Genomic DNA, 72,089 nt, shown 5'->3' with positions numbered 1-72,089 from the left:
CATTTAGGATGTGGATGTGGTGACACTAGTTATTTTGTCTTTAGTTTTTTGCATAAAAGGAAAAGAAACTACAGTTGTGCCCATGCAGTGCTCAGGATACTCGCAGGCAGTGGGAAGAGTGGGAAATACGTGGTTCTAAGGTGTCTTACAATGGGCAAAGTGAACTGAATTATTTAGCTTAGTTTCTTTCAGAATCACCGCCTGCTTTACAGTTATCTCTTCATATGTTCCTTTATGGCTATTTTTTAATTGAGGAAAAGAAATCCACAATTAAAAATAAGTCCATGAAATGATGCTTTGTACTTATCTGCTAGTTGAAGCAACACAGTTAGGATGTTGTAGGTGACAGACAATTCTGGAAAAAACAGTACAAAAAAGCATTTTAAAAAATGAAGAGATGAAGGTAAAAATAATTCAGAAGCCAGTAAATAAATGCTTCATCACATTTCCCAGATTACTCTGTACTCGCAGATCCTCAGTTTGTGTGCAGAGGTTTTAACCATGAATATAGAGAAAACGGCACTTTGCCAATAGTAGTTAAGGAAAAACAGTGGTCTATATGTCAGTATGCTGGTTTCCAACCCGTACGAGGTAGAAACCACTTTGGAAACCTGTCTCATTAAGAAAAAAATCTATGTTCCTCACTGACATAATTACAGTGTTTTCAAGCATGGCTGAACTGGATGTAACTTGTAACAAAATATCACACTGATGAAAACACCTTGTTCGAGAAAAACATTGGTGATTAATCCCATTGACACTACTGTGCTCTTAAGGGCTTTGGCAATTGGAATTGAGTTTTAATTGGGGAATGAATACAAATACATTATGGTAAATTGAATTGCTAGCATACAGGCAAAACTGATTAATTTATCTTCGGGGAATTTACATGAGGGAAAAGGCATGTTATAGGAGTATTTAAGTTATTTTCCTTTTTTCACCCCCAGAAAACAAAACTAAGCCTTAACCTGGATACTCATGCAAATAATGTACTTTTAAAACCCGTAGTTTGACCTCATTCTCCATGAAGTCTGTTTTCCTCCTGGGGCTCTCCCTCCTCTGTGTTTATGTTCTCACTCAATAACATGAACAATGCTGTTCCCTACAAGCTGTAGGACGGGATTGTCTGAGCACAACTCCACGTACTCGTGTTTTAAGTGGCCCTGCCACTTTGTGCAGCTCCTGCCCCTCCCTGGGTTATTCCTCCCACCTTCCGTTGCCTCTGTGGTTGGACCTGCGTGGTGGTTTTGATCATGACTTATTTTTCAGGTGGATCATCTCCCCCATCTAGCTTATTGCACACCTTCCATTTGAGAGATATATTTTGTCATTAGCAAGTTCTAACAAAAAAAACCCCAAAGGAATTATGTATTTTCTTTCTCCTGTGAGAGGAGGGGAAAAAAATGGAAGAGGTGAATCAGGAGGGGTCAGGTTTTCAGGTAAACCTGGTCTTTGTGCTTTCTTGAGTAGGTTTTTTCAGTGGCCGAATGAATATATTTACGTGTTTCCAAGTGGCTGTGTTTGGCCTAAGAACAGAAGACTTGAAAACAGAAATGAAATGCCTCCTTAAACTAGTGGGTTACAAGTCAAGTTGGATGGGTGCTTTCTTATCAGGCTGTGAAAAAGGTAAAAATAAAATTTTCCCTTCTTGCAGCATTCCTGTCACCCTGAAAGCAGCTCAGATCTGTGTGCCGCAATCATCCAGTACCGCTAGTTTACTGCCGTTTGAGTACCTTTTATTCAAGCACATTACCTCTTAGTCCATTGTGACCACCCCAGCCAAGGAAGCAGGCAATGCCACAGATCAAAGAAAGCCCTGGAAGAGTCTCCTTCCAGGGCTGATAGTGTTTAAAATACCTGCGTGTTTTCTAAAGATGTAATGTGATGAACTGTGATGAACTATGTGTCTTTCAAAAAGTATTTCTGACCACATAGTTATGTCTTGCCATGCATATGAGTCTTTTACAATGGCTGGGGAAAAAAAAAAAAATCTGTTCTGTTTTACTAGTAGAAATTTGGAATCATCCCAATTTCTATTGATGTAAAAGTGACCAGAATCTGTCCCGTAAAATAGTCTGTATAGCACTTCAATGTCTACAATACAAAGTATCCGAAAGGGGTCTTGGAATTCTCCTTTTGTACAAAATGAGGTTTATCTATCAAGAAATTACATCAGCTTTAAAAAATATTCTGAAGATAGTACCAAGATAATTGGATAACATTTCTTGAAGTTAGACTGACTGCCTGAATATCACATATCCCATGACCTAAGTTAACACCTGACATTAATGTATTGCCTGAATTAACTGTTACAATTAAGGAACACTAATAAACTTCGTGCACAGAGATACGGAGCATATTCCTCACCCATAGGAATTCTGAGAAAGCTGCCAGGCCCTGGCATCCTGACAACATATTCAGACATCAAGCACGACGCATGTGGACAGTGAGTGAAAAATGGGGTGACAGGAGGAGAGAGGCCCAAGTAACCACAGTGCACAGAAGTATCTGTTTGCTAATGACTTGTTTGTTTTAGACCAAAAGTTTATTATTGCAGTCAGTAAAGATACGAGTTGAATTGCACACACATTTTGTGGCAGTGTTGGTCAAAGTTTGTATTAATGGGTTTTGAAGGATAAAAAGTTTTAGGATAAAAAGCCACTTTGTGGCAGACTCTGTATTAAGGCTTGCAAAAGCAACTGAAATGCAGAGCATCCCCTGAAATGCATTTAACATGAAAAAGAAAAGTTTTCTGCAGGTAGAATTTGCTTTCTGGCACTGCTTTGAGGATTACTCAAGATCCTGTCTATGCCATGGATTTTCATCGGTCGGTGGTGTTTGCATTGAGTTGTGTAACTGCTTCTTAATGCCTGTTACGTAAGGATGCATAGATTGCAGCGCCATGAGGTGTCCTGCACAAACTGCAACTGATAGTGGAAGCATAGTTTCAAAGGTTACTCTCGGTCAGATTAATGTTACATAAATTAAAATCCTCCCTACATAAGTCAGATGCTTGATTAGTAAAGAAATGTACAGCATAAGTTCAAAGAGGGCTCAGAAAGTATGTAGCTGTGGTTGTCCTATAATAGAGTATATAAGTTTTGTGATATTCATACCATATACCAGTGTGATGCCGCTTTCCTGTTCTGGGTGGGAGTTTCACCATTGACTTTTGCAATGCTGTGATTTTACACCAAGGGTCTCAGGCTATATCAGCTAAAACACAATAACATGCAGACAGAGAAAACATCAGAAGAAGACTTAGTCAACAGTCACAAGTTCTTTCATTTTATACAAGACCTACTGTGTCAGCCCTTTTTCTTGTATTTAATTTTAATCAGGCTAAGTCAGGATCTGTACTGAGGAAAGAGAGTCTAAAGGTGTCTTGGATGTTGCACTAAACAGAGAGTTTAGCCCAGAGTGGAAGATACTGAAGAGAATTGAGATGGGGAGGGGAATCTTAAATTTAGCAAAAATGAAACAAGTATTTAAATCTAAATCAGAAGTATTACAGGCAGAGTTGCAATTTTAAATGTGTTAGCTATAATAACACTTCCCTGCTTTCCATCTCTAACACTAACACCTTTCTAAATGATGAATTTGAATTCCCATAGCAAACCCCACAACTTAGATTTAAGGCATTTCTTCACTGGAGTGCTCCATGCTCCATCAGCATATATTTTCTGGTGTGGTCCTCTGAAAATGCACACCTTGCATTGCATGGAGCATTTTTCAATTTTGAATATCAGCTGACCACAGGAATATGACATGTGGCACATCAGTGTTCAGAAACCATCTTATATAGATTTACCAGAGGGATCGATAGAACAGAGACACAGAGAGAGTGGATCACGCTATTGACCACAGAGTTGCAAAATGGCATTTGAACTCTTTGATCACACATGGCTCTGCTTCCAGGTTTTGTAAGGACAGAGGTATGGATGACTTCCTCTCTAGATCTGCTGGACTCAGGCTATGTGAAATTTAACTAAGCCTAGATTATAAAATATATAATGTTTCAAAATATATTGGGTCTCACTTTGAGGGCTGATTAGGAACAGATATCATCGCTATACTAGTGCTTGAAATATTAGTTAAAATATAGTAACTAAGGCAATTTTAGCCATAAGTGTTCCTAATGTAAACAAATTATGAAATTTTCCTCCATCTTTCATCATACTAGGATGATGTAGGCTTGAATTGAGGCTAATATTTGCCCCATAGTCCTCTTGGAAGGCTGCAGAAATTACTACTTAACTGCATAGGAGCCTTCTCCAGTTTCCAGTCTTGCCAGTGCTTATCCATTCTCCCAGTTTTGTGCTATTGTGACCTCGTAGCTCTCACAGGTTTTCTTCCCTGGATGGTGTTTTCCCTGAAGAATTTATAGAAAGAAGCGTCCTTCTTGATTATTGTTTTGTTAGATTTAATCACCATAAACTTTTAAAGATTATTCTATTAGCTATTCTCTGTACCTGTTACAGTGTGAAGCCGTATGTTTAGAACAGGAGTGTCAAACTCGGTTTCACCAGGGGCCACATCAGCCTCATGATGCCTTCAAAGGGCTGAATGTAATTTTAGGACTGTATAAATGTAACTACTCCTTAGAAAATGGGTAGCCACAGTCAACTCGGTGCTCTAGATAAGGTTTTATACCTTTCCTAATAATGACACTTTCCTAATAATGCACAAATAAACTTTAGTTTTGCTGGAAACATTGCGGGAAATACTTGTCTTTCTCATGTGACACCACAATCATGGCTCATACTCACACTGGGATCAACTTAAATTTTATTTTACCTGAAATACTGTGACACTTGTAGTAAATCGTGCTGATAGACAGGTGTTCAAATTTACCCATTTTTTTATGTTGGATGAAACAGGTTTTTTGTAGTTTTGTGTCTCTGAAAGACAGGTGTTTTAAAGGCACAAGCTGACACAACCTTCTCTTGTACCTCAGGTTAATTTTATCAGGTCTTAATGAAAGGCATAAATCATTTCTCTTCCCCAAAAGACCTGGCCAAAAATGCCTCTACTTCATAGCCCAGGGATACTTTGCTGCAGGGAATGTGTAGCCTGGGCTCACTGCAGGTAAAGGTAAAACAAGAACCCTCCAGAAACCACTCTTGCTTTACCCCTCCTATGGAGAGAATGAAGGGGGAAAGTGCAGTAAGGATAAACAAGGCATCTATGATCCTGCATTATCCTAAATCTGAAAGAGCTGTGGAGTGACTCAGCCCACAAACAGCTTTATGAAACCACCCTGTCATGCTATGCCCCGTGAAATTTTCCTGCAGCGAGGGCTGGTCATGTGCGAAATGCCAAGCTAGTAATGTGCACTGTTCTTTTACGAAGGGGAAAGGACAGAGCTGCAAAACCATCATGTCTTAGCAAGAGATGATATTTTTTTCAAGACCTCTGCTATTCCAGGTGAATATCCTGGAATAATTAAGTAATTTAGTAGTTTAGAGTATACACGTAAGAAGATTTCTGCTCTCAGGAAGGTATAAGGTGCTTGGGAAGATATCAGGTTATGCTTCAAGCAGTTAAAAGAAAATTAGGGTTTTATGCTGTGAGTTGAATATGTGTTATTTTGTAACTGAAAGGTATGCTTTTGCTGGGGCAATTGGTATTGTTTTGCTCAAATGATCCCTGATAGCCTGTGAAATCTAGAACTGTAATACAGTTGTTGGTGTGGTCTTAGGACATAAGTATCTTTTTGCAGGAGACACCTTTTATCCAGGAGACACCTAAGTGGGAAAAGAATGCTTTTGTTTGGAAAACACACTGGGAAAATTGCTCAATGTGATTTGAATGTCAGAATTGGCATGGAACAACTGGTGTAGCCAGATTAGTGCAAAGAGGCGGCCAAAGGCAAAAAATCGCTTTTCTCAGGGTTCTCAGATAATTTTGTAAAGCTGAAACAAAAATTATAGTTAACTTTTTATTAGTTACATTCATAGGTGAAATTTCAGCTACATAAAGTTAATTATATATATCTATGATAAACTAAAGCCTGGAGACCTTGTATTTTTAGTAAGACCAACTATGGGAATTTTTAGTTTCTGTTTACTTTTTGCAAAACACAAATCACTGAATCACTTTTGTTTGCCTGGGTAAACTGAGGTGGTGGGTGTTGCCCTTTGGATCTGGTGCTCTGTTCATCTGCAGAAAAGATAATAAAATAGGAGACTGGAAAATATTTGGGTCATAAAGCCTTCATGGAATATACAGCAGTCTGCATCAGGATCATGGCATCAGGTCAGAATAGACACCCCAGTGTTCTCCTGGCCCTCCCAAGGCGTTTACAGAAGATGTCCTGAAAATTCTGAGAAAATTTCCCGATCAACAGGTCTTACATTTTCCATGTCAACGGCATTAACTCTTCTGGTAGCCCAAATACCTGAAAATGAGGGGAGGGGTGTGACATCATGTGGTTCAACACCTGGTCATATAATCTGTTGCAAAGACTCTTGTGCACTGGCTCCATGATCCCAACTTCCAATATCTACAGTGCTTTAAATTATAAGATATGACAAATCCTAAAGCCAACAACTGCACAACAGAGCAAACCTGAACAGTGAAAACCACGTCCTTTTGAGATACTGATGAAAGACTTGCCTAGTATCTCATTTTCATAGTAATTAGTGGTTGTGTTATATTATAGAACAATTTGCAGGCCCCCAAGGATGAGTCACAGCGAATTTGATAAGATCACATTTTGTGATTTTTTTTTTTTTTTTTTAATTTTTTTAATGTTGTGTTTTCCAAATGGTCCATACTGCCCTCAGCTCTCAGGTTTCTTTATTTCTGTTCCTTGGTTCTTTGTTTGGAGAGATAGAAAGCAGCTCTGCATTCCTGGAGAGGGAACCAGATGAGAAGAAACACTTCTGTCTTCTGTGGGGAAGTTGACAATGAGTAGAAGTCCATGGGGCTTAACATAAAACAAAGCAATTAGTGAAACTTGAAATACCTACAAACACAAAACTAGATTTATCTATTTTATAACCAGAGCCCCCACACATACTGATTTGTAATGATTTGCAAATGAATACTATCTTTGATGTATCTGAAAGTATTTATGGCCAATATACAGTAAATTAGTTATTTCATCTGTGTTATTTTTTCAGATAAAGACAACTCTTAGATAAAATGTCAGCTTTGAAAATACCCTCAACAAACAAAAGCAGAGAACTGAAATAACCACCCTTACAAAATGTACCCCTGACTCATGGCAGGCACGGAGAAGCTTGCATTGTTATGGCAGATAATTGCTTACAGTCTGAGTAGGGGAGAATCTTGTTCCAAATTCTGTCATTCAGTATTCCTAAATTAAAAATGCTGGCATATTCCTTTGGATAGTTAAGATTTTCTGATTTGTATGTAATACAAGTAAGTGTGTAATTGCTTGACAGATAAATGGTACTACAAATGTAAAAGTTAGTTTTACTGGTTTTAACCCAGTAGTGCTTTCTGTTAGAACAAAAGCCTTTTTTGTACTAATGTGAGTAAGAAGTTCAAGGGAAAAGCTAGGAGCAGCTTGGGCTGAAATGCCCTTATCTTTTTAAAATTACAGTAATAAATACGATATTTGAAGAAGAAATTACAGAAGCAAGATGTGCTATATTACATCGGAGACTCTTAATGAATTTTGCATTTGTTCTCAAGATAAGGCAGATGAAATAGAAGAAATCATTTGTCTTGAAAGGAGATACAAAGTATACCCAAATAATTTCTCTGTACAATCTTATCAGTCCATTTCATGGCCACTTGCCACTCTTAGATGCTCTTAATATATTGTATACCAAAGGCAATACTGCTGACATTGAGTTCTGCAACTGCCAAATTGCATATTCATTATTGTTCATAGTCATGTGAGGTCGAGTTCGGTCACTGCCCACAAAGAACCTTTGTCTGGATCTTTACTCCCTCCTCACGCAGTCTTCAGTTTCCTAACTTTTGTAGCGCTCTCCGGGTTGAAAGTTTCTTTTTAAAGAGGATGCTGTGTACTCTTTTGTAAACATGTCTCCATGATGAAAAGTGACATCATGGGAACCGCTGGAAGTGAGCGGGGAGCACAGCCCCGGGCCAGAGGCCATGTAAAAGAAGTCCCCCTCCTCTCTCCTCCCTCCTCCTCCCCACAGCCTTGTCTAGTAAACAGGTACTTTGTTGAACTCCGTTGGAAGCTTTGTGAGGAATTTCAACATAGGAAGGACTAATCATTATTTAAATTAAAAAAAAAAAAAAATAGAGTCCTACCAGCTCTTTCTCATCTGCAGGCTGCTATACATGATGTGGTGAGCAGCCTATTCACACAAATCCAGGGTTCTGCTGATTTGCCGTCATATGCAAATTACCTCCCTGGACTCATTGGCACCGTAAACACCTCAGTTTAAGAAGTTTAAAAAGACGGATTGCAAAACTCAGGCATGCTCCCACTCCTACTGAGATCAGTGGCAAGCCTCCCATTGGCTTCAATGGAAACAGGATAGAGTCTCTCTTTTCTGGGAGAGAGACCCAGCAGTATTTGAGCTTTTTGGAGCGCATGCAGCTCTGAAGGTCTGTTCCTTTAGGGCATTCCAAAATTTTTCCCATTTGCTTGATTCCATGGCAACACAACACCACCACCAAGCTCTCAGTACTGAAATGAGGTTTTACTACTGAGGGTAGCCTGTAAAAAGATCCTGCCATTGGACTAATGCTGCACCCTTTACAGATGAGTGGATTTATTTTACAATATACCAAGAATTTACGAAGGTTAGAAAAACAAGAAAAATGCTCTTCAATCATACCAGAAACAACTTTTTTTTTGGTGATTAAGCAGAATTGCTATGTTTGAGTAAAACACTGTATCTGTTTACTGTTCTTTTCAAAACAGTCTAGAGAATAGACTAGGCAGTTTTCTCACAAATGGTACTGAAACCTAACTCTGGAGACTGCAGAAAATTGTGCTAAAGACACTGAGGCTTTTATTCTGATTTTTGCATTACTGATATCACAGAAAAAATTACTTTTCAACCAGAAACATATAACAATGTGAAAATGTGCAGGGAAATATATGATCCGTATTAGATTCTGAATGTACCATAGTTATCTGTTATAGAGGGAAGCAAAGTGCACAAGCTTGCTTTACATTATAGCCTGCTGAAACTGAGTGCACTGTTTGATCTCCTAATTTTATGTGCCAAAGGGAAAAAAAATCCAAGTGATTCCATACCTAGCGATGGTAAAGTTGTGTGCAAGCAATATTAATGGTTCTTTATAACGTAAAGTACTTACCAAGAAGTTCCCACATAACAATACAGATGCACTGGAGCAATGAAGTCACTAGACAACACTAACAAGAATTTTAACTGCCTTACGTTTCATGCATTTATTAGACTGTAGATGTAACCATTCATTGCCATCTCTGTTATTCAGTTCTCGCATTATCCAGTTGTTGAATCATATCCTCTAACGTGGTTTCTGAGGTCAGTTTTGCCACTTCAGTCGCAGCTGTGGGTTCCCCCATTGCACACAGACTCATGCAGGCGGATGCATCCTAGAAGCAATTTTCTGGATGCGGGCTGCAGCTTCATTTGGGGCTTTAACTACTTTAGTGATCTGCTCTTTATGCAAAGAGAGTTACAAAAATGCATGCTGTAACACTGAATTTCACTTTTCTGAGTGGAGTTCAGAGTTTCCCCTTCTGATGCTTCTGATGCACCCTGGACAAAGTCCACACAGTCCTGAGTGCGGGATGTGGCCCTGCTGACCAGCTGGGCCACAGGATCAGGGACAGATGTCTCCTTCTCTGGCCTCCACAACTCCCATGAGATGCTCATTATGCAAGTGAAGCCGAGATGAGGATGTAAGAACTGAGGTCACACAAACCTGACAGTAGCACTGTGACTGTCAGTGAAGCCCTCGTGTATTTTCTTTCCATATAGATGGTGTCCTGGGATAACTTTGATTATCGAAATCCACTCAGCTGCAGCAGACACAGATGAAAGCAGAATCTGCCCCTTCTTTCCCAGCTGACCTTCAGTAAATCAGTTCAAGAAAAAGTTGATATGAAGTGAAAAGCTTTCTTTTAAAGCAGGATGGTTATGGGCTTGTATTTCAGAAGTGGCCAGAGATTCTGGCTATGTTGCTTTTCAAGGCAAAAACTTGGAAGTGGGTGTTTGGCAGTATTTCAGCCAACTCTCCTCATGAGAACTGACATAGAGAACCACTAATCAAATCTGAATTTCTTGGCCCAGATGATGAGAAAACTTGAGTATACGAATATGTTGTAAGAAATACAATTAGACATTGTCCTTTATACAAAATAAAATGCCCTAGAAAAAAATGGCCCTTTGCTGTACACAGTGCACAAGTGCTGCACTGTATATTATGCAGAAATATGAACTTTTAAATGAGTTGTATATTTCACTAGATCGCATCTTACTATATTTTTGCGATTTGAAAAGTAGATGTCTTAGGTTCCAAAGTCCACCTTGCAACAAAACAGAGTACCTTTTCTTGCTAAACAAAGGAAAATTCAGACCCAAAATCTATTCTGGCCCATAAACTGCAGAACACTCTTCATAAAGTGTCAGCTCTCACACTCCGCTGATGTTCCCTGGGAAGCACTTGGCTGCGGGACGTGGGGCAACTCGCATATACATGTAGCAATTTATTTTTTATCCATCAAATCTCACGCCTTTTTTTTTTTTTTTTTAATTATGAAAAGCATTTGTAATTCTTACTTTAAAATTCTCATTTGTAAGAAATTCAAAATGACACCTAGAAGTGAGACCTCTAGAAGGAGATCACCTCCTTGCATTACTTATATTTGGAAACAGGCCACTGCATAATGTCATGTACTTTGTCGCTTTATTCCTGTGATGCACCATTTTAAATAACAGTGAAGTTTCGGATGTTCAAAGAAGAAACGTAGTGCTAACTTTTCCATAGATCTGTAACTCGAGCCGCAGAAAGACCAGCTTTAAATAGCCCAAGGCTGCCAGAGCCAAAAAGTACTCTCAGCCCATGTTTGTTTCTATGCAGCAACCTCAATCAACATTTACTTTTGCACTCAGCGAAAGGCAAACTGGCACTGCTGCAAGGCCAGGTAGGCAGATCAATGCCTGTCCCGCATTTTCTGCAGTTGTTCTCATTTTAACAGTAACACAGTTGCTGCTCAGGGTCGCTGTAAACCCATATAAACACGATTCTACGTAACTTTTCCAGTGTTTTTCTTTTGAGAAGCTCTTATTTGCAAGCAGGATAACCGTTAGTTACTTCTGTCGCCAGAAGGAGGGGGCGAGGGAGGCGGTTGGGTGGTGGAAGCGGCCGATGAGCGATGTCCCTGCAGCTGCGGTGGCTGCAGACGGGGACGCCGGGGCGCAGCGGCCGCGCTGGGTTGCAGTTCAGCGCTGGGCCGGCCGCAGCTGCTCAGGGCAGCGCGGCGGGGCCGCGGAGCGGGAGGGCAGCGGCGGGACTGGGCCTGAAGCCGGCGGGGCTGGGCGAGGGCCGGGCGGGAGGCGGCGGCCCCGCGGCGTGGCGGCGGGCGCTCAGGAAGTCGCGTCAGGCGCGGCGCCGCCGCACGGCCCGGCGGGCCGGCAGGGGGGCAGCGGCTGCGGAGCCTGCGGTGCGGTGGAGGCGGGAGCTGGAAGCGGCTGCGGGTCCGTGCGCGGCGGTGCTGCCCCGCGGCGGGGCGGGCGGGGGCGGGCCGCTGCCAGCCGCGCAGCGCGGAGCCGGGACGCGTGTTGCGCTGCGAGAAGGAGCGGCCGGCCGGGTGCGGAGGGAGCGTGTGGCGGCAGCGCTCTCGGTCCCGCGGCTGCCGTGGAGCCGAGCGGGCGGGGGGAGCCTCGGTGGCGGCGCTTGGGGGTGCGGGGGCTCCGGGGCTGCCCGCGGTTGGCGCTCGCAGCGAGCGGGGGCGGCCCCTTGGCAGCGGCGTTGCCCGGCGCCGCTCCGCTCCCGACCCCGCGCTCAGCCCTCGTGTTTTTATTTATAGCAGATGCTGTGAGCCTGAGCCCGGGAGGATGGGGCGCTGCCGCGGGGCCGCAGTCTGAGAGCCGGGAGCGGGCACTCGGGAGGGCAGGTTTCGTCCGAGGTACGTGTGAAGTTGCTGCTGCTCAAATAGGCTTTTAATTACGTCTTTTTTTTTAAAGTTCATCTTTTATGTATGCCGGTGCAGCCAAGGTCACCTTGAGCACAATTGGAGGACGCATTTCGCTTTCACCGTTCAGATGTTCGTGAACACTTTTTTGTATTTATTGGGTGGTTTAAGTATTAATTTGCCTGAGCACTAATTAAAAAAAAAAAAAAAAAGTGCAAATTAAATGTAAGAGCCAGCAAAGAAAAAAGGATAACTTGTGTACTTAGGCTGTGTGAAGGTAAGTGTGTGCATGGATATAGTAGCTTAAACTCCAGTTTGTACTGGCAACTCTATGTGGAGGTGTTACAGGAGAGGTTTGTGTCTGCCTGGGGAGGGCAGCAAGAAAGACAAAATGTTGGACTGAAGTTTTAGGCCCTGCTCTTGCAAATGCCAGCATACAGGGTGAGAACAGCCTCATTCCTGATGGCTTGTACCGTGGCTGTAATGTAAGTTTCTTTGCAGTGACAGATGGAAAAGGCGGCGTAGCCACTTTACAGGTTCTCTAGAGGGAAATGTTTGGATTCCTGTTTCAGTGGCTCTCCCTAGCAAAGCAGTTTAATTTGTGGACTTTTGCAGATATACAACACTAAGTTGTTTTGATATGTTTGGTGTATTTTCTTTTTTCTTTCGCTGAGAGGGCATTGTTTGCTGTGCTTATCGTATGAACTTAAATTTTTAAAACAGTAGTGCAAATTTAGACTTCTTTACTGCTTTTTAATCCCACGAGCCCCTGAGGTCGCCTACGTCAGCAGCATGTTCGGAAACAGGGGTGTGCTTTTGTGTAGAGCACTCTCTCTGAGGAGTTTGAAACTGCTTTGACTACAGCTGGATCAGAGGCATAAAATGCACTGTGAGAGAGGATTGGGAGAGAACATTAATGATTTTTTTTTTTTAGATAATGGGTATCCTTGAGAAGCAGATGATGAAAGAGCGAGGTCATGTCGTGCAAAAGAATAGTAATCTTTTGAAAGTGTCTGGAATGTGTATCCTTGTGGCTGAATGGTTTAAACCATGCAGTGAGGAACAGTGGAAAAGCATAAAGGCTCGATACTGACATAGTGGGAAGAAGAGCAGGGAGAGAGAAAAGTGCGGGTGTGCTGCATTTATGGAAGTTGAATGTGCTGGGGTTTTTTATCATATTAAAATCATGCTGATTTGATGGCAATTAAGCTTCTTCAGAACCTAACTTTTACTGGAGAGTACAAAAATAACTCTTTGCTAACTTATTGTTAGATACTCATCACTGAAATTATGTGTGTGCATATGGATTTCTCTGTATGTATATCTATATGTATGCTATTATTTTGCAGCTTCTGATCTTCAGTTCAACTCGTGTGTGTCATGGATGAAACTGCTTTGTCCCTTGGAACAATAGATGTTTCCTATTTGTCCGCCTCAGCAGAGTGCAGTATCAGTAGATGTAAGCATTCCAGTGAAGAATGGGTAAGTGAAAACTGTGAGTGTGACTGGCCATATTTACCTTTTTCTTTGAGTTGAAGGTGAACTTTTTTATTTATTACAAAGAGTGAAGACAAGGCATCATCTCTGTCATGTGTGATACAGTTTGATTGTAATTTAATTTGAAATATAAGGAGGAACCAATAGTTTAGCGCTGTGCCAAAGACTAACGTTGCAAGAAAAGAAAAGCCTTCATAGCAAACACTATTGACATTCTTAAAGTCTTCTGGTGTGATGTTATTAATCATTTTATATAGAAGCAAATATGCAAAATCCTGTCCTAAATAGACTGAGGTCAAACAAAGTCAAATGCAAAGCTCATTGCTGAAATACGTAAGTGAAGAGGAGCATGAGGCTCAAGATGCATGGTTGTGTAGCTGTTACAGCTGGAGCTATTCACACAATACAGGAGGCAGAGAAATTTGGTGGATATAAATAAGAAGCCTATTAAAACTCTGTGTCCTCTGTTAAGCGAATCTTGGGATTTGGAGGATACAGAGGGGTCGGCGAGCAGGGAGGGCTGGGTGGAGCTGGAAGAGCCACATGGGGACCAGGCTGGTACTGGTTGGTTTAGAAACCTGGGTCAGGAGGAGTTTGAACTTTAAACAGAAGAAGAGTTGGAGACATGGTCAGAGTTGAGGGACAGATGTCCTGGCAGGTGGGTTTTTTTGTCTAGCTAGGTGTAGGATTCATCGGACAGCAAGCCGTGGTACCAAGAGATCTGTGAAAGAGTATGGTAACGGCGAGTGAGACAAAAGAGATAGGAAAGAGGTTTTGTGAGAAGGTGGTGGTGAGTTCGGTCAGGGCTTGGAGGCAAGCCAAAGGAAGACAGGATTATTACAAAGTTGGTTAATTTTGGAGTTAGCGTTAGGGATGGTGATAGAGAAGGGACTGGGCCAGCCTTAGCATATTGATGCTTATTTATTTCAGGTGGAAGACTTAGCCTTGGAATAATTGCCAATTCATACTGCTTGCCAAGTGTGATAGATGCACATTTTAGTTTTTAGTGATCTTCAGCATCACCTTTGACTTTCTGGTTGTTTCTCACTGGCCTGGCTTTCTAGCTGGGTACGTGATGATCTTTATTTGTATTTTCTAACCCTTATACTGGTTTAAGGTATTGGTTCTACCCTGCTTCTCTTCCAATTAAATGTGTTGCAAACATTTTGGTTTATTTCTACAATTTCCTTTTTATTAAAAACTTACATAGTTCAAAAATGTCAATACATTGTGCATTCTCAGGCAAGCAATAACTCAATAGCCTTTAATGGGAACAATCAGTGTCTCTGTAAAAATTGTACTTAAGTATATTTTCATTATGTCCAAACACAGAGAATGTGTTTTGTAAATGCAATTATTTCAGAATTCTTGGTTCTGTAATCTTCAAAAAGGTAGCCTAACACTGGAGAAGGCACAGTAGTTCCTTTTTCTTATTGCTTTACGTGAAACTGCTGAAAAAGAGCCTACAGAGTCAACAGAGTTGATATTTTGCGTACATTCAGTCATCTTGCAGTTTTACAGGGTGTTGTCCAGTTAAAACTTCAAATACATTGCTCATATGACAAGCACCCTTACATTATTGAGAATGTAATTTGCTGTTAATTTCTTCCACTTTTCTGAGCTGTCAGTTTCCTTGCTGTTTCTTAGTAGAGTTATTATTTATTTCAAACTCTTGTGTGTCAGCAAATGCTGTCCTCCATAAGATACATAAGTACAACACAGTGATTTTGCTTTTATTTTTTGCAATCATATCATCTGGACATAATATTTATTTTAGAAAGAAATGTTGGAAAAATTTTTATTAGTTTTAGGTAATTTTAGGGGACTAATTTTTTTTGTGTTGGCAACTCCTCTTATTTGAAGTTTTCACATAACCAGTAAAATATATATTTCTGGATATTTACACAGTGGTCTTTTATGTTGCAGGGAGAGTGTAACTCTAGGCCCACTCTCTTCCGATCCGCCACTTTAAAATGGAAAGAGACTTTGCTGAGCAGAAAAAGGCCGTTTGTGGGACGATGTTGCTACGTCTGCACTCCCCAGAGCCGGGTAAGAAGATTACGGACTGGCTTACATTTGACAATAATGCACAGTTGCAGCATAATGAAGTTTCAGTGGTTTTCTTACTTTCAGAATTAAGGTCGCAATGTTCTTACTTCATAAAGGAATATAGTTTTCCACCTTTGTGGTTATGTTTTCTATGTCGTGGAATTAATGGAGGACACAGACCTATTGTGATGCTTCATCTCACACTTTTCATTGTTGGCTTATTCCTTGGACAAAACTCTCCAGCTCCTCGGAATTTGCAGTAAGAAATTGTATGGAAAAAAATATATGCTCTGTTAGAGTAATAATGAGAATTTGGTGCCTGTGAAAGCATTAATGGTTACTTTTAGAATGCTTAATTCTCTATCCACAAAATAATTACAGTTTTGAAAGTGAACAATATGCTTCCCTTCAAACTTGAAGAGACCAATCCAGTGCTTGAGAAGACAGGTTGGTTTTCTACACCTGGTTAATTCCTGGGTTCCCTGCCCAGCCTGGAAACAAGGAATACCAGTTATGATGGAGGGATATGTATCTGCTGGGAACAGTGTCAAGATGGTGGCTCTAGCAGGGTCGTACAAACTGTTTTAAAATGTGAATTTTATTGCGCTGCATTGGGCTGGGTTTCTATAAGCTGAAGATACAAAATGATGATAAATGGCATAATATAATTTGCAACCAGTTCGTCGTGTAATTTGACTATTTATATGCCATGGGCTTTCAATTGCACTCAGTTACACTTGCATTGAGCTCCATAACTGGCAGGACTAGAATGAAAATTTACTTGTTCATTTGTCCAAGAAAAAGTTGTTATTTCACTCTTGTCACAGAATAGTTGGGGTTGGAAGGGACCTCTGGAGATCATCCAGTCCAACCCACCTGCTAAAGCAGATTCACCAGGGCAGATCACACAGGAATGTGTCCAGGTGGGTTTGAATGTCTCCAGAGAAGGAGACTCCACAACCTCTCTGGGCAGCCTGGTCCAGGGCTCTGGAACCCTCTAAGGAAAAAAGTTTCCTTATATTCAGATGGAACCTCCTTGCTTCAGTCTGTGCCTATTGCCCTTCATCCTATCGTTGGGCATCACTCATCCCATCCTTTAGACACCCACCCTTGAGATATTTATAAGCATTGATAAGATCCCCTGTCAGCTTTCTCTTATGACAGAACAGAAAATTGCAGTGATGCCATGGGATAGAAATCCAAAAGTATTGTGAAGGCTATATATGATATGGACAAGAAGTTAGGTAAACTGACAGTAGTTCTAACAGACACTTAGGTGTTGTGACTTGTAAAAAGGTGTGTAGGAATCCTCAACTTAGGCCTAATTTATACATTTAGTAATTAGTCTGTTAGTAATTAGGCTGTTTCTCTCAATTTGGGAATGACACGTTAAGAAGAAGAATCTTGGTTTTTGTCTATTTAATAAGAAACTAATTACCTGTTCTGAGATCCCACTTAGGAAAGGAGCATGGCCTGATTAAGCCCTTTATTGCCTTCTGCCACAATGAGAAAATACCATCCTTGCAGCAGATGATAACAAACCAGATCCTCTCATTAGACAGCAGATGTTTCACTTTTTTTTCGAGCTGCCTGTTTTGTTAATTCCCTTAAGGAAAAGGGATGGATGAGTGAGACAGGTTTCCTTCGGTGTGTTGGCCAAACTTAACACCTTACTGGTGCAGGGAATGGGAAATTTTGCTTCTCCCTCATGTTTTCCTTCCTGCTCCCCTGGGGGCTTATCAAGTTCACTAACCGAGCAGAAAATTACCTGCTTTATTTATTCATTCACTTAGTCTGGCTTAGTTTTCTGCCTTGCCTGAATAAAATGGGCTCATTAGGGGGTGTGATGAATGCTAGAGATGGTGTGAGTTAGGAGGTGAGGGTTAGTGTTCGGTGGGGAAGGGCAGGATGTGGTGCTGGGAGCTGGGCTCCTGTCTCACAGTGGCAGGGAGATCCTGGATCAGCTCACTTGGTCTCACAGACCCACATCCTGACAGAGGATCGTGGAGAAGTTAAATAAGGAAAAGCTAACGTGTGACATGACAGCTGGAGGATGAATTTCACGGGGTGAAGTTATAACCTAATGGAGGACTTGGGCATTGAGTGGTAATTAACTTTGTTGCTGATTTTTTGGGGAGACCAAGAACAAGTTTTTTGTCTTCTTTTTGCCCCAACATTTCATCTAGCTTTAAGATCCACAAAAATTATCTGTGAATAGTCAAATAAATTAATATTATCTTTAAGTTTCCTCTTAAGAGCCTAGAGCAACAATTTGTTGATTGTATGTACTGTGCAGTCATGCTTTAACATGAGGCAAAAGACTGTGTGCTCCCACTGTGGCACATAATTTCTACCTGATTTGCAAATGACATAGGACACTCGTATATTTTAATTTGTGGCAAATTATGTGTGTTACGCAAAACACAAACAAATGAGACTCTTATCTGACTCCCATTGCAAAATCGGTAGTGAGGCTGTTCTGCAGCTACAAGGTTGCTGGTGACCATATTTCTCCTTCACTGTCCTGTTTTTGCTTTCCTTCACATGCACAGTCCCTGTAGTTTCAGCTGTAATTCACTGTTGGCACGGTACCAGTTTTATAATTAAGTATTATTTGGGCAGAAAGAACCTAGCTTCTTGGTCAAGGTACTTACTTGGAATATGAAGATTAAAGTTTAGCTTCTTCCTGCCAGGGAATATTTGTTTATCCACAGTGGAACTGCTCCTAAACTTGTCTCAGGACAGTTAATAGCCTGGCATGTGGAGTCTGTACCAGGGATGCAGAGGCTGGGTTGAGTTTGTTGTTCAGGCAGGGCAGGAACGTGGGGATTTGCCACCTAACCATGGATGGATATCCTGACCTTCGGGCTGGCGTTGTGCGGTGCCTGATCTGCCAGAAAACCGGATGTCACAGGCTGAGTGTCAGAAAGCTCATAATTATACTAACGATGAATGTGGTTTAGTAAAGTCTCTGAGTTCTGTATTATGACAAGTCCTGGTTTATATTACATCAGAATAGGGTGATACATTCTGTCTTGAAGAATACAACCAATACAACCATTTCTGTATACAGTAAAGCCTCGAGAAGGCTTTGAAAGTATTGGAGCTGGAAATAGTGACTTCGTGAATTTCATTTTCATTTTGGAACAGTTTGTGTGTACTATATAAGCAAGTTCAGCACTTCTCTGCTTTGGCTTTTATTTATAATAGAGGTGAAAAACATTGGTTATCTTAAAAGCTGTGATGAATGTAAAGACACAAATATTATGCAATGAAATAGTCCACCAATCTTTTTCTTGATTTTACAGGATAACTTCTTCAATGCCAGTATTCCTTCTTTGGGTCTACGTAATGTCATATATATCAATGAAACACATACAAGGTAATGTAGCAAGTCTTTCTCTTGCTTTTAAAATTTAATGTTTTCTGATCTTATTGCAGGGAAATCTATAGGATAGTCTGGACTGAGTGAATATGTATTGCTGTCTTAAAATGCAGGAATTGATGCTGACTTCAGGAAAGTAATGTACTTGTTAAATCCGGCTGTGTGTATTTGGGAGCTGGGCAAAGTCCTCTGGGGTTACAGGCAAGGAGCGTAAGGGTCAAACCTGTTTCACAAAACAGACAAAGTATGTTTAAATCCTTTCAGTGCAAATGGTGGCATCCATAGCATAATGCTGAGAGGAGCTGTTTTATTCCCGTGCTTAAGAATGACTTCAGGCTGCATTTGAATTTACTGAGCAGATCTGGCTCACAGTTTAGGCATTGACTATTATCACAACGATTAAATCTGAACATGTCTTGCTAAACTATCTCTGCCGCAGTGGATGGCATATATGACCTAAAAATGATGATGTACCTTCGCACTATTGGAAATATATCTTGTGTTCTGGGATGAAGACCCTGGAAGTACACACAAACCTTTGGAAAGTTAATAATGCTTGCTAAGGTTTTTACAGTAATCATTAGCATAAGCAGATCCTGCAGTGTTTGTTGTAGAGTCAGAGCAAACAAAGAGAGGCCAGCAGCCTGAAAGAAATGAGCCAAAGTGTCTGAGTGGAAGAAAGGCAGCATTGTGCTGTGCTTGAGGAGGAAGCTAATGTGAGAGGCTGCTCTGTCTCCAATTTGAATTAATTATGTTTTTTTAGGCATTGAGCTTGTAGTTTAGGATACAGAAAAATAACAGAAATGGAGTTTAATTTTAACTGCTTTAAAAAAAATTCTTTTCGGAAGTCTAATGCCTGGATGGTGTTGAATGGTTGGAGTTACATTAGAAATAGAAGGGCAACAAGATATGGGTCAATGAATTATTCTGAAATAAAATGCCTTTAGCTCAAAATGTCATTATAGTCTGAAAATTGTCAATTTTAATGAAGTTTTGAGATCCCATAGGGTTACATAGTCACAGTTTCTTGGCCTTAGAAAGTGAGAGGGATTCTTCTTAACTGCTGGTGTACTCTACCTGTACATCACCACAGCTTTTTTCTGAGTGTGAATATGTCAGTTTTATAATATATCTAGACTGGGTCTATTCTGTCTTCTTTTGTCTTCTGTCATTGCTACACGATTAGAAAACAGATTTTTTCTGAATATACTATGTCGTATCTAAGCTGTAAAATGAATGCAGAAGCCTTTATACCTTGACAGATGCCTGCAATAGCTGTGTTCTGCTGTGATGTGTTCATAGTTACCAAAACTTGTCAGAAAGAAGCATATCCTTAACTTTGCTTTTTAGAAGAACCAATAAGGCTCTCAGACTTTGATGGGAAGGGGAAAATGGAAAAGCAATTAAAACAGAGACACCAGTCCACTTCGCTGACAGCGTGAATGGCAAAATTCTTTGTCCTTCGAGACGGTCTGAATATTTGTGTAACTGTGAAGTGTCGGACCGTGACGATGGCTTGTGCACTCAATTATAGTGCGAGTGGCCTGTGCACTCAGGTGGTTTGGCCTTTTACAGGATAAAAGTTCCTTCTCATCTTTCCTAGCTGGTTTTAACACATGTATAAATTTACTGAAGCGTGGTAGGGAGGTTTAGGAGCCAAGATCAGTAACTCGGGTGGTGAGGACTGAGACTTTGGCAGCAGTCCAGTGTGGAAACCAGAGTGACTTGCCACCCATGGTTTGGTTTGCGATATTTGCTGGACCATCAGCGATGCATTGCACCAGCACTGCTCAGGACAGAGCTTTTGCATAATACTGAGAGCTCTGGTCATTTAATTTCTTCTTCCGCCTTCTGTTTCTGCTCCATCACATCAGCTCTGCTCTTCAGGAGTCCCAGCTCTGTTTGGTTCATGGAGTGACCCATGTGTGAGTGGTGGCTTGTCCAGTCCTGTCCTAGGACTGGATGTTTAAAAACACTGTAAAGGAAGAAAAGATTACAAAATAAGTGTTTTTAGTGTCGGTGGCTAAGGCAGACACGTTTTCGAAGGTCCCTGTGAGAGTTTACTCTGTGTGTACAATGGGAGCAACTTTCCCAAGAGTTCTTAGTGTTCCTTGAAGAAGCCGACAAACCTCTTAGCTGGGCACTTACATTCTCAGTGGAAAGTCACTGAATCAGAAATGGGCACTACATTTTCTTTTGTCCTCACCGAGCTGGGGGTTTGGTTCCAGTGGACAGACAAAATGTCTGTGCTGCTTTGTAGCTACTTTCCTGTGATACTATGGGTTTTTTAAGGCCAGTATGATCTTGAGTTAAGTAATGCAGCTCTCAGTTGTCTCGGATATTTTGTGCCATGAATCAGTTATTTCATCCATAACATTAACATATTGACAATTTACTAGAAGATACAGAAGCTGTTAGGCAGCCCTTCATAAAATTTTCCTTACTATTGCTGCTTAATTGTATTCTTAGGTATTTTTAAAATGCCTTTTTTTTGGCAGTGAAATATTTTGAGGGTCACACTCAAATGCTCATCATATTTTTGTAGGTACAGAGGGTGGCTTGCAAGGCGCCTTTGTTATGTCCTTTTTGTGCAAGAGAGGGATGTTCACAAGGGTATGTTTGCCAAGAATCTGACAGAAAACGTGCTGAATAACAGCAGGTAAGATAAAGCAAAATAAACTATTTTTGTATGACTGATATATTATAATACGTTTTAAGAATCTGGAAACAGCAGGTTTTAAAAATCAGACTGTTTAAAATATTAGAAGATAAAGTACCTTCAGCACAGCCCTTCAGGACTGTAGCTTGCAGTTTCTGTTAGAATAAGAAAATAAGAGAGATTAAGAATTATGAATCTCCAAATGAATGACGCGAAGTGGGTGAACAGCAGACGCAGGACACAGAAGAATAAATTGCTACATAGAAACTCTTCAAGCTCTTGTTAATCTAATTCATGTAAATCATTACCACTGAAGTCTTGCTGCAGTCATCAGAAATTGTCAGAGTTTCAGAAATAATAGGAAAGCAGCATTTCAAAGTACCCCGAGTGTACACCAAGAGCGTGAGGCAAAACTGGAAAAAAGCTACAAAATGGAATATCCACCCTTTATTTTGTGGAGCTTGTTTTCTGTTTCATATACTGCATTTTAAATGGCACATTGAGCCCCTAATTAGCTATTAAGGTATCAGTTTTCCCTCGACACAAAGAAATTCAACCACATGCCCACTCCTTGAGTCTACTTTTGTCAGAGGCCACACGCTGCCTACATTAACATTCCTAACTCTCCTGAATTTTTAATGTTTGAGTTCCATCTGAAGGTGATAGTGTTGTTTTTGAAAAGTAAAGCAGACCACATTGTGCCACAGTTTTGGTGTGTTAAACCACTTAATGTCTCCTAAGTATGTTTTAAATGGGGAAAACAGCCTTTATAAAATTTAGTTACACTTTGTAAAACTGGGAATTCAGGGGGGAAGATACTATAAAAGTGCAAAATAGCAACTGCATAAATCTGTCTAATGAGGTACATGAAATTGCTGTCAGGAGAAAGAAAATATTAAGGAAGGGAAGACTTCAGCTGTTCTTTCTGCATTTGTAACCTTATTAACTATTTCTGAAAGTTGACAGTCACTTAATACCTGTACCTGTGAGCTGCATACGTACTGTTTTATATGGTCAGCTTTGAGCTCTTTCATCCATCATCCACCTACTTAATCAGAGCTTAGAAAACTACTGAATTAAATTTAATGCATTTGGAGTACATAATACTTAAGTGTGCATGTTCTTTTATGCCTGCAAGTTACTCCTGTAGTAACAGTTCATTCCCAGCAATTGTTGTCTGTGTCTAGAACTGTTGCAGGACTGTCTCATAAGTTTTACTTTTTAATGTTAGAGTCCAGAAGGCCATTCTAGATGAAGCTTCTGAATCAAGTGTTCCAGGTAGTTTTACTCAGATGGATCCTAAAGCTGTCAACAAAGTGAAGAAGAAAGCTAGGAAAATTCTCCAGGAAATGGTGGCAACTGTGTCTCCTGCTTTAATCAGGTAAGAAAAGTGGCTCATTGGTATCGTCAATGGGCAGAAGGATGGCCAAGCTCTCTCTGTCTTACACCGGCAGAGCTTGTAACACGTTATTAATAAATAATGAATAATTATTCTAAAAAAATACATTATGCATTAAAAAAATATCTTTTCTAATTTTAACTAATGAAATGGTAGCTATTCTTCATTTTCAGATGCAGCAGAAACCATTTCAAGGAATAAATCATATAACATTAAATACAGACTTTCTTTTCTCCTGAAACTAGACTTGAGGCTAATGCTTAGACCAATATTAGTATCCTTTGTTGTTTCAAGCAGATATAGAGAGACCAGCTAGATGCAGCATCTTAGACTATGAAAGATCTTTGTTTTTCCAGTAGCCTATTGAATATCATAACCTGTAGTTATAAATATGTTTGAGACGGTCTTATCTTAGGTGAAAATCTGCTGTGGTGTCTACTGATAAGTTTTGTGTCGTAATTTCAGGCTGCTGAAATGTGGTTACTAACCATGGCTTAGCTGATATGAAAAAACTTGTTAAACAATTTGATTTTCTAGTAATTTTGTTTGAATAGAAAGTAATAAGATTCTATGGCTTTGCCTTCAGTCATATAGAAGCAATAGAAGACAGAGGGAGCAATGAAAGAAGCTTTTTGAGTTCTGTTTGTTCTTCCTTCAGGCTGACTGGCTGGGTGTTACTGAAGTTGTTTAACAGCTTTTTCTGGAATATTCAGATCCACAGAGGTCAAATAGAAATGGTTAAAGCAGCAACAGAGGTAAGGCAGATTTCTGAGGTAGTTTCTATTAACGTTTACAGCACTTTCTCTTTTTTAGGAGAGTTCTGCTAAGTTTACATGATATCCGATTATAGATCTGTCTCGTATCTGTGAAATAGTGTTTCTAATTAAAAATAATGCTCTTTGAGTTGTGTAAACTAGAGTACTGTGTGAAGTCTGCTTTTACCATTGTTTCAGGATTGAATTTTAACTATTGGGCTGAATTATTATCTCGGATAACCTGAATCCAGCTTGCTTGTTGTGGTTTTTTTTTCATGCTAACCTTAATTGGGGCTAAAAATCTTTAAGAAATAAAACTTTCCCTATCTCTTACTAGCGATCTGTTTGCAGTCCTCTGATATTTACTGAAATTAATAAAAAACCCTCCTAAATTCTACCATTTTCTTTATGCTCAAGGGAATGGATTCTTTTTGCAGGGTTTACCTTAGGAAGATGGATTAGATAAATAGAACAAACACAATAAAATGGTTCCTAATGTTTTCAGTTATCTTCTGATTACAGTGTTTGGCAGTCCCACTGTTCACAACTTAGTGAAAACCAGAAGTAAACAACTGGTAACTGGAGAATACCGTTGGTTCTGATAATGTGATGCTAGGGGTCTCAATGATGGATTTTAGAAAAGGAGCAGTATTCCACATTTCTTACCAGTTGTCTTTTCTCTTTTTTTTCCTTTCTCGTCACACTGTAGATGAATTTGCCTCTTATCTTCTTACCTGTTCACAAATCGCACATTGACTACCTGCTACTTACATTCATTCTTTTCTGCCATAACATCAAAGCACCCTACATTGCTGCAGGGAACAATCTCAACATCCCCATCTTCAGGTAATAACCTCTTCTTATTTGAAAAAGACTGGGGTGGGGGGGATCTTTGGGTGACCTATTGTGCAATATGTTTTATGTTCAAGTGTAAGATAATTGGAGTATTATTGGTCCATCAGGCAGAACTTCTTTGGTTCCTGTTACAAGTGCAGAGAGACAGCATAAGAAAGTCCTTCTGAGAAATTCTGTCTTTACCTGTCTTTACCTTTCTTCTGGGCGTCTCAAAGTGGATAGGTGACTAAGGAAAGTCGCGCACATGAAAAAGTGGTGTGAATGGACAGCTCTTCTTCCTGAAGTTTAATGAGCTGGCTAATGGGCAGTGACAGTACTGAGTGAATAACTCTGGGGGAAAGTACTGCAGTTTGGTCTCTTTTTAAATTATACTTCTGGTGGCTGCAGAACACAAGGTCTTCTAGGTAGTATTCTGCCAGTGAGAATTTGGAGAAAACAAATTTCTGAAAACCCACTGAGTATTGCTGGAAATGATGAGGAAAGAAGTGGGTATTTTGACTGAGAGGGTGTTGGTTTGTGATGGTCCCAGTAAGAAAGGCATTCAGACTCTATGAACCAGGAGTGTCAAGCTCATTTTTCACCAGGGGCCACATCAGCTTTGTGGTTGCCTTCAAGGGGCCAAATGTAATTTTAGGACCGCATAAATGTAGGAGTAGTTACATCTATACAGTTCTAAAATTACATTCACCCCTTTGAAGGCAACCACGAGGCTGATGTGGCCCCCAGAGAAAATGAGTTTGACACCCCTGCTGTAAAGTATCAATTAAAATGGTGTTTATTAGGGCTAGCATTATAAAGACAGACAGACTAGCATAGCTAATATAATAGATGCTGAGAATGCCAAGTTGTGCGATGTCCACCAAGCCTCCAACGCGTGCACAGCACACTGTGCGGACCCTGCCCACAGAAAGGGTCACCCCATTTTGGTCATTCGAGTTAGTATAGAGTTTTCTGACAAGAAGACAGCTCTATTCATCATTTCTTCTGTCAAGCAGAAAGGATATTCTCAGGAGAACTCCTTGCTGTGCTGTTAGATAAAGGCAAGGCCACGCAGGTGGTGTAATTGCTGGTTCCAGGTGGGAACTGCCTGCGGGCTCCTCTGTTACAATCCTGCGGCCAAGGGCTCTGTGCAGAACAACAGGGACGCAAAGGCCACACTGTATGTTCAGCACAGATTTGTGTCAGCTCAGGGGAACTGTTTTGTGCACCACCACCGTCTCAGTGTACCATAGTCTGCCGGTCGGGGTTGCTGCAGAGAGTAAGTGGTCTGTCAAGGGCGTGAAATGGAGCAAGACAGTGTAGAGAAGCCTGTTTTTAACTTAGAGTAATGTTTATGTGGTTCCATCACGTGCAAATAGCGTAACACGTTTTAGTCTTTGGGAATTTCAGTAATTGCAGTTCCTCTTGTGTGCTAATAATTTTGCACTGGGCTTGCAGTAGTTTCCTGCAAACTAAAATCAATGACTATAATTCTTCTTTTTCATGTAGCACATTGATCCGCAAGCTGGGAGGATTTTTCATTCGTCGAAAGTTAGATCAGAGTCCTGATGGTCGTAAGGACTTCCTCTACAGAGCTTTGCTCTATGTGGTGTGTATTTCTCATCTCTGTTTCAGTAGGTAGTGTTTTGTTTGGGTGGCAAGTGGGTTAGTGAGTTCCAGCAGTCTGGGGATGTTTTTTACTATCCTGACTTTGTCTTGGGGTTCCTGCTGCAAAAACAGGTTACATTTTTATATGAAGTCTTGGATTAAGAAATAAGAGAATTGATTGCCCAGGACCTTTGGGGATGAGAAGATTTTCACATTGCATGATCCTTATTAAAGAAAGTGGAATTAATACTCTCTGAATTAATTATGAACTTAAGCCTTATTCATTTTATTTGTACTGGGACATCTCTACGCTGATTGTGTCAACTTAATGGAAGTCTCAGTTAGATGGGTTGATGTAATCTTCTGTGCCATTCAGTATAATATCTGTATTTGCATCTTGGAAGATGGTATGTTCTGAGGAAGCAGAAGAGACTTATGCAAATCAGCTAGATCAACTGTTGCTAGAGTTGCTGTTCTTGAACAAATGGCATTATACTGCTTGTATATTCATGCAAATTCAGTTGCAGTTTGGTCTGGGTTGGTGTCAAGCATTAATTATTGCTTGTGTTTTTTTTTCATGCCAACTCATGATCTTCTGATGTTTTTAAAAGGAATTGGTTGCTGACAATATATTTCAAATGTGGATTTGCCAGTATAATTAGGTATTTATTTTTTCCTCTTTTCCAATCTTTTTGTATTCAGCACGTAGAAGAATTGTTGAGACAGCAGCAGTTTTTAGAAATATTCTTGGAAGGCACGCGGTCTCGAAGTGGAAAGACATCTGGAGCTAGAGCAGGTCTTTTATCTGTAGTGGTGGATGCTCTCTTCTCAAATGCTACTCCTGACGTCCTAATTATACCTGTGGGAATCTCCTATGATCGCATAATTGAGGGTCACTACAACAGTGAACAGCTGGTAAGAGCAATTGAACAGCATGTTTTGCCTAGGGGATTTTCTGTTTATGTGCAGGAAAATGTGTTACATAGTTGAATTATGTGCTAGTAGTCCTCTGTCACTTGTACTTGGTGTTAGTGTTGAAGAGTGTAGAGCCATGAATCACAGAACATCTCTGACAGGGAGTGCTGAGGTATGAGTGACATACTTCCAAATGCAAATTCATGGCATAACAAATAATGTGTTCAGCTGGACATAGAAAACAAGAGTTCCCTAGATTTACTTGAAGTTATAAGGTGTGTCAAAAGATTTGGCATTGTTTTGTCTGCTGTTCTATGCATTTTAATTTTAAACATAACCTTTTAAATGCAAATTGGAAAAAAACCCAGAACAACCACCCATGTTTTCCAGGGCAAGCCTAAGAAGAATGAAAGTCTTTGGAGTATAGCTAGAGGAGTCTTCAGAATGCTGCGGAAGAATTATGGATGTGTCAGAGTAGATTTTGCACAACCATTTTCCTTAAGAGTAAGTTTGAAGATCCTTTTGAAAGTTTGACATTTTTGATGTTTCAATAGTGGGACAAATTTATTTTGATTTTTTATCATCACTAGCATTATCTGCTCAAGTCCGTTCAGTGGAACAAAAGTATTGCTATTTTGCTGAAGCTGTGAGTCTTTGGACAGATGTGTGTTAAGCTGAAATAGTTTCAGAGTTGATATAAAGGGTTGTGTTAGTTTTGAAATGGAGTAAATATTCTCCCTGGGTTTTGTTTGTTTGTTTGTTTTGTTTTAACAAACAGTCTTTAACATGATCCTCGTTCCATATAGTAGTTCTTAAAGTTGTAGCGATATTTGGAGTGGAAGTAAACTGAATACTGTTCTCCAGTTTGAGTAATTGAATGGCTTACACTATTGTTAAGGAGGAGCATTCATCTCACTGGATTTTTTTAAACTGCAAAGTAAATTAGTAGCTATAAAAGTATAATGGATAATATATCATTAAAATGTGCGTATTCTTTGAAAGTCATAGTTCATTATTAGTTTACAACTATCACCTGAACTAATTCACCGAGTACTGTTGTGTAGTTTCTCAGGGAATGGGGTGGTGCAGTACAAGCTGCCTTCACTTTTAAATATCCTCTGATCTCTTTGCAGAACCTGCCAGTACTACACTTACCTGCATTTCACTAATCTGTGTTCTGCTACAGTATACCTTATTTTTAGTGTGACTTTAATAAGGTTAGCTGCTGTAACAACAACCTACTAGAATATTATTCAAATTAATCAGATGTTCTTTCTGCCCTACTTTTCTCAGAACAGCAGTAGGCTGGAGAGCTTTGGAGGGTTCAATTACCTCAGCATGGAATTATTGTGACCATCTGCCCTGCGTTGTGGTTAGTGTAGTAGAGAAAGACATTAATTCACATCCAAAGGAAAAGGCTTGGGCTATTCTCATTAGGTAGTTAACAATTGTTCTTGGATCAGGATAAGGAAAAGAGGGTTATCTGCCCTCTTAATCTAGTGAAATGCTAATCACTCTGTACCTTCCTAGCAGCCTCTGCCAGGTCTTATTTGTAAGTGTATTCATTTTGGTACTCCAGAAGGGTAATAAATGACGTAAGTTGTTTCTGTATGCCTTAACCAAGTTTTGCAGAAGTGTAACTGTATTCTTAAATTGAGGTAGTTACATCACTGCAGGTTTTTCTAAAGGAGATGAGCTTTGGGGGTTAATTTTGGGCATCTGCAGCTCTGTGAGCCCAGGCTTAGCAGAGAGTGAGCTGGCTGTGAAAGGCTTTTAAGCAGCTTTCCCAGGAGGGGACTGTTTTCCTGACCAGCAGGTTAAGTGGCTCTTTAGTTTCCCACATGAGTCTTTATAGAAACGGAAAGAACAGAGTGTCCTGAAAGCAGAGTAATGTAAATACTAACCTGTAAGGAGAGGCGTTTGGCTTTGGAGAAATTTGGGATTCAGGAATGTCCCTTGCCTGCTTGCTGGGTGCTGTAGTTTGTGGCACCGTGAGGGGTATTGCAGCTGGAGTTTCTACACTGGTGTTTACCTGCGGAGAAGTTCCCTGTCCTGATGTTTGAGGAAAGCAGCAGTGAGCAATAATTACAGTCTCCATGTTGGTTCTAAAAGGCTTTGCTCTCATTCATGGTAATGAAGGCAGTTCTCATTAATTTAATCATGGAGAAACTAGGAGTTGTTTCCAGCACGGTGAGGACAGGGGATATATATTGTTATTGTTATAGTGTTTTTATGAAGTATGGATTCCTTGCTGTGGAAAGTTTGCCTTTTCATAAAATACAGTTGAAAGTGGAAAAACTGTTGAAAACTTTTAATTTCTGTGAGCTTATTATGGCTCTTTTAGCTATTTTTAATCACAGTTGCATTTTGGAATAATTGCCTTTTTCATACAATATTAATATCAGTTGAATGCAAGAGTAAGGTGGAGAAAGTACAGAAAAATAACAAGTCTTCTCTTAACAGGAATATGTAAACAGCCAAAGCCAAAAACCTGTGCCTGCTCCTCTTTCTTTGGAACAAGCTTTGTTACCAGCTATACTTCCATCAAGGTAGAAATTTTTTGGGTATTGGAGGAGGGAGGACAGTTTGGGGTTTTTGTTTTTAGTGTCCTGCATTACATTCCAAGAGTAATCTAATTGTGTGTAGAAAAACTAAAAACTTACACCATTGTAACTGTGCAACTTATTATGAGAGTTGCATTCTTTCTGGGGAGCTCCATTTAAATAAGCTCAAGGAGCCTTTTTTTTTTTGTCTTTTTTTTTTAATTTTAGTTCATTTAATTTTAAATTTTATGAAATAACTTAGGGGAATAAATTACACATTTAATGAAAAATAAAAGATTTGGTTTTAAACCTCACAAATATTTCAGGTGGGTTTTGGTGTCATTCCAAAGCAAATAGGGCTTGTGAGTGAGTATCCCTTGCTCAAGGAGGTGACTGTAACTCAGAAATGCAAAACTGTGCTCAAGGGCTAGATCTGCATTTGATACACAGACACACATTTTAGTTGAGGTCTTGGCTTGATTCATACAAACCTGTGTGGTCCTAGTAGAAAAAAAATGTCATTCATTTATATTTAGAAAGTTGTAGATCCATAAAAAGACCATTTCTAATTTGTAGAGAGACTGGTCTGGAAACTGCCTTTTAGGCAGATTTGCTTAATCTACAGTTGTACATATTCACTGGAGAGAAAAAAGTTGTGGGGTGCAAATGACGTAATGACAAAGTCAGGAATAGTCGGTAGGACAAAGTGAATGTTTGGTAGTTTTATCTTGGATGATTGTTTAGTGTAAAAAAATAATCCGGAAAAGTTGGTAGATATTAAAATTTTTGTGGGGCATGTTATGCATCACATTTTTGTGTCCTTACCAGATTGCATATTGGGTTTTTTGTGCTGTAATTCAGTTAGTGCATAAAAAAAAAAAAAAGAAAAATCTGTCTAGGTTATTTTGTATTTTGATCAAAATCTGAATGTCATAATATGAATTTTCATTCTGTATTCAGACCTAATGATACTGTGGATGAAGGTACAGAGGCCTCAGTGCCCAACTCCAGGGACATCACCAGTGAACCCTTCAGAAGAGAACTGATATCCAACTTGGCCGAGCATATTTTGTTCAGTAAGTGTTACAGTATCGCTATCAGCTACCTGTTTTGTGTTGCTGATTGCATGAACTAACTTGGTGTCTGGTAATGTCATACTTCCCAATTCCCTCCATGCAGGCGATCATCTCATTACCTCAGATGTTCTCTGGGTAATTCTCCATGCTTTGCCTCCCTCCCTCCTCTTCAAAGTTTAATAAACTCTTTCTTATTAAGTACAAGATTTTTGTTCTGTTGTGGGGGGGGGTTGTTGTTTTTGTTTGTTCGGTTTGGGTTTTTTGTGTTGTTGTGGGGTTTTTTTTTGTTTGTTAGTTTGTTTTGTTTGCCTTTTTTTGTGTGTGTGTGTTTTTTGTTTTGTTTTGCTTTGTTTTTCTCTTTTGTATTCCCTGGACTGAACTTGCTGTACTCTCAAGTGTTTGATTCTCATATGGATACACTGATTTCTTATCACTTCTTGTAAAAAGTTGTTGCAGTGTCTTAATGGCATTATTTAAGGTATTACTCATGTGAACTCATCTAGCTGCATGGACCGGTGTTGCCAGGTTTTACAGGTTATTCAGTGTCCGCTTCAGTCAGAAGATCTGTGATTTGTGGTATGAGAGATGCATACTCAATAGTACTTTACTTAACTTAGTAAACATGGAAGCTTTACCCAGGCTTCTTAGTCCAAGGTACTTTAGTTTGATTTAGATTGTTACTATGCAGACATAACACACTTTGTATTTCATTCAGAAGGTACAGTTCAGTGCCAATATTGCTATTATTATTATTATTATTTTTTTTTTTTTAAATAATGGGTACTTCTCACTTGTAATGATGTTCTGAACTTCTCAGGTGCTTAACAAGTTTATCTTGTTTTGCCTCTAGCTGCAAACAAGTCCTGTGCTGTGATGTCTACCCACATTGTTGCCTGTTTGCTGCTGTACAGACACAGGCAGGTGAGGCCTCTATGCTGCTTAAATAGCCACATATTACTTTGGTCTTGTTAATTAAAAAAAATAGCATGCATTTTACTATCGCATGATACTAATAAAAGAAGAAAGATGCATTTAAATTCAAGTGGATTTCAGGTAGTCTGAGTGCTAATATTTTAGTAGTGGATGCTTGAAGATAAGCCGTTATTGATGGGATGATAATAAACACTCCTGTGGAAATAGATTTTTGTAATTCAAAATGTAGTTACACATTTTTTTTTAATATATAATTTTAGTTCATTGTGTTGAGATTGTTTTTTAGATCTTAAACACATTCACTATTGAATATGCTAGCAACTCTTCTGTTAATTTTCAAATGAAATTTGCTCTTCCTTGGTACTAGAATACTCTGCCATGATGGCAAAATGAGAGTAATATTTAACTGAAGTCTTGTGCATGGGGCATGAAAGAATTATTTTTTCTCCTACAACTGTGTTTAGCATTTTTTCTGAAATTCCTTCTGCCTCTAATCTGAAACTTTTAATGGACGTAAATCAAGAACAGATTGAAAAGTATTGGTCAGATTGGTAATCTGCTTAGTCAAGGACAGTATTGCTATTCCTGTCAGTCCAGTCGTTCCCATTTCCTCAAATAATGGGATCAAAGAAGCATTTTACAGTGTGATCTAAAGCCATCTTGACAAAAAACAAGAAAATGAAGTGGTTGAGGAAAAGCTTTTCCTCATGTCTCAAAACAATTGCAGAGGAGTTCTGGTAATGATGGTATTCCCAGATAACTGATCATTCATTTTATAGCAGAGGTAATGGAAATGTATCTCTAACATGTTCTTAAAGAACAAGTCGGGTCTCTGCAGGTGGTGAAATAAACCAGGAGATGAACAAAAAACTTGGATTCCCAAATAGATGCATGGCTTTAAAACCTAATCGCATATAAGTAAAAAAATCTGTGGACTATTTTAGCAATATTTTTGTAAAAGAAGGTTTTCTAATACTACTGTTGTGCTTTGGATTTTTGAAAATTAATGGCCTATTTATGTGTTTGCTATATACATGGTTGTGTGGCTTACAGATAAACTCCTATGCAAAAGTTGTTTGACTTTGTGATTCGGATTTTATTTCTAGGGAACTGATCTTTCCAGGTTGGTAGAAGATTTCTTTTCCATGAAGGAGGAGGTCTTAGCCCGCGACTTTGACTTGGGATTTTCAGGGAACTCAGATGACGTTGTCATGCACGCCGTCCACTTGCTGGGGAACTGTGTAACCATCACCAACACCAGCCGAAACAACGAGTTCTTCATCACTCCCAGCACAACCATACCTGCTGTCTTTGAACTCAACTTCTACAGCAACGGAGTTCTTCATGTGTTCATTAAAGAGGCCATTATAGGTATGTGTTGGGATTTACTAAGTAAAGTCTTTCTTGTGACCCGTGAAATCGAAGTATCTGCACGGCCCCACAACCCTGTTCCCCTTTCTGCGTCAGTCCATGTTTACCCTAACACAAACTACTTTAAAGTAAACTTGTTTTTTGTTTATGGAATGTTTCCACTTGATTTTTTCCACTATCCTTTATCTTTCTTGGAAGTATTTGTGTATTGGTCACTGCTGTGGTCAAGGCACCATCAGAGTTTTGAGCCAACATGGCAAAACCCGTGCTTTGGTCATGAATATTTTCATGAGATTTTGTTTCAATCTGATGGAATTGGACACAAATGGAATAGTGGTGAATTCTGTCTTTATTCTTCAATTGCATGTATAATGTTTGACTGGTTTTAGTCCTAGAAATAGACACAGTCATTTTAAGTTTGCCATAGAGCTCTTTGGAAAAATAAACTTTGCTAATGCTTGTTTCTGCTTTAGCCTGCAGTCTTCATGCGGTTCAGAGTAGGAGGTACAGAAATGGTACCAGCAGTGCTTCTCCCAGTTTGATTAGTCAGGAACACCTGGTCCGAAAAGCTGCCAGCTTGTGTTACTTGCTTTCTAATGAATTTACTGTATCTTTGGTAAGTAATTGCATTAGTTGTCCATGTTTCAAATTTTTGTTTATAACTGTGTGTTACTTTAAAATGAATTGATGTTTTCTTCGAGTGTCACAGTTCTGATATGTTCCCTGCAAGCACAGCCTGATGGTAATGGGTATCAAGAAATTGAATGTAATTTGAAAAAGGAAGATAGTGTTCCCGTTTGCTTCAAGGAAACGTCTGAACATTTGAACAGATGTAGTTCCATCAGAACGTTTCATCAAAAAGATGTTTGGTCTAAAATAACCTGTGAATGAACTTGCCAAACTCCCGACATTACCTTGTTACCTTGCAAGGTGCACAAAGTGGGTCGATGGGGTCGCAGGGGTGCAGGCTGAGCGCACGGTGCTGCTTGGGCAGGTGCTCGTGTGGGTGATGGAGGCTGAGCCTGCAGCGTTACTGCTGCGCTGCCCTCAGCCCTTTTCCAAGGGAGAAAAGCTGCTCACTGTCTCTGTCAACATCTCACAACTTGAGGCTGGGCATTTTAATGCCTTCTAAAGGATTTTATGTCGCTTCCATCATTACAACATCACAACTGTAGCTGCGTTCTGCCCAAACTATTTAAATAACTTTTTTTTTTTTTTTTTAATACTTAAACACAAGTCTTTGAGAGTGCCCAACTCACATGAGTTTGCATAGATGATTGGAATTAGGCTGGGAACTAAGACTCCAGATTCTATAGATATTCTTAATTTACATAGGAGTGCAATAAGCACAGTATGCCACACCTGGTATTTAGTGGCAATTTTAAGCGGCCTGACTTTGTTTTTGTTACAAAACACTGAAAAGAGCTGATGTTCTCAGTTTTCAGACACTCTGTATGTTTACACTCTGTATACTTGCAATTTTATATGCTATATGTTTTTTTTCTTGTATGTAGAAGTTACTTAGAATTCCAGAGATTCTTGAATTAGTTCTTAAATTTGCACACATTTCTGACTCGTGCCTTTTTAAATTAAGCGTAAGCCACATGTACTATTTTTGTCTGGGCAGTACTGTAGCTCATGTGGTGCGGTTCTTTAGTAATCGTGTCCTGTTTTCAGAGTTAATAATTGACTATTATTTTTTTAACTTAGAAAATACTTCCTACATGACTGTGAACAACGTAAAAGAGGTTGTTTTTTTATTCAGAGTTTCAAAACACATAAGGGAGTTTCTTAAAAGTGTATTTTCCTTTAAATTCCAACTAAATCACTGGTATGAGTCTCAGTGTTTATAGTTTTATGATGCTTTTATTCCACAACCATTAACAAACTAAAATTTGGTTAGATGTGATTAAAAGGGGAGAATATTTAATGTGGTTTTTGACCAATGTAGTAATGTATTTCTTCAAGATGTTGGCCAAATTTAAAATATTATATTTGACTGTAATTTTTCTAATATCTGCCTGTCTGCCAGGATAAACAAAAGAATGGTGCATTGGGATTATGCTGGTAAATGTTTAATAACTTACTTAAAGGAATTATACTGCTGTATCTAAGACATTTGTAGTGAACAGGGAACTGGCGTTGCCATAATGGGAGTAATGGCTGTGGTGTTTTCAGTGTGTTTCTTTTCTGTTGTGCAGCCTTGCCAGGTGATATATCAAGTTTGCCACGAATCTGTGGAAAGGCTGATACAATATGGCATTCTTCTGGTGGCCGAGGTAAGGTGGTAGAGATACTAAATGAGGTTTGTTTCTTGTACTTCATTTTAACCATTTAGTTCTGAGTCTTGTTGTAAATATATGCTCTTACTGAATGCTTGAAACAACAAATTCAGAACTGATACTACTTCATTCCTGCCTATATAAGCATCAGACATTTTGTTGCAGTCATCCTGTGATGCTATGAATGACCCTGTGTGTAATTTCATGGTACCATTAAGCATACTAAGCAAGACATACTTTATACTGTCTTGTATTAATTTAATTTACTGTCTTTGATTTATCTTCTTATTGGGGTCCTTTCAAATTGCAGCATGGCTGCATGGATGTTTATTTTCTGCTCTAAAGGAGTCAGTAGTCCAGATCTTTTGTCATTCTTTGGTTCCTTTGCATCAATCTCAGAATTATTGTGAACCTCCTCTGCTGGCACAATGTGCAGTTTCAGGCATGAACTGGTGGTGCAATGGGACAGTGTAAATCAATCTTGCGGGCTAAGGGGCAGCTGGCTCAGCACACCTTTGCTTCCCAAACTTTATTGTGTGCAGCAAACAAACCTTTGTGCCCAGGAGGAAGCAAGAAAATGTAAAGAGGATGTGGAAAAAAGTTACAGATTTGGCTGCTTTCATCTTGCAGCTCTCTGGTTTCTAAAGAGGCCAGAGCTGCTTCTGGTGGATTTGTTCATGGCCACTGCTTCACTCTGGTCTTGCTGCATGCCTGTTGACACATGCTTATTTTTTTAATATATGCAGCCATAGGTACTATTTACTTGATACACCTGGATATTAACCATTCTTCTCCTCTGGAGTTACTACTGCTTGCTTTTTATCCAAAGTACTGACATGTTGTCACACATTAAATTGTAATCATTATTAGATAAAACGAAAAATGAATGCTCATCAGAGGATTAGGAAGAAATGTGTATGTTCCATGCCTGGGGACAGATGAGGAAATAGGTGTGGACAGCAGTAGATATGTACCTCTGTCTGCTCAAGCATTAAACCTGTCTTGAGGGTTCTTCTGTAAGTTTTAGTTGCTGAGTCTGGTACTTTGCTGTTTATAGCCGGGATGTAGCTAGCTATTAGGCAGTATATAAATATCTGTCTGTGTTGTCTGATACACACCACCAGTGCAACACTGATACCCACCACCAGTGAATCCTTTAAAAAGGAGATGTATTCTGTCAGTAAATTTTTTTAACCTTTGAAAACATCTGTACCTGCTTGCTTCTTTTAACTTGTTAAGAGTTAGTGTACTCAGCCCAAACACTATAAGCAACGGTTGTTTCATAACTTCATACAGACTGGAAATGTTTGTGGGCTTTTTACAACCTCTTCTCCAAGAAAGAGGTAGCTAGCTTCTGCCTCTTCTAATTATTTCAGTTTACTGCTGACATTAACATATTGATAAATTTCACATTTAATTGAGCTTGATTGATCCAAGCTTTTTTTTTTTTTTTTCCCCAATTCTTTTCCTGTGATTCTAGTGTCTACTTCAAAAACTAAGAAATATTCCTAACACATAATGATCTATGGTATTTCATATTATCTCTTATCTTGTGGCCTTTACTTTGCTCAAAATAAAACATTCGATCAGAGTGTAAGATTGGAAGGATGCCATTCTTAGTTTTCTGCAGAGGCCTTTTTCTGTGTCATGAATATAATGACAGTAATCACATCTATGAGGTGTCTTTTTCCATTTGTTTTAGTCTTGCCTGATTCTCATTTCTGAATGGAATAACTGTAGTGGGAGGGGTCTTTCCCCAGTGACTTAGAACTGGTGACCTTTGAAAAATCTTCCTGTTCTAGTACTTTGGGCAAAACAAATAATGGTGAATGATTGACACTAAGGGTTCCCTTATTCTTTCAAGTGTATGTTTACTGTCTCTCAAACTAATTTCGGAAGATGTGTTGTTGAAATTGAATGTCACATCAGACATGGATCAGTCAGGTGGAATATTTCTGTTGCATCTCAGTTACTGTGCACCTGAATTTCTGACATACCTGCATTATTGCACAACAGAACACAATCACTGTTCAAGTACATCCGGTATGTACATATGTGTCGCTTGTGCTTATTGTCTCTAGCAGATTACCTCACTATGCCCTTGCAAGGGTACTTTACTATACAACTTTACTAACTAATGGTTTTACTAAAATAGTTGATCTTACTAAATAGATGAAAAGCAAACAATAAACTCTTCTCACAATATTCAAGTTAAGAAATTCCAAGTGGCATTGCAGACTCATCTCAAAAGCCTGCAGAAATGTGTATTAGTACTTACCTAAGACACCTACTTGCTAATAGGTGTAAACCTGTGTCTTACTCTGAGGGTGGACTACTGTGGGGCATTTGTAGGCTCATCTTGGATGGTGCTAATCAAGGTGATTAGCAGAAGGGAATGGCTGTGGTGCAGCAAGTGAAGAGGTCTTAGTGTCTCAATGTAATCAAGGTTTAAACATTTTTGGGCTTTTGTGATTAAAACTGGCTCATTACAACCAATATCTTACATGGGGACAAATACAAGAACAGCATCATTAGAGGCAGTGAGTTACCACTCCCAAATAGCAATTTGTGGCATTCTGCATTATTGAGATTTTAGCTATTGTAATGTAATAACACAGAGTTGAATACTCTGTAAGGCCACAGTAGTACAGAGATAAGCAATATCCACATCCAGATAGCAACTCAACTTCTTATCCTAACACAACTGAAAACACTTTCTTGGAAACTGCCACTGGAATATTCAGCAACGCTTGCTAAGATTTTCACTTTTTATGTTACAGGCAAACTAAAAAACAGTCTTACTCACCGAATGTCTCTTCTCTCTTCTTATCTCAACCCTATCTATAGTTAGGGTCTCGCCTGCTTTCATTAAATATTGGACTGATTAAGTCAGACGAGATGATGAAATAAATGTATTTTTTGCCTGGATATGGGTTTTTTACCTGTTTACCACCTTGTATTTCAAATTTAAGCAGGATGATCAGGAGGATGTTAGCCCCAGTCTTACAGAGCAGCAGTGGGATAAAAAACTCCCCGAGCCATTATCTTGGAGAAGTGACGAGGAAGATGAAGACAGTGATTTTGGAGAAGAGCAGAGAGATTGCTACCTAAAGGTAATAGTTTCCTAACTACTAACATTGCCTGTTGCAAGAGATTAGCTTGGGAGGGATAATGTTTGTTTGTTTGTTTGTTTGTTTTCTGATATGCAGTGTTAGTATTTTGCTAATATAAGTAACAACTTTCTCTGCTTCTCCTGTGGAAAACAGCTGAAGAAACATCAAGTAATCTTACAGGCAGGTGAAAGGGCAGTGGTTAGTGTCATGAAAACTAATAAAGGCTCAAGTATCTTGGTGTCTAAATGTTTTATTCTTCACTAATGCTGCACACTCTAAAAGAGGCATATCTGGTTTATATTTTCAGCCTAAAATTCACTTCATAGATTGATCATGTTGATTTCAGACACGACCAGTTTTCTCACAGGACTGACGCAAACGCTTTTTAAGGGTATCTTACTAACACTTGGAAACTTATGTCCATCTCCATGGGTGTATGGCAGCCCTTCTGTTGGCTGCAGAACAGTGTGGTGTCTTTAATTTTTTATTAGGAAAATAGTTATTAATATCCTGGAGGAGAAAAAAGTGGCATTGACTTGTGATGTGCAGTGCCCGTTCTGTCCCTTGTGGTAAACTGCTCCTTTGCTATACTTCCATAATGTGCTGTGCTCCCGTACTCCTTTTTGTACTAGGAATTATTTGGGCTGCTGTTTTGCTGTGTGCTGTATTGCGGGTTGTTTCATTTTTTATGCTAGTCTCTGTCACTCAGACTCTTGATTGCTTTTTCTTAGGTGAGCCAGTCTCAAGAGCACCAGCAGTACATCACTTTCCTGCAGAGGTTGTTGGGACCTTTACTGGAGGCGTATAGCTCTGCTGTTATCTTCGTGCACAATTTTACTGGTCCCGTTACAGAGTCTGAATATGTTCAGAAGTTACACAGGCACTTAATAAGCAGGACAGAGAAGAATGTTGCTGTATATGGTATGTTTAACTGGTTTTGGAACTGGATTTGATTCATTCTGATCCTCTTAGAACAAAATAGCCCAAATTCAGCTGCAGTTTGTTTACCTCTGTGTTTTCTTTTCTTACAGCTGAAAGTGCTACCTACAGTCACGTGAAAAACGCAGTGAAGGTCTTTAAGGAAATTGGGGTAAGTGTTCAGTGACCGAATTTGGAGACTGTTAAGTTTAATTTTAATAATCAGTGCAGCTTTGACAATTCATGGAACCTGTTCGGTGTCGGTGTAAAATCCATGAGTGTATCTGTGCACATGTGTTGTGGGTTTTGAGTATTTTGCTTTCCTTAAGGCTCAGGGCTTTAGGAGAATAGCACACACTGCAGAACAGGCACTTCTTGCCCCTGAGAAAACCTTTGTGGATGAGGACTAGGCAAATAGGCATTTTTATTCACACCAAATTAAGTTTCTCTGTTCTACTCCATCTACTTATTGGGCATCAGTGACAATGTTGGAAGGCTGAGAACATCCTCTGTGCCTAGTGACAGCTAAATATAAGTTTGAAGGACTACTTAAATCTAAAAGTTTTATTTACTGAATTTTGGCTTAGCAGTGATTGATGCTGCAGCAGAACCATCCTAATAGACCTCCAGTGTCCACCATGAGAATATAGATAATCTTTAACACATCGGTTTTGCACTTCACCACTATCATTTTGTATTTTAAACTGCCCATCTAAATCTTGCAAATGCAGAGTTTCTTTCACGAGAATGGCCTGGCTTCCTGAATGCCAGATGGGATTTAGCATTATAATTTTGAAATCATCAGCATTTAGGCAAAGTATTGCTAGACAAGAGTGTTGAAGTCTTTGTCCTTGAATTCTGCTGTGTTAAATAATTCAACAATAGTTAGCCTATAGTAAAGGTATCTTCCTCCGGACTGTGAGAGCTGTGAAGAAAGCACATACCAAATCCATCATTTTAATGTAGCTTATTCTACTGTTGGAAAAGTTGAACTAGACAGCATCTGCTGAGCATCTATTCAGAGTATAACATCCGAATTCTTGTTTTCAAAGTACTTACAATTTCAGTTCTTCTGCCTTTTGAGTGTGTGTTTTATTCCTCACTATTAGGAGTTGGCTGCTTATCACACATTGCTTATTTCTCAGTTTCTTTTCTTCCCTACCACTTGAAGGGCTTCAACATTGAGTGGACTTGAATGATAGGCATTGCCATCTAAGCTGTCAAGAAAGGGGGGGTAAATAAAAGGTCTTGTAAATGAAGGCAAATTTAGTATAGACCATAAACCTTTCATCACAAAAGAAAGGAGATTCCTTGGATGTGGTGATACTCACGTATATTCATGCTGTGCTTTAGGTTTTCAATCAGACGAAACAAAGACGAGACATCATTTTGGAACTAAGCACTACGTTCCTACCTCAGCGCAACAGGCAAAAACTACTGGAATTCATCATGAGCTTCATGGTATTATAGACCACATATAGCACCTTTGTCCAGGGACATGAGGACAGGTTTTGAAATGTGTCAAAGCCTGGGGACATTTGCTAATCCTTCAAAGTGTAAGGTGCCACTGTCTGGGTAAGGCCTTCTCTGACTTGAACTACTGGAAGACAAGTGCCTTCTTATGTATGCATTTATGGGTTTCTTACAGTCCCAATCCTGTGGTAATAACAGTGATACTCAGATGACACTTTGGATACAAGTAATTAAACATGTTGCAAAAAATAAGATAAATTATTAGAATTAGATTTAAAATGAAGAGTGAAATTTTATCAGTGTTATCTTTTAAATATACTTCTAAAGACTGTGACAGATGCACAAATACACACATTTGTGATCTGTAGCTAACCCTGAGATCTTGAGTTTAGTGGCAACACAGCTTATGGCATAAACAAGTAACTTTCATTCCAATTCAGTTTTATTGTTTTAAATAAATAGTTAAAATTTTTGCTTAGGCAGTTATATATTTCATGGATAAAGCCATAGTTTTTCATAAATGTCAACATAAATGCCAAAATTCTAATGAGAATAACAGTTATGAACATCTAAGAATAATGATCATGTAGCAGATGATTGTGAGAAACATTGTTAGCGGGCACACCTTGCACTATTAGAACTGTGTGGTGCAGTGGTGAATTGCACTCTTCGCTGCTGTCATGAAGAATGTGAGAGTGGCGTTCTTGTTTTTATTGTGGCATCTGTCATTCAGCCAGATGAAAGTCAGGAGAAAGTTGCCTGAATGTGAATATCTTGTAAAATCATAGATTATTATTTAATTGAAAAAAGCTATTACGTTAGTTTTGTGTTGTTTTTTAATTAATAGGATGTCAGTTTTGCTTTTTTAAAAGTGGAGTAAACACTTGATTTGGTGAAGTAATTTTTAGTTTTGGCTCTAAAAATTTCAGCAATAACTTCTGCATTTCTTTGGAAACAAGTGTTCACATTCTGTTCTGCTGCTGAGCAGATCTGAATTGGCATGAAGTAGTAGTCTTGAGAAACACAGAAATATCATAAACAATGTACTTTTGACCCTGATCTAAATGAATTACAAAAATTCACAAACAAAACTGAATGATGAATAAATCCTATCCTGTGAAACAGGACTATGGCCTTGCGATTTGATCCCTTTGCGTGGAGGACTTGCACTGTAGACTTCATCTTCTCTTCATGGAAGTGGAAGTTAGATTGCAACCTGTAGTCCTGTATTTTAGTACAGCTGATCTAGCTGCAGCAATAACTTGGTGGTATGCGAAGCTGGTTTGCTTGTGCAATGTGTTTTTCCTCATTTAGATTACCTTCTATGTGAGGAAAATCAAGAAGTTCAATTACTACAATGTTTCTCTTGATTGTCACATCCTGCCCTGTGAGCAGAAAATCCCCAGAACTTTATCATGTAGTTTCTCTTGCTGAACATAAATACGGACAGGTGAACTTGAATCCCAGCATTTGCACTGTTATGCCAGCACAAAACTGATGCACACACTTTGAGTTTGTGGCCAAGGAGCTTGCGTTTGTACTGCACATTTGTCAACAAGAATATTTCTGTAAATTTTTTTATTAAATGCTATTAATATTTGAAACCTGCAATTTATAGTTTATTAGCATTATACTGTTAGCACTGTGAAATGCATGTGTTTTGTCACTAAACCAGGTGCTCTACAACACTTAAAGAATTTCTGAACCAAAGCTATGTTAATACAGATAGAAACTGACCCCAGGGTCGCTTTTGTTCTTACATCCTTCTGTTGTCTCTGCAGGATAGTGACTACATCGCACATAATTTGTTTTGTGAAGTCTACTAGCATTTAGAAACCAGTTTCATCTCATACTAGCTGATGTGCGTTGTTTGTTAACCTGATGAATGCTCTGTACAACAGTTGTTGCTGATGGCTTCCATTTAATGTCAAAAAAAGACTAGGTGCTTCTGAATAATGAGCTCTCGTAGTTTACTGCATTTCAGTAAATCTGAAGTGTACTAACAGTGAAGATTGTACATAAAAAAGATGTTAAAAAATGAAGCAATATGAAGCAAACAAAACTTGACTCATTTTCTTAAGAATGTTCTACCAACTGATGTATTACTGTAAAACCCAGGAGTACTGTGGTCACTGGAGTGTTCTGGCTAGATGTTGCAACCTAGATAACGTATGGCTTTCATTAAAAAAAAATAAATCAGTGAGTTGGTAAGATAATAATGCATGTGAATACACATTAATGAATACATTTAGTATGCAGAGGGAGGGAGCGACTTTAAAACGGGCTTGGTTTTGTGTGGAAAAACCACCTGCATGTGAGAAGTTAGTACTACGAACCATATGCCACTGGAAGCCTTTGCATTCTGCAGCAAGTGTGTATGTATACATATATATGCAAGCGTGTATGTTATGACACACAAAAACTATGCTTTTCCCTGAAAGTTAAGCACAGAATATAAAATTATCAGGCTGTAACAGTCAAAAACTAAAACCAACACTTTTGCACTGTATTTACACCTTCAGTGTCTTCTGATTTTATTAACCTGTCACGTTTCCTTTGCTGATAGAATACCAGGTTGAGTTAATTTCAGTAAAGTTAACCAATAAAGAAGAAAGAACTGGCCCTGAATTACCAGAAGTGTATTTTAAGACTCTCCTCCTACACAGACTTACACGAGTCTCTTCATTCTTTTGACCGCATTACTCAGGTGCGCAAGTCTTTTTGGGCCAGGATCTTTCATGATATGAGAAACTTAATCTTTCCATATGCATCCTATAGGTCGCACATTTTTTAGAGTGATGGAAATGTAGAACTCCACTACCCATGCTGCCACAGATACCCAGGCCCCCAGGGGCCATATACTTGTTAATACATTTACTTTCTACTCGCAATGACATCGGAGACAGACCTGCCTTCTCTTTGATAGTATAGGGCTTTATTCATCAATCTTTGATTAGGAAGCATGTGCACACATGTGCTCACCTGGCTGCCTGCTCCACAGACAAGTGTCAGAATCACCATGGAGAAGAAGGTTGAGCTGGGAGCTGATGTAAGATACTATTGCTCTTGTGTTTCTGTGCTCATGAGCCTGATACTGCTTCCTTGAGAATGTCACCATGTTTTACCTGTTATGCGTAATGCTGTGTCTGTTGTAGAAGCACAGAGGTGTACTGGAGTAATTTTAATAAATTAAACGGTTTGCTAATGACATTTAACAACCTCTTCTAGTGTCTTTTGTTTGTGTGGGGTTTTTTGTTTGGTTGGTTTTTTTTTTGTGTTTGGGTTTTTTGTTTTGTTGGGGTTTGTTTGTTTGTTTTTAAATAACCTGCTAAGATAATTCATGTGATAACTTTATCCCCTTCTCTGTAATTTCTGAAATAAAATGATGAAAAGCTTTCATTGTAGATCTGTCTCTGCCAATCTATGTGCTGGAGCAGAACCATTTAAAAAGCGGATTGAGATGACAACCTGACTCCTGAGTCACTGTTTTGTTGTGATGTGGAGGTGCCATTTTGCTTCTGTGTCCCCAGCCCCACAAGGCTCTTGGACATGGCTTCTTCTTTTATAGGCGCTGAAAGTTCTCTTGCTCCACAAGGAGAGCTGGGTCGTTCCGGAGTCTGAGATGTCTCTCTGATGCTGCAGACTGTCCCTTCTCATGGCGATTTCCAGCTGACCCAGGGTGCAATAAGCACCTGTCAGTAATTCTGACAGCATCTGGCAAATGGGAATCAATTGGAGCAGGGCTGTAATAGAATAAAACCTGCACAGATGATCATTACTTAAATTGAGAAGGAGGGATGCTGCTTCACCCTTCAGAAAAAAAATGAAAGTTGTAATCAACTGGTTCTTTAAGAGGCCTCTAGCAATGTTCATGTGCAAGCAAGGCTTGACTAATTGACAACTCCAGGCTGAGGTAGGAAACTAAAATTAAATTATTGACAATAGCTTGAATAAAACCCAATTCTTATTGGTGATGACCTTACATGTTATTCTTTCTGTAAATGTCTTCCTATTTCTCAGTCTTTTAAAATCCCAGATGTCAGATAAAGCACCTATCTCTGTTTTTTGCTTAATTCAGTTTTCTTGTAATAAAAGCTTGTCAGGCTTATTTAGAAGGATCACTTGATTTGAGCTCTCTGCTTTGTTCTCTCTTATGGTACACCAAGTTTTCAGCAGCCCTGCATTTTGAAGGTAGGATCCACATTGATCTGAATTGCTGCTTGAAACATTTATTTTTTAGTCTTTTATAGAAGTTCATTGTACTTTGCATTTGCTGGGTGAGACCTGACGTCCTTATTAATTCTTCTGTAAAGTTGGCCCCCAATGTAATTGTCCTTAAAGTATCAGAGTTGATGCTGTTATTAGAACAAAGAACTTTCTTACTTTTTAGAAGAAACATACAAAATGTTCATCGTTGCATTTTATGCTGGAATTCAGACCTGAGAGACCATAAATCCCAAAGAGATTTATAGTTTTCATCTGTCATAAAGCATTGACAGTTACAGAAACAAAATGTATTTAAATAATTATCATATTAGTTATACAAATACATGTGTATGTGATTATGCAATGGAAAATTTCAAAAGAAGATGCATGGAATGATTGCTATGAGTAATTTGCAGAAAAAGGATGTTCTCCAGCATAGTAATAATACTGGTTCCTAAACTGATAGTATTTGCAGTCTCTTGGTCTCAAATGTTTTACAGAGCGACAAGGCTAGACATGGAGATTTGATAATGCATCTAAGGCTATGCATGGGTTAGTCACGCCTTTTGTTCCCAACTTACATGTCACTTCTGATGCTGTCTTGTATTTTCACTAGCAAGTGATGTTAGTTTGAGGAAGGCTGCATATATACAGGTACTAAGTGGATTTTTTTTTTTCTCCTTAAAGCACAATTCACAGTTGGAATGGAAGAATTATGGAACGGAAGAATTACTATTAGTAGTGGGCATGATTCTACCAGCATCTGTTCTGAGTCTTGTCTATTCAGTATCTTCATTACTGACCTGGGGAATGGAAGAGAGAGTTTGCTCTTTACATTTGTAGATAACAAGATCTGGGAGAGCCAGGTAGTACACTGGAGTTTGTCATGATCCCAATGGTAATGATACATTTTTGGACAAATCTGAAAGCAAAAAGGCGATTCAACCAGGGAACTATGAGGTATTACAGCTGAGAGAAGAAAAAACAAATGTGTGCAGGCACAAAAGAGGTAATAAATTGGCTGTGTAGCAGTTCTTTGGAGAAAACTCTGATTTACTGGTAGATCACAAGCAGAACAGGACTCAAAAGTGGTGTGCTGTTATGAAAAAGGCAGATGTTGTGCAGAGATACCTTACACCTGCACATGAATGACAATCTCAGGGCAAAAATTCCCAGTCCATTCAGATTTATAAGGTCTCAGCTGGGACACCATATTCTGTTTGAGGAGCTCTGTTTGAAGGATGATATTGGCAAGATGGAAGGGGGGAAAAAGGCTTTTGTTTTCCCCCTTGTGGAAAAGAAGAATCTGGATTATTCCCTAGATATGGGAGTACCCAGGTTGGGTGGAAGTAGTGAATTTAGTCTTCAGTTCCCGTGAAAAGAGTCAAGTTAGATACTGTACAATCCCTTTACTGTGAGCATGAACAAGCACTGAAGTAGATGGCCTGAGCAGGCTGATATTTCCCTTGGTCTGGGTATTGAGTCCCTGTCGATTGTGTCGTGCTGGGTGGTGGAAAGCAGGATGTTGGGAGGTAAAGTGCTGCCTTCCAGGTCTGGATGCCTTTTCTGGGTGAAACAGAAATGTGGTTGTGCAGAAGCAGCTTGGTCAGGCTCTGGTGGTCACAGAATCACAGAATGTTAGGGATTGGAAGGGACCTCAAAAGATCATTCAGTCCAATCCCCCCACCAGAGCAGGAACACTTACATGAGGTTACATAGGAATGTGTCCAGGCGGGTTTTGAATGTCTCCAGAGAAGGAGACTCCACAACCCCCCTGGGCAGCCTGTTCCAGTGTTCTGTTACCCTCTCTGAGAAGAAGTTTCTTGTCACATTTAAGTGGAACCTCTTGTGTTCCATTTTGAACCCATTACCCCTTGTCCTACCACTGGTTGTCACTGACAAGAGCCTGGATCCATCCTCATGACACTCGCCCTTTATATATTTATAAACATTAATAAGGTCACCCCTCAGTCTCCTCCAAACTAAAGAGACCCAGTTCCCTCAGCCTTTCCTCATAGGGGAGATGCTCCACTCCCTTCAGCATCTTTGTGGCTCTGGTCTGTCTGGCTCTTCATTTCCAAATCCTGAGATCAGGAGCAGCTCTAATATAAATTATGCTTCTTTTTCCTATAATCTTTCAGGAATAAATTATATGAGGGCTTTAATAATGTTGTGTAAATTGTTTGCTTAGTGTCTCTGCTGGTCAGATAGGACATAGAGGTTGAGTAGTGATCAGGAAAGGAATAAATGAGATAACATCACCTTGCCATTGCACTGCGTCTTGGGTGTTGTGTGAGCATTTTCGTGCAGAGATGGGTAGGAGCCTCCTACCTCTGCCAGTGGTAAAATCCCTGGTGACTGGAAAATGGGTGCGGAGTCCTGCCCCTGGCATTTTCACCTTCCAGACTGTTCCTGGCAGATCACAGTAAGAGATTACAAATTAAGCCTGTAATCTGTTAACAGATTACAGTTTAACTCTGACCCTGCCTTGTAAGTGCTGAAAGCCAAGTGATATTTCCTGAGTTTTGGCTTTACTGCTGCCTTGACTGTTGTGTTATCTCAGGAGTTCTGGCTCCAGTGATCGTATCTACCAAAAAGAAAACACTTAAAAATGCCGAGGAATTGATAATAGCACTATTTTAGCATGATGTGTTTTCTTTGGAAGACTTTCCAGGATCCCCCAAAACCACTTAAGCAGTCTCTGAAGTGAGCTCTGTACTCCAGTTAAGCATTTTGCATATCTGTGGAAAGTTTTAAAGGTTCACCTTATGGCTACGTTAATATATGTGTTTTCTAAATTTAGCTGAAGCCTAATTTTAGCGGTGGTGCTGGGTGCCTTTTTGAATCAGCCTTCCTCTGTCTCTGCAGGATGGAGAAGGCCAATTAAACGACTACCGGTCCGAAAGCTGTAAAAGCCTTTTTCAATGTTGATATTTCCCGTTCATTAAACTTAATTATCATAATTCAGCACCTTTGCCCACAAATCTCGCCCTTTGTCTCCCTGTCTGTCTGGCCATTTATAGCCTCCATTTTCCCCTGTTTTCTCTTCCTGCGTGCTGCAGGTTTAGACACTCGTCATCTTTGTGACTGTTCCTGTTCCCAGGTGCTTCTCATCGTCCTCCTTAACAGCAACTCTTAGGTTGGGTGACTCAGATTTCTCATTCAAACAGAGCCCCCAAAGTATAAAAATAAGCTCCTTGAAAATCCAGACATGGTAATTAAAATTAATGATTTTTTTTTTTTTTGGCCTATCAGAAGATTATGTTTCCTTAATAACTGACATGTTAAAAAGCAGCCATATTTCTGTCTGTACTTACTTATTTTGGCAAGGCAGCTGTGGAAGAATTAAATTTGGAGAAAGACTTGGCATTGAAGTAGTAGTGGCTTGGTTCAGTTTGGGGGTTTGAAAGTGAAGGTAGAACAAACTTTTTGTCAAAAAAGTTTTCCATAAAACCAAAACAATTTGATTTGAAATGTTTGTGATGTTTCATTCAGCTGTCACTGAAATGTTATTAATCTCTTCTTTTTGCAGACTAGCTAGATTAATTCAGTAATATTTGTTCTAATAAATGTTATTTGTTATTTTTTAAAATGGTCAGCCTGACTCAATGAGATGAACTTCATGCTGCAGAACAATATGTTCTATGCAAGGAAATTCTGTTTTGAGGAAGCCATGCCATAGGGCAGATTTCTTGAAAAGTATTCTTTACATTCCCAAAACAAATCATTACATACAATAAACTGAATGTTCACTGCTTCTCGGACATAGGTAAGTTGAGACCTGACTTGTGTTCACATTTTTATTACACTTAGATATACCGTGAATTAATTCTAGTGCTAGGTTTTAGAACTCCTCCGTTCTTCCCTCAAAACTGCAGATTCTGTCCTGTTTACCCCAAAATGTTTCTTTTTGTCTAAGAGCCTGGGAAAGCTGTTTTAGATATTAGGAGAATTCTATCCCTCTGCTAGCTGTAATCATTAACCCAAGTTGTAGTTTAAGGATGTCTGAAGCAAAGCAGCATAGAAGTATTAGAAGCTGGTGCTTCTGGATACACTCCAGAGAGTTCAGAGAGTGAACCCGGGCAGGAGGTTGTGTGTGTGGTTTTGTCTTTTAATTGCTTTATATGAAGTTATCCCTTTGCTGATGCAGAATGCAGTAAAAATGAAAAATGTTGGAACCGGTGACACATGTAATTAATTTTCTGAACTAAGTAAATTAAGTACAAATTAGCTATTAATAATTCAAAGCAAAATGCTAGATAAGAAATTAGAGCAGCTTGTCTATAATTTTCAACCATAAAAAGATTAGTCTTAGCAAGGCAGTCCAACGCTCCCTTATCTCTTATTAAACCTCACTTCTTCATTTATTAAAGAATCAGATCAAAATGGTGCAGCAGACTTGAGATGTTGCTGTTGCAATAGCCTGGCGTGTCATGCCCTGCTGCAGATTGGCATGAACCGGAAGGTGGGTTCAGTGCAGGAAATTTTGGGTATATGGGACCTCCTGGAGATGGCCTGGGCACTTCCTTGGAAGTGGTTGTTGTAGGTTATACGAAGAGGTGAGGAGGTAAAGGTGCAATAAGGTGAGCCAAGGGGAAAATCTCTCCCTGGGGGTGAGGGTGGGTGCTGTGACTGGCACAGGGGAGCAACAAGGGTGCCAGCTTCAGCTGGGGGGGTGGGGAGAGGCAGGAGGGAGAATAGCCCTGACTCTCTCCTTACCAGAAGATACAGGACTCAGCTCCTGGTTCTGAAAATGTCTCCAAATGTGACCCTGGGAAGACCACTTAATGTTTGTTACAAGGTCCTTCAGTGCCTGGGAGGTGACGATGTGGTGGATGGACCTGCCCCTCCATAGTGCCGCAGATATTAATGTGCAAGGTGCTACGTCCTACCGTGCTGGCAGCCCTGATGCCTCTCTGCACCGGGCACCTCTGCCCCATCCCCTGAGCAGCACCAGCAGCACTGGCTCAGCCGCCCCATAGCAGGGATGGAACGTGTGGGGAGCAGCCAGGGCTGCCAGCCTGAGCAGGTCCTGCCTACCCAGCAGCACCACAGCAGGTAGGAATAAATGAGAGAAGAGGAGGCACAGTGAGACTCCTGGTCTAACTAGCTCAGGGTGATTGTCTTTAATACAAAAAAATTCAGTTCTCCCTGTTATTGCTATGTAACTATAGCAATTTCCGCAGTATGCATAGGCTCTGGTACAGTGATTTCTTTCTCCCAACTCATTCTCATACAGGGGATTAACCTTGGGTCTGGCTGCTCCCTACTGTGTAAACCACATGAGGTTTTTTTTGTTTTTTAAATTGCCTGAGAAAACTGCCTTTCTCCACTTTTCCTGCTCTTGCATTCAGGCTGTACTTCACAAGGTAAGAATTGCCTCTCAAATGTATCAGGGCTTCAATAACATGCATTAAAGACAGCCTTTCCAAAGGAGATGTGTAGTTGCCACTTATGTCCATAGGTAGAAAAATTCCTGATGGCTGGAAAACAGTGAGGTAAGGACTTTGGCCCCAGCATTTTTAACCACCTTTTTCTTTAGAGGGATTTTGCAATTTCACCAGTAAACAAACAGATGAGCCCAGCTCCATTTTCAGTGCATCCAGCAGATGGTGGTGGAGTTTCATCTACATCTGTGATTCCCATGGAGGGTCTGGACAACACCGTTCCCACATCTCAGCCCTCAGGCTGTACATCAGGTACAAAACATCATTTCCCTGTCAGCCAGATGCAATATTTGCTTAACATGGAAAGCACTTCGTTTGGAGCTGATTTTTTCTGTGGCTGTGATTGATTTTTATAGTTGTAGGGGTCAGGCTGTGTTTGGTACCTGACATAAACACCACCACCTTGAAAGACCATCGTTAATGCCTGTGGGCACAGAGTGGTGTTTACACTGGTTCAAGAGAAAACTTGCATTAGGAGAAAAGCTCTTTACCTCACCTTCCTCCTGCAACTTCTGGTCCTGACAGGCATGTTAAAGAAACAAACCCATCAGTCTTAAGCGTAGACCTGAGCAAGCTTCAAGTTTGAAAATGTCCCAGATGCAAGACCAGACTTGTGGGTTGCAGACCCATATCAGATCCACCTATCCTCCTGCCCATGCAAATAAATGCCCCTCTACAGCTGTGGAAGGCAGACAACTGGATCTTCTGTGAGGTAGGTATAAAGTAGAGGTTGTCTTTCAGGTTTTTTTGGAGAGCCTGGCAGGGCTGCCAGCTCAGCTTATCCCCCTTTAATTGTAAACCTTCCTCTGATGCTGGAGGGGAACTCCAAGACTTTGGCTGAATACGGGTACAGGGTATTCTCACAGCATCACTACATCTCTTAAATATTCTGCAAAGCATTACAAGCATTAATTTAATTTTAAATTTTTCTGCAGGCCTTTCCTTTTGAAGATAACCTTCCTGAACTTGAGTGTCCCAGAAAGTAGAGTCATTAAAACCCCAGTGGACAGTCTAATTCATCAGCACACAGTGTTTTTGACTCAAAAACCTCCTAATGCACCAGTGCAAAGCAGATTCGAACCTGCCCTAAATAAAAACTGAGCTTTGAGTTTAACAAATCGTTCAGGGTAGGGGAGACAGCGTGATTTGCTCTCCGGCGCAGCGTGTTGGTGTGGGGTCTGGACAGGGAGATGGCTAGTGCCCTGTTGAGCACCTCTGTCCCAATGTCCAGATGGCTTTGTGGAGCCCTGGAGATGAGGTTCACGTGCATTTCTTGATAACTGTAGTGATGCTGACAAATCCTGCCCTTTCCCCTCCCCTGTCCCTGCTCAGTCTCTGCTTAGTGCCTGTGTCCCCTGTTTGTAGGTGTCTGGTTTGGGGCTTTGCTGGGGGTGTAGCTGAAGGAAATTCTGCAGCTTCCTCCCCCTTCATCCCCTTTTCTTCCAGACTATTTTTCAAGTGGATCAAATGGCCATTTTGTGGTGCTCCTTGTGAAGCACTGCTGTCCGCTGTCAGTATGGTGGAGGGAGCCAAGTTGGTGACAAGAACAAATGACATGGAAAGGCTGAAAGGAGGACAGGAATACCTTACACTGGTATTTTTAAGGACCTCTTACCCCACAGGCTTTAGGTTTCTGTGGCAATTCAAGCACTATCCAGCTAGCCCAAAAAGCAAGGTGTGGGGAATGAAGCAACAGCGACAGGATCCTTAGGTCCCTTTGTTCCCCCAATATGATGTGGCAGGCAGAGCTCACACCTGGGCTTGGATTTGAGAAAAGAGCGATTGCCTTTGAGGTGCTTTAAAAATGAGAAGGAGCATGGTTCTGGATGCCAACTCAGAAACCATAAATCCAAAGACATGCTCTGAGCTGGAAGAGGCTGTGCCTGTCCTCTGCAGCCTGGTCTGCTGACTGTTCTAGTAGCAAAACCATTTTTATTATCTGCCACTAAACTCTTTGTGATCAGAATTTGATTCCTTTAGTCCAAATGACAAGGAATCAGTTCTGCTGTCTTAAACTGCTTGTAAGATAAGTGGTTACTCTGACACAAGTATAACTCTCCGAAATAACTTCTTCCACATCTGAAATATTAGCTAATCCACTCCTGGGGAGATTTATAGATGCTGACACAGCCACTGGAGGGCAGCTGTAAAACTCACAACTGCCCTTGTATCAGTTTATCTGTCCCCCAACGATTCGCTCCAGGCTTATCTTGTTGCAACAAACATTTCCCTTTTGCTTGCCTACATCCCTTCTCCTCTCGCTCTGTTATTCTCAGATCCAGCAGCTTTTCGAGCATCCAGGACAGCAGCTCCCTCTGCTTACCTGCCAGCCGGCAGTAGCGCAGCGGATACTACTAGTAACACCAGGCTAGACAAATGCCCGCTCTTCCCCCATCTCCAAGTATCTGTCCACTCAGTCCATGCACCAGCTCTCCCTGCTGCTCCTGCCAGAGGTGCTGGCTCTGCAACCCAACAGGGCATTGAGCACGATGAGCAATTTGGGTGTTCAGGATGAAAAGACTTTTACAGCTCTGAAGCTTCTCTTCAGAGAGGCTGAATGCATCCCAACAGGGAGAAGAGGGACAAAAACATCATGCGTGCCATGGTGAAGACTGGCTGCAGCACATTGCAGCCTGGCAGACGATGCCGAACAGTGGCAGGGCCACCAGCAGCGGAGGTGGCTGGTGAGGCCAGTTACCAACAGCAGGGTGATACTGGTGGTGGGGCAGGCAGGGGTCTCGCATAGTGGTCACCCTGCCTTTGTAGGCACATCAAGAAAGGAGTGTTCTGGGGGGACACAGAGACAGGTACAAGAGGATGGACTCAACTGTGTGTGAAAACAAACCCAGGAAAACAAAGCAGCAGAGAATTCTCTAGGAACTCCCAGCTGAAATAGCCCAGCACTGGGGCAGAAATACACTGGAACTGGCACCAGGGGAGGAAAGTGAATGCAAGATGGGGTCATGAGTGCCAAGGCACCACACTTTAGGAGCTTGGGCCCAGCAATCCCTTGATTTGCTACAGAGCAGGGACACCGTCATTTCAGTGTCTCTGGGAAGCAGTTGTAGGCGTTGCATGTTAAGAAATAAAACAACTTCTAACTTTCTGTACTAGGAGCACCTGCTTCACCACCTCTCAGGGCCCACGAGGGGTGGGCACAGTGTTTGGATGAAGCAGCAGGAGGTGGCAGCTGGGGAGAGGTGGCCGCATCCCTGAGGAGCGGGTGGGCTGGGGGGTGACAGCACCACACTGCTGGGCTGCTGCGGGAGGAGATTGCCTCGAGTTACTTGCTGAATTACACCATATGCCATTAAATCATTCCACATTAGACAAATCTGTGCTCTGGATGACTTCCCTTTACCAGCACGGTTGAGTGGAGATACAAACACACACAAATGCTCTCTCTATAATTTTCCTCTGCATGGTAGATGAGACCTGAAAAAGTGAACACGCATGTTTCCCTATAGGCTATGATGCTCCTCTAACTGCTGCTGTTGTTTGCCAGTTGTAACACATCCCTCCAGCCTCGTGCCTTTGCTGTTGTCACTGTGATCCCTATTGCATCTCTCTGTACTGCCCTGCAGCAGGGTGGGACAGTTGCCACTCTGCTCCAGCCTCAGTTCAGCAGTTTTTTATTTTTTAGCTGGCAGCAATAGCTGTTTGCAAGAATGAGAAATAGGTAGAAACTAGACATCAGTGAGAGGCCTCGAGAGCCTCAGTCCGGTCTGCTCTGCTCTGCTTGGGGCTGTGCTTGGCAATTTTAAGAAATGACGTTCTTCAGACAGCTGGCGTGTCTGTCTTCTCTTCCAGACAATTTCAACCAACTTGCACAAGTCAGAGTGATTGCAGATGTAATAACGAGCTACAATATCATCACTACGCAGTTCAACTCATTCGCTGTTCTAGACGCAGCAGTGGGGTGGCCGAAAAGCCTGCACCAGCTGACTGGCCCCTCGGTGGCTTCAGATCAGCTGCTGCTTGTAGCATCCTGTGTCCTGTGGGAGATGTAAGTGCTGCGGGACGATGTATGATGACGTGGTGGTTAGAGGAGACAGGACACAAATTCACAGGAAAAAATGTTTCATTAGTTTTGCTGTTCACGGGATGCCATCCTTTACAAGTATAAACAGGTTACTCTCTGTTTTTAAATTCCCTGTGTTACTTGCTTCTGGGCATTGACTGTTCCTACACAACCCACAGGGGACAGAATTACTGTAAGAAAATGAAAGGGAAAAATGAGTCTTTAACTTGACCTGCAACATCAGAGAATTTGAAAAATTGTGAATGTTTTTGTAAAGCTTTTATATCATCACCTTTTTCAACAGAGCATCCTGAATGCTTTATAAATATTAATTAAGTCTCATGTGGCTTCTCTGCATTACGTAAAGACAGAATTGCCTCATCCATCAGAAGAGAGGATTCAGAGGATTCTGCTTAACAATTTGAGACAGCATTAAATGACACCAGCTCAGTGAAAAAGAACACAACACCCGCTTGAATCTTCTGGGCAGGAGAAAAATTTGAGCAACTGGACTGTATCTTTCTACCCTTGCAAAAAAAGTAGCGTTGGATCAGGAAGGGCTACACAAGGATCTCTTTTCCCATACCCTCCTTCTGTCTCTCCTTTTGCTTTGTGAAAAAAAAATCTCATTTCCCTGGGTTAACTTTATCTAAGATTAGAGTTTTGGAAAGGAAGCAACCTAAAGGGGAAATGCCCATAAAATCCTCACCCTCTCTCCCAGTTATTGATGGCTGAGAGATGCTGACACCAGGAACTGCTGGAAGACAGAAATGGACCAGAAGTAGTATCAGTGCACAGGGGATGCTGCTTGTTTGAGAAGGAATTTCAAGATTATTCCTAATCATTAGGATCACAGAGGCTCACCCAAAGAGATAAGAGTGATCTGCCTGCCAATTAGTATCAGGTGCTGGGTAAATTACATACCATACCCAGCTGAAGAATTTGGGTTTGAATTCCAGTCCATTAAAAACTAATTCAAAGTAGAGACTGAGACTTAATAAACGCAGAGGGCATCAGTTATTTACTCAAGTTTCTCATGTCCTACTGAAATTATTCTCATTTTTTCTTTCAAATACCTGAGAAAGGCACTGGATTAATTGTTTTTCCTGATGGACTTCTTCAGATGTGTGTCCTGAAACCATTCTGGATAAACGGTTTCTAATAAAACAACTGCAGACCAGGATAAAATTAAAGTACAGTGCAAAATAATTGTTTTTGTTGGAAAATTTTTAATTTTTTTTTTTTTAATGGTATACCAGAGAACACAGAAGACGTGCTAGAGATGCTAGTTATTTCCCAAAGCTACTAACTGAGGTTTTATATAGAAATTAGTTAAGAAAAAGGACCTGCATAGCCTGGTGGGCATCAAGCTGTCAATGCACCAGCGATTCTTGCCCGGGTCATAAGGGTGAGCTGCACTGTTAGCAGCATTATCCAGAGCCTAGGTGATGCTTCCCCTCTCCTGAGCACTTTAGAGGAATAATGTGCCAAATTTCCCTACTCCATCTGCAACACCAAGACTTGCTCGATCCTGCTCTCAAGAGGCAACAGACAAGGTAAAACAAGGGAAATTCCTATCGAATACCAGGGAAAAAGTGCACAATGAGGGCAGTGAAGCCTGGAGTGAGGGCTGAAGGAGGCTGTTGAACACCTTGGAGGTGTCAGACACCAGACTGGAAAAGGTGCTGAGCAACCTGTCCTAGCCCTGTTTCAAGACAGGATGGGGTGGACCTGACCTGACCTCCAGAGGTCCTTCCCACCCTGAATTATTCCATTATTTTGTTCCTATAGAGAACTGCAGCAAACATGTGAGATCTATCTTTTCAGTTCTCTAGCCCATACTTAGAGAAATTAACAGCCTTTGAGACACTATGGTTTGTGTTGCTATAAGAATTATGATCATTGTAAGGTCAGGATTGTTCTGCTTTTTTGAAAATGTAAATGTGGAACTGGTTTTCTTATTTTAATTCCTTTCTTCACCACATATGAATTCACTCCTGCTGAGTTGTAATCTACTGTGAATTTTCTGGCTTTGTTTCCTGCAGAACTTCTTTTGAAGAGCCCTTGTAAAGAATTGCATGGGCTTTGAATAGAAATTAAAGGTAATTCAAAACATAGGTCTGTTAATCCTGAGAGTCTCAGTACTACCTCTTAATAAACATCAATAAAATATGCAAAATTATATCAATCAATTATAGCCTGGCTGCAATTAATATGTTATTAACTCATGCAAGGCACACTGTATGAAGATTGATGAAGGAGGAAGGCGGTGAAAGTAAATTATTTTTATTTAAATGGTCCTGGTTCAATGTGTTCTTGGCACAATAGCCAAATCAATGATTAGCTGTGTGAAATAAGAGGACTGAGACTGTTTTAATGCATTGTATTTTACAGCAGTTGTTTTCCTACATGCAATATTTGTACAGGAAAACTAACAATACTTGACTAAGTGAAAATGTAGATAATTATTAGGTAGATTTCTCTGTGTTCATCCTCTTTAGAATCTGTATATAAACTCCAATCTCTTGCCTATCCAGTCAGGAAAAAAAGGGGATACAGCAGCACGTTGCAAAGAAACAAATGGCACTCATGGTAAAGCACAGTGTGGGGAGCGGCTCAGGTGGGTTATAACTTTGTCCTCATCCAAAGGAGCTTTTGAAGAGCACTATTAGTTTCCAGTGACATGAAGGAAGATTGCAGCAGTGATTTCACTATTTATCTTTGTTTCAATTAATGGTTTTGCTTCCAGGTGAAATAAAAGAAAATATCTACTTGCAGTACCCAGCAAATACTTTCTCTTCATTTTTTTCCACATTTTGTTTTTAACATTACCAGTTCCCTTTATAGTTAACAATGTGTCAGAATTGTCATTAAAAACCCCTGGTTTTGTTTTTATATATGAACTGTAAAAAAAAATTGCTTCAGGCTTTGAGTTTGGTTTCTAGGGTCCTGTTCATGAGTATTGTAAAACATTTTATGAATTCATAAAAGTATGTTAGGCTCTGCTCCAGCTCTTGGATTCAGTCCATTGAGTCTCCACCACAAAACTTTACTAAATACGTTTTTAATACACTTCTATTAGCAATTTTCTTATAGAGCATATTATAAATTTGTTATCAGAGTTTCTTTATAGCTTTATTTCTGCTTATCACAAATTAAATTTGCTGTTTCTGCTCGTTTGGAAATCGATTCTTTACTTGGATAATCAACACACTCCTAGGCCTGTCAGAAAGGTTACTGCATACTTGTATACCTGCACAAGTCTCACATTTCCCTGACTTTAACTTCTCCAGTCTGCTGCTTTGAAATATTTCCAGAAGGATTTTGAATGATGTGAGCTAGCTGGCAGGGATCTTTAAACCGTGTTACTGTACCCACAGAATCTCCCTGGGGAGGATTTTGATTCTGCAGAGTACCTATCCAAACTGGTTGAGGGAATCAGGTTTCCAGAGAATGGCAAGAACCCAGGATTTTCATTTGCTCAGAAGAGCTGAAACAAAGTGAATTATCTGTGGTATTGTAGAGTTAATAAACACAGCTCTTGAGACAACTCTCTATTTTCTGTGAAGTATAGAAATGCAGATTGGTCCTGCTGGAAGAAACCTGGTCTGTGTCATCCCACCTCCGACAGCTGCCAGGGGCGTGTGCTGAAAGACAAGCCTGAGGAATCTTGCAATTAAATAACTCACCCAAAGGGGAAGTTTATTCCCAGATCTCCAAGTTCATGGCTGAGAACACAGGCTGAAACACAGGATAGCTTTTATTGTGTGATTCAATGAGTTTCAAAGTCTCATTAGCATTTGCATGAATTGGTTCTCCCCAGCACAAACTGACGTGCATTTCCTCGGAGCAGTTTGCAACGGGTTCTCAATTCACAGTAACTAGATTACCTCCTTTCTTTCATAAGAGTGTGTACAGGAGAGGTCTCTTTTCCTTTCCATGTGTCACTTGATATTTTGCCTATTATACTGCTCTATTTCCCCGCTGCCTCTTTTAACTGCTGTTCTGGTTCTGCAGCTGATCCTTTGGATTAAATGCTGGGTACCCATCAGTGTATGTGAAAGCGACATTTGGTATGGAATAGGCTTTTTGATAGCCTATATAGATGAGGTGAAATTTATTGTTTCTGATAGTCAAACCTTCCCACAGGCTGCCCTGTGCCCCATATTGCTGCAGGAATATTTTTAAGCAAATGTTATCCTTTATTATCCAATATTATCCTTTATTTCTGCAACAGAGAAAGATTTAAGTAATGATGAGAAGTGAGACTCAGTCAGTCAAAAGACACATAAGAGGAATCAGCTCTCACTCAATGATGAGATTTGGGCAACGTAAATGTACCCAGTATGTGATGTCTTTGTGAGTGCAGGGACAAACAGTTCCTCCCAATCCCCCTACAGTAAACTGTACCATGACCCCTTAAACCTGCGTGATGTTACACTTTTGCTTTCATAAAGCAGCATTATTACCTGTGCCAGATTTAGGAAGGAATTAGGCCTTCTTTCAAAAATCAAAGTTTGAATTCAGAAATATGTTGTTGTCTCATCATTTTCTTCCCCTCTGGCTCCTCTCAGAAACACCCAGTGAGGGTTTCACTGGCCTAACAGGCTGCAGGCATCCCTGTCCTGCTTCCCAACAGCAGAGTGTGAGTGACAGTCACAGGGTCAGATCTCTGCCTGGTGTCAGGCAACAGCGATGTCAGATGTGATGTGGTGAGTGCATCCCTCCTACTGACCGTATTACTGTCCTAAATGCCTAAAAGGTCTTTTCTCCCCTCTTGTTCAGGAGTCAGGCACTTGGGTTACCTTCCTGGCTTTGACACTGAACTGAGATTCTCAATGACTGTAACTGTCCATGCAGAGAACTCTGCAAACCATCCAGGACATTGGAGGTACCCCGAACACTTTTTTGTGTGAAAAGTTTGTGTGGCAGAAAGAAATAAAAAAATAGTATTACTATCTGTTCCATAATAAAACCTTGTTTAGGTTTTTTATGAAGAAAGGGGCTTGATATTTTTTTCTTTCAGTTTTGCTCATGTGGGAATCACCTGAAAGCATTGGCTGAAATTACCCTGAGAGACAAAGGACATGGGAGCATATTTCTTGTCACCTGGACAAGGAAGGAGGTGAGGTTACTGCCACTGGGACTTCACAACACCTGTCTGCTAAGGTTATAGAATGCTTCAGACCACATCTCAAGTTTGCTTTTATGTAGAATATGAAAAAACACCTAATAGAATCACATGCAAGTTGTGTCCTCTAGCAAGGCTCTTGTGATTGCTGTCACCAGTAAGGTGCTCTGTTGCTGAGAGCAGAGGCAAGATTACCCTGGAGAGGGAGCAGAGGGTGGAGGGGAGGCACAGCACTGCTGAGCAGAGTGATGGGCTTCAGAGTTACCTGTGCACAGCTGCGATGCAGGAGCCCCCTGGTGAGTCCCTTTAGTGTGCCAGACTTCACAGCACATCAGAAGGACCTGTATTATGTAGTCATCTCTCTGCATCTGTCATGGGACTGACAAAAGTACCATGATCCTATTAAATTCCTGTAAAATCTCTTATGACTGTCCTGGCTAATTCACATTTTTAGCATACACTGAACACCCATGCTCTTTGAATCACTAGGATAAACGTCTGAAGGTTGTGGTGGTGCCTTGTGTCCATCAGTAACAAAATATTTGTGTGAGCTTGTGCTGTCATTTGCTTCATTTCTAGAAGCACTTTACCTGGTGGAAGCAAGCAGAGAGAGAGAATGGCCAAAAGTGGTAAATTGCTATGTGAGTTAGTAAATTTTAGTCAGAGTCCTTCTGCTTGTCATAGGCAAGTGATTTAAAACTTTTATGCCTTAGCTTCTGATAACACATTTTGCACATTCCTCACTCTGCCTTACAGCTGTCAACTGCAACACAGGGCCCAGAGATGATACAAAAATCAACTACACACAGGACACACGATTAACAAGAAAGCACAAAGAAAACCCATGCAGTCATTGTTGGTAGTGACTAGCTCTCTTCAGCAGTAGCTGCAAATCAGTGCTTTCCCCCATGGTGTTTCTTACCGAAAGCTTTCACTGAAAGAAAATCTTAGGCATGGAAATGAGGGTAAAATGCTTGACTGTCCCTAAGGTTTTGAAGTATTCACTTCCTTCCAAAATTAATGGAATTCGGGGCTGCAAATCCCTTATATGGCTTTGAACATCCCACTTGACTAATATTTAAACTGCTGAAGTTCACTGCAAACTCCCCGGAGTGAGGACTAGCAGGAGCTCCGGGAGCTGAGAATACCAGCAGCCACAAGAAGGAAGATGTGCTCCTTCAAATCTACATGAAATGCTTCACTTTCACAGATTTTGAGCCACAACAGTTACAAATCTGGCACTTGCAAGTCTTCCATTTCATATATTCATGCGTTACTGAAGTCTTCAATTACTTAATTAGACAATTATCTTTCAATGGCACTTTTCATGCCCATCAGCTGCTCTGGGTTACACATGACTCTTTGGTTGTCTGCTATATGACTTTGTCTGAGGACCAAACCTTCTATTTTTAAATTTAGTAGTGCTTGGAGATCTTCTTCACCCCAGGACCACCTTGTCTTCATTGCAGACAGTTCCAGCTAGGGGAATTAGTGGGCATTACTGCCATAAGAAACAGTGGGACAATTATTAAGGCCACATTTAATGTAAACTTTGGAACGAGAACTCCGACTGGGGATATCTGGGTATCAACTGACAATTTTCCTGTAGCTTATGTGAAATCTACTTGAATGACCACAGTATTGGTTAATATTCAATACTCCACTTTGTTGCATGTGAAATGGCAGTGCTGCATGTCCATTTATGATGCCTGCTTTGAAGATGTGACTGAACAGGTTGTGTCCTGTCCAGTTTCCACTGCTAGAGGCTGCTGTAATAAGAAACATGTTCAGAACCACTCATTGCAGCATGACGGAAACAGCAGAACAAATCTTGGGAAAACTTGGCAAAAATTGTGGACTTTCATCTCCAAGCTGAAACGTATTTGCTTTAATAGCTGGTCTGAAAGGTTTTGAACTTATTCTTGAAAAAAGCTTGTATTATGACTGTGAAAGATTGCATTCCTGCAGATTCCATATTGATCTTCTGTCATTTGAGGTTTTTAAAAATAGAACTATTTCTTTTTGTTACTTCTAGAAAATCCCAATTTGCTCCTTCCAGAAAGTCCAGGAGCAGAAAAACGCCACAACCCTAGGATGCATCATGCTACCAATGGCAGTCTCTAAAAAGGACTTTCGAAAACAGCAATTTGTTTGTTCCATGTAAATCTCCCTCCTCATACCAGAGGGAATATTCCATGATGCATCTCTCTTTTGGGAAATCTTACAGTGTCAATTCCACAATGTTAGACATGATTTTTCTCCATCAAAACACCCACGACAATTTGAAAAAAGCAAGCACACTGTAGTGAACTATACAAAATCAGCCCAAGAGCTGATAATTTTGCGTTCTGCAGAAGAAAAGGAGAATTAGAATTGAATAATAATATTTGTGATTTCTTTTGTATCTTTTATGTTAGGTTTGCAAAACATTCTATAAGTTTGTCATGTCTTTGAAATAGGTTGTTAAATATTTGTATTCTTATGTCATGGGCAATGGTGAATGAAGTCACTGAATTCAGAAGCACGAGAGGGGCCTGAGGATACCTGGAAAGTCAGAGACATAGAATGGAAACCAGCTACTGTAGCTTCTAACCCCTGACCCATACAGGTCTGACAGCTCTGAGGAAATCTTTTTATACACCTGGTACTGGACAGAAACCATAGTGGATGTAACCCTGTTCACAAAGTCTTCACCTGGAAAAAACAAATTCGATGTTTTGCATGTTAATTCACACAAGACTTTGCATTCTCAAGCACAGGCTGTCTCACACAAATCAAGGGGAACTTCTCCCAGCTTTCTAAATCTTAAAGAAATAAGATTTTGTTTAAGAAAACCTGATGTAGAGCAGGGAGAAGAAAATCAACATTGTTTAGATTGACCTTCCAGATTGACCCATGAATCCTGGTCTGTGAAGCACAGTTGTAGCTGCACAGGAGTTGAGTGGAGGGAGCTTCTGTCCACCTGGTCACCTCTCACACCCCTGGGGGGAATCCTGACACCTCACAGCAAGGAACTGCCCAGACCTGGTCATTCACGTTCTCCTTTTGAGATGAATGGCAGGTGCTTTGATGAAGCACCTTTGGATTTCACCTAATATTTGTTAGTATTTGAATTTTCAGCTGGGCTCTTGTGTCAATGGAACTCTCCTCAGTCACAGTGAGTGGAAGGCCAAGCATATGCTTCTTATTGAAGACACCTGTAGTGCCTGGAAAGAATAGGAAGTTTTAAAAATATCCTAAAGAAAGAGAAGGAACTTCAGAAAAACAACAAGTTAATTAAAAAGTGACACTTCCACAAAAATGAAGGGTGATGTTTCTAGAAGCTGGGACAAAATGCAATAACCTTAAGAAGAATGAAAGGAAGGGAATTTTTTGTTTGGTTGGTTTTGTTTGTTGTTGGTTTGGTTTTGTTTCTTTTGTGTGTGTATGTGTGTTTTGTCTGGATTTTTTTGTTTGGTCTGTTTGTTTGTTTTCTTTTGTTTTCACACTAAACCATTTAATTGTTAGTGAAACACCACACATCAAAAACGCATCTTTCCCTTCCACAGAACAATTACTGTTGAAACACATCTAACAACACATATGCTTGCCCAGCACCTGGCTTTCCTCAGATGCTGCACATCTTCACTCTGGTCCAAACTCAAATGATGGCACCTGTGTTAGCGAGGTGGAGAAACACAAGTTTCCTTGTGTTCTGCCTGCATCTGTTGGAGGCATCTCTGAGCTCTCTCTTACTTTCAAAAAAGAGGAAAATTACAGGTACAGGAGAGTTAGACTGTGTATCTTAGTCACAACAGGCTATTTATTATCATTTCATAACAAAGAAAGATAATCTTTGCTTTTAATTTAATTACGGTAGATTCCTGCAAATGAGTTAATGTTTTAATGGGAGCTCACACTAAATCTGTGTGGTAATTTTCTCTGCCTCTTTGGGATCAAGACCTTAGGAAGGTTTAGGCAAATTGTTTCAAAATCCATTCTCCTGCAGATGGCTAGACTTTTTGTGATGTCAATTGCTATACTAATTCCTACTTGCTGCAGAATGTGCTAATTACTTTGAAAAACAATTTCACACTTTACTGGGAAAACACAAAGGAAATTGGTTTAGATATCATTCAGAAAAATAGTGTGGACAGGAATGGTGACTGAAGATCCGTCCATAATGTTTCAAGTGTCAGACTGACATTTTAACAGCAGCAGCGGCAAGTGTCCCTGAAAGATCAAACAAACAAAAAGACCTTGACTTTAACTATTTAGGCCTGGAACTCCAAGTACAACAAATTTAACATACACCTGTTCAGTACGTTCAGAATAAATGAGCTCTGTTATCTGTGCATGCAGTCTGAGTTCCCACAGCCATACATCTTTTGATATCTGAGCCTCTGTCTCACACCAATCTTGGTTTAAGAATTACTTTTGCCTCCTTTCTGGGGGCCAAACTTGGGGTTTGAAAGATGCTTGGACTTTACAGTTCTTCTGACTGGTTTTGTTGTATAAATCCTTCAGTTTTCCTTGTCCAGAGGTGAGTTTCAAGGCATAGAAGACTGGCAGTGATCAAAACACTGGAGGAAGGCTGGTTCCAGAAGGCTGCTCTGTGAAGACACGGGACAGGTGTGACTCCATGCAGAGCTTGGGTGATCACAACTAGGCAGAGGATGAATTAAGACACCTGTTGAAACTAGCTCCTTCTCAAGGAAAGGAAGCACAAGCTTCTGTTGAAGGACAGACATTTGTTTTAATTGGACTGGCATGTCCAAAACACCCGTTGCAAGCTATGGCATTTACAGCTGAGGGCATTGCCATAGTTTAAAGGTGATGATTGTGGGGCTTATCTATATCCAACAGGAATAAGACATTTGTTTGCTCATGTGGGGCAAAGTAGACATAATCACCAATGTGCAAAATATGATATCCAATATTTATGATGAGTCTTTCCAAGACGCAGACTTAACCTGAAAGATGTGAGACTTCAGCTGTATTTCAAATGCTGCAAGGCTCAGGTCATACTGAGGTCTGTTTTTTATGCTTTGAACCTCTGCACCTAGAATAGCAATGCACACAGGATTTAAATTTATCCATTGAATGTTAAATTATCTACATCAACTCAGACAATGTGTAGGCAACCTCATACATATCTATTATGTTATTAAAAAGCGCACTGTATTTAAATTCAGCAACAGTAATAACAGAAAAAAAGCTGAATTCCTTGGGTAATGCTAGTGTGTCATGACATTCCTTATAACTGATGGCACTGCTGTTAGTTTTGCTACAATATTAATCAGTTTATATTAATTTTCAATTCTGTTTTGTGGTTCATAAGTGAACTGCACATTTGCCAGATGATATCCAGAACACAAAATGCTATTTAGTAGAAAACAGCAATAAAATTACTGTATAGCTTCCTGTGTGTGTGTGTTTTAATTAATCAAAGAAAATACGCTGCGTGTAACATGAAACAATTAATTCTGGCTAGGAGACAAAGATGAAACATTTAACTACTGTGTTAGATAATCACAAGGAAAAGGCACATGAAGCTGAGAGAAAGGGACGGGGTAAAGCTTCTCTATGAGCACAGGGAAAACTTAAAGGGGATGTCACCTGAAAAAGAGAATTGGGTGGGTTGAGCCTAGACGAGAAAAGATTGATAATGATATTTGGGGGGTACTATTGCTATGGTGAGATCTTCTGTTCATAATGCACAGAAATCAGTCCTAACCAAAACCAAGTTCATTCTGATATTATTAAAATGCTTAAGGTATTCTTTACCATATAGACAAACTTATCAGTAAGAAAGAAAACGTCTTGATGGGTACTAAGAAAAAGACCCACTGTCATTCTCACAGCTGGAGAATTTGAGCCTTAATTTGGGATCCCTCTGGCAGCAGATGGAGCATGAGTTCACAGAGGTCCTAGAAAAACTCAATTATTTTCAAATGTTTTGGGGTTCCTGGTAGAGGTAAAGACATCTCAGAAATCCTAATGGTTTATTGAGGACTAAGGCCCAGGAAAATCTGTGGAAAGGTTTGTGTTGTCTGTAGTGGACTCAGAGGAACCCAAAATATTTCTTCTATAAAAGATATTCATGGCACTTAAAAAGAAAGCATGCAGCTAACCATGCAGAGCTAACTCTTGGAAGTAAACCTAGAGAATAAGGATATACACAGGTGAATCACAGTCCACCCACTGCTTGTCTCCTCTCTGTCATGCCTGGCCCTTACAGACAAAAGTACCATCAAATTACCTGACCTGACATCTGTCATCCAGTTATCCTTATTGAACCTATAAATTCCAGCTTATCAGCCAGTATTGTGACATCGCTTTGATTTAGCTGCTAACTTCATCTAAAGAACATCTTTCCTTCAGGGAAAGAAAATACAAAGCTTTTTTGAGAGGTCAACTGATCTGGGAACTTCTTTCTTTTTAATTCAATATTATGCCCCTTGGGAAGGGCATATCTGTATCTAACTCATAGACCTTAAGTGCTACAAGTATGAACACTGACAGATCTAGACCTTTTCTCCTAAGATCACCTTGCAATGCATTTTGTCCTTAGTTCTGTCAAAAAAGACTCATATTTATCTCCCAGATTACCTCATCGCTCTCACCTGCAAAATGAGACCTCCCCCCATCCAACCCAGGTGAAGCTGAGCTCCTGCCTTAATAAACCAGTACACTGAAGAAGATAAAATCTGAAGGAAGAAGCTGAGTCTTTTTTGCTGTGAAAGAAAGGCTGTGTTTTCCCATAAGCTTCTGAGGGAAGAAGGTGCTATTTGGACAAAGCCTGGTTGAAGGTAAGTGCTCTGCAGGATTGGAAAGGAGTGGGGGCTGGTGGAAGTTGACTGAAATTGTGGTATGGTTGGGATTTAGGTACTTAGACATGTTACAGATCTGAATACTCTTAGCAGATACTGATTTCTGGAGATACGTGCAATTTATTTGTTAAGTATTGCTGAATGGTATAGATGTAAAAACTGTGCCTTGGTTTGGTGATGGTGGTGAGCTACAGCTAATTTATAACTGGTCTTGCAGAAAACTAGATATTATATCTTGCCATGGAGTTGATTTGCAAGTCTGGTTTGGAGCTCTTTACCCAGCATCAAAAGAGTAATGGGCAAAACTCCATGCATGTATGTATGCCTTGTATGCTGCTGAATATAGATCTAGTTCTTTTCTTCTTTCATTAAAATAGTCATTTCTAGAGAAGCTGTCCTAACTAGGAGGCCTGTTTTGTACTTGTTTTGGAGCCCTGCTTGCTTTGGATTGTATTTGGATTGTTTTCAAGTATTGTGTTTTGTTTGTTTCTTAGTAAAGAAGAAATTCTGTAATTAAGATCTATTTGTCTCCAGGTGGTCTTTATAGTTTACTTAGTGCAAGAATCTTCTTGTTACATTATTGCCTTCCTCTCTGCATAGCTCCAAAATAGTAACTAAAACCTGCAGTGACTCAAGTCATCTCCAGGTTTTCCCCGAGAAAGAAGAAATAAACCAAAAAAACCCACTTAAACCAGCCTTTTTTTCAGTAAGATTATTTATATGAAGATTAACTGGGGTAGTGCTGAATCTCAGCAACTTTGTAGGAGATAGTGTTGGGTAAAGCTTGCAATGTGGGTTACCATCTACTATCTGGTCTTTCAGATTCTCCTGTTAGGATGGTGCATCAGTGGTCCTGGAAGGCAACCTTCTCTTAGATAGGATTTTTAATAAAGGCAATGGATCAAATAGTTTATTGGCAATACCTATGCCAGGAATGTCATAGGAAGCTCTTGTTCTCTCATGTAATTTCATTCTCTTGGTATGGAAAACAAACCGTTACAAAACTTGTGCTGAAGTTCTGTTTTACCTGGGATTTGTGCTGAAGTTCTGTTTTACCTGGGATTTGTGCTGAAAGCTGCAGAAGTAGTGCTGTTTAAGAATGTAGTCTTTACTTCCATTCTAACTGTTTCTTGGGATTTTTTTGTTTGTTTGGTAGTGTGAGTGGTGGTGTGTTTTTTGTTTGGTTGGTGTGTTTTGTTTTTAAATCGTTAAGTTTGTACTTCAGTTGTGATTTGAAACCTTTGCTTGGAAAATATAAAATGTTGTAAGAAACAATATGAACTGTGAGTTGGAGTTTGGCAAATGAACCGAATAGTTACGTGCTGTCCACTGAACTTGGCAGACTGAAGCTTATTGTAGTTTCAGAGTGGTGGCTGTAAAACTTAGATTGTGTCATGCTTTATAGGAAATAAAGAGAAAAGAATGTAACTAACTACTTTTCAAAAGTGAATGTAGAACTCAATGAGTGTAAATCAGTTATTAGTGATAGAATATAATTATTGCATGGTGTAGAGAAAAAATTAACAGCACAAAATTCCTTTCCCTCTTGTATGCTAAATGACTCGTCACTTTCTTGTCAATGGATTCATGAATCATTAATTCGCAACCAAGTAAAGCCTTTATTTTATTAACATGTAAGTTACAGTAGTAGCCAGTGGTTTTTGTTTGACTACATAATATGAGGAGCCCAAACTTGCATCCAAGTTACAGTTTAGTGGAATGTAATAGATATCTTTCAAGTTTGTAGTTTGACTATTCAGGTGATTGATAGATGTAAGGAAATATGTTAAACATTAGGTATAATTGATTATATACTTGCACTCCTCTGTGACCTGCAGAGCAGACAGTGGGGTACTGCAACACAGAGCAAAGTCCTGTGACAGGGGTCTCTGCAGCCTGTGATGGATGGAGTGTGTTACGCAGCAGGAAGGAAGGGCAACACAATGAGAGTGAGGGAAAATAAGGCTATTTTTTTGTGTGTATGTGGTAGGACTGCTTTTAATCTAATAACTATCAAGTGGCCTGAGAAAGAAGTATATCAGTAAATTGTAAAAAATGTCAGCCTTGTGTCCAATTTCAGGAAAGTGCTGTGCTAGGCTAAATAGAAAAAATGAGGTGCTGGGAGGGTGAAGCTGAATGGCAGAACTCAGTGTGAATAATATGATGTTTTGTTTTCTAAAAAACACTCCTGTGTTAATAATGGTCTTTGGGTGAAGACCTTATTCAGCAAGCAAGCTTTGCAAAGTTGAGCAAATAGGGAAATACTTAAGTGACACTTATAAACAAGTATTGCCTGATAAAGAAGTGTTGCCTGAAGGAGTGAGTGCCTGTAGGTATGGCTGCTCGACTTGAAAGGGAATTTTGGCAGATATTAAGCACGGACAAGAAGAGGTTTGCAGAGCTGCAGAGTCCTCCCGCATCTCTGGTTATCTAGCTGTGGAGGAGTGTACCTGGAGCTCTCTTTCACGCACTGTGGATTGGTACTTCTTTCTTCTGGTTTATTAAAGTTAGTTATCACCAGAGTGGTTACATATGTGAGTGGATGGAAGGAGGGTAAGTTTGGGCAGAGCCAGCTCTGTTTCAGGGAGGGATATGTAGCAATGGTAACCTGTTCAGTGCACATCTGTTGACTGAGTTTTGAAGAAAAGGACTTTATGGATAGGTAAGCTTGGGCCCAAACATAATAATACAAATGAAGATGGGGAAAATGCATCTTGCAATGTGTTTGTTCAGTTGTGTGTGTTTGGGAGGGGTTGAAATGTCTGTGGTACACAGGTTGGAGGTGCAATGCAGGGAATGGTACTTTTGTGGGTATTTTGAAGGGATCTGCTTGGAAAATGCAGCTGGCTAAAATTAGCCAAATGTAGCAGGTGATAGTGTGGGTAGTCTTGTTTCAAAAGGAAATATGTGGCAAGTACAGATGTCCCTCTCTTTATTATCTGAACTCCTGGTCTCATAGTATCACATTAAATCTTCATTGCATTAATTGTAGGTGTGTTTTAGGTTTGTGGGGGGTTTTTTGTTTGTTGTTGTTTTGTTTTTCTGAAAAGGTTGTCTTTAACTTGCTGAAGGTAATTATTTTTCATCCTGTCTATAAGCAAACAATCTGGTTGCATGGAGAAAGTCTTTACCTTCCATACTTCTCAGACATGACTTCTGAATACGTGCTTAATTGAAAATTCCTTTAAGAAATGTAGGTCTTTTTCTATCCATCTGGCAAGGATGTTTAAAGTCATCTTACTCTTCTGTGTTTCTACCCAGTATTGTTCAGTAAAATGAGGCTTTGCTCTGGAATGTGATTCTAGCAGTGAGTGATCTGTTTAGATCTCATCCATTGCCTAAGCTATACCAGGCTAAATGTCCATCACAGAGTCACTTAAATTTTTCCTGAGCTTGTAGGAGGCTTGTACTAAATTCTTTGCCTTGTGTAGGTCTCCTAATAAACTAGGGATGTGCTTGCTAAGTTAATTGCATCTCCTTTATTTTCTAATAATGTATGCTATCTGTGTAGCTTTTTCCATCTGATGTTTTTCAGGCTCTTTCACAAAGAGGGAGGAAGGAATCTGTACTTGAGTGTTGGGGGATTTGATTGCAGCTGGGAGGTGGTACGTGTGGTGGTGTTGGCATTGATGGGGTGTTTGATGTATAATTCTGTTGTATTACTCTGCTGGGGCTCCATTTTCCCCTCCCTGTGTTCTGCTCTGTGTGTTTGTCTTGACTCCAAGAGCAGGTTTTGCGTGCTCATCTTTTAGTCTCTTTCATCTGGATCACAAGTGGCCTGTAATTATTCAGATACTCATATGCCAGGGCCCTGGGACATGCACTTTTTAATGTACAAGAAGACCTTATGGTGTATTTATGGGAGTTATGTGCTTTAAAGAAATTAAAGAATTTCAGACTGGAGGAATAGCTCATGTGGTGGCTATGTAGGTAGGGACAAGATGAAGAAGAGTGGTAGTAGAGGTTTATTTTATGCCTTTTCTATTACAAGGGACCTCAAGGATCATCTGATCCAACCTTTTTTGGCATAAGCACAGTCTAGACAAGATGGCTTCTGCTATTCTCTCATGGGCCTCAATCAAACCACAAAGTAGAGGATTTTTTTCGTCTTTCCCCTCAAGTGACTGGAAACAGGTGTTTAAAGCTATGAAGCACTACAGGTTGAATGTGTGGTGTGGTTGTGTTTTATGCGTGGTTTTTCTTGTGTGTGCTTTTTGCTTTTAGCAAACACGATACCCTCCTGAGGAGGTGCACACACAAAAAACCATGCACCCCAAATAATTAAAAAAACCTTCTACAATGCACAACAACGAAAAAGCAAAGAAACTACCAAATCCTTGGAATCTTTTTCTTGCTTTCAGTATGAGAAGTTAGGCAATGGACTAGTATTTTGAAAAGCCTATTTGTTTTTTCTTGTTCAATCCTCCCTCATGGGGAATTTAGGTACTTGTTTCTTGTGAACTAAACGATGTGGCTCAACATTAAGCAACTTGGTAACCTTTGTGTGTCAGCCTAACCTACACTGAATAGACAATTGATGGAGATTCTTAATTATTTTTTGTTAAGAAATTAATCATCATGAGTGGTAGCCCTGTCCAGGAGATTGGTCATCACTGGTTTTCATCAAAACACTCAGATTTGCCAAATGAAGTCCTGAAGGAAATGGTTCTTAGTGAGAGTTCTTAATTACATTATATTTCACACTTATTCTACATCTTTATTCTACCTTTTTTTTTTTTAATAGCAAGCAAGTGTGATGGTTTGCTTCCAGGAAATTGGGATTGTGACCTGCCCCTTGGGGACTTCTGGGGAGGCACAGACAATTACAGCTACCATTAAACTTCTTGCAGCAATCAAAATTGAAAACACAAAAAGCCAGGAAAAGTGTCTTGCAATTATCTTTGAGTCACAAGCTCACAGCAATGCTTAATTCACTTCTAAATTAGAAAGGAGATGTTCTGGTGCTGAGAAACATGCCTGCATGTTTTAGTAGTATGGTGAATTGCTTAGAAGCTTTCAATCTAGTGTCACAGTGTTGACTCTATCTGCATACAGTATTTTAATTAGTACAAACAATAACTGACAATGGTGAAGTCTTCAGCAAGTATGAATCAGTATCTGTGTTTATACACCTTACTAGATTATTGCATGGGAAACAGTGCAGGAAACCCTTAATAGCCTCTAATGGAGAAAGCAAAGCCTTTGGTTTGAAAGTAGTAATGCAAATTGTAGATAATGGATGTAAGAGCTTGTCTTGAACAACTCCTTTCTTGCTCTTCTGGTGGGAATAGGGTTTTTTTTTCTGGCAGCTGGATAACTAGCATTACTGTTATAACTTCCCCCTTTGAATGCCGTAGCTATGCCACTGAAAGCATTTTGTAGTCTGAATGAAGCTATGTTTCTTGAAATCAGCATCATCTTTTTACAAAAATTCAGCTGGGGGCAGAGTGGGAGCTTGAATTTCCTAGCAGGGATCACCTGGGCTGTTCCCAAATAAAGTTTGTTGCTTGGCAGGGGGTGGTGTATCTCACACGCTCTGTTTTGATAACTACCTTGTGGTAACAGTGACCTTGGCCAAAG

At 40.1% G+C, this 72,089-nt stretch overlaps 1 protein-coding gene across 7 annotated transcripts; it reads left to right on the top strand.

Annotated features, from left to right (window-relative positions):
* The first annotated feature begins 11,557 nt into the window (after window positions 1-11,557).
* Window positions 11,558-44,289, top strand: GPAM (glycerol-3-phosphate acyltransferase, mitochondrial). 7 transcript variants are annotated; one of them, XM_082054235.1, is made up of 22 exons: window positions 11,558-11,645; window positions 11,978-12,076; window positions 13,432-13,564; window positions 15,506-15,628; window positions 18,937-19,010; window positions 21,565-21,672; window positions 22,904-23,053; window positions 23,730-23,826; window positions 24,536-24,672; window positions 26,170-26,269; window positions 26,971-27,183; window positions 27,574-27,687; window positions 29,647-29,732; window positions 30,687-30,802; window positions 31,653-31,723; window positions 32,842-33,106; window positions 33,580-33,722; window positions 35,308-35,385; window positions 38,361-38,501; window positions 39,233-39,422; window positions 39,533-39,591; window positions 40,773-44,289. In XM_082054235.1, the coding sequence occupies exons 3-22, from the start codon at window positions 13,463-13,465 to the stop codon at window positions 40,887-40,889; spliced, it is 2,484 nt and encodes an 827-aa protein (XP_081910361.1). In that variant the 5' UTR covers window positions 11,558-11,645; window positions 11,978-12,076; window positions 13,432-13,462; the 3' UTR covers window positions 40,890-44,289. The 7 variants fall into 7 exon arrangements, with proteins under 7 accessions (XP_081910361.1, XP_081910360.1, XP_081910355.1 ...); XM_082054234.1 differs by having other exon boundaries at window positions 21,559-21,672; window positions 38,364-38,501; XM_082054229.1 differs by having other exon boundaries at window positions 21,559-21,672.
* Window positions 44,290-72,089: the final 27,800 nt, after the last annotated feature.

This window comes from Streptopelia decaocto, assembly GCF_964273445.1.
Source record: "Streptopelia decaocto genome assembly, chromosome: 5".
In the NCBI taxonomy this organism is placed as follows: Eukaryota; Metazoa; Chordata; class Aves; order Columbiformes; family Columbidae; genus Streptopelia; species Streptopelia decaocto.
The sequence above is the reverse complement of the archived record's forward strand: the minus strand, read 5'-3'. Positions and strand labels throughout refer to the sequence as shown.

Excerpts from the sequence above, each read along its gene's own strand:
- GPAM (XM_082054229.1), top strand. The coding sequence starts at position 13,463 with ATGGATGAAACTGCTTTGTCCCTTGGAACAATAGATGTTTCCTATTTG. Across the intron at positions 26,270-26,970 it reads ACAGAGCTTTGCTCTATGTG|CACGTAGAAGAATTGTTGAG; the intron begins GTGTGTATTTCT and ends TTTTGTATTCAG. Across the intron at positions 39,423-39,532 it reads GAAGAATGTTGCTGTATATG|CTGAAAGTGCTACCTACAGT; the intron begins GTATGTTTAACT and ends CTTTTCTTACAG.